Below are 72,089 nucleotides of genomic sequence, written 5' to 3'. Positions count from 1 at the left end.
TACATCCTCTCATGGCATCTCTCTTTTTTTGTATTCTAACCATTAATTTGGTTCTAATCATTTCATTCATTGTTATTATTCCCTTTGTTCTAGCTTCAAGTATCTGACTGTTGAAACACTCACACAAATTATTTAGCAACATATCACATTTAAATTTGCTATGAAAATATGCCCTACTCCAGTGATGTGCATCTATATTTTTCATGTATGCATAACCTTCTGGAGACATACTTTTGAGTATTTCCATTTCTTTGTTAAAGGCTGGGATATAACTAGACCTAGCGCATCTCCATAGCTGGTCCTTAAGGGCCTTTCCCTTAAAACTATTTTTGAAGTTTGTGTGAATATGTCTAACACAAAACCTATGTTCACTATCAGGGAATAAATTATGTAGTGCAGGTATGAGGCCCTGTATACAATGTCCAACAATGAAAGGAAAAGTTAATTTAACTTTGAGATTTCATAGTAATAAAAATATAGAAGAAAGTGAAAGTGTTTACCTTTTGTCTATCACTCATGAAAGCCCAGTGGTGACTGTTGTTTATCTCCAAGTCACTGGCTAAAAGCTCTAAGAACCAAGTCCAATTCTCCCGGTTCTCTCTATCCACCACAGCCCATGCTGTGGGATAGATGCAGTCGTTTGCATCTATCCCAACAGCTGCAAGCAGCTGCCCACCATACATACCTTTCAAGAAGCATCCATCCAAGGAAAGCATGTTTCTGCATCCTGCTTTGAAACCAGCTCTAAGTGGTGCCAAGCAGATGTACATGGCCTCAAAATTACCCTCACTGCATCTAAATTTGATGGTTGATCCAGGGTGTGTTCGCAACAATTCAAGCCTATAATCATACAGTCTACCCATCTGATATTTCTCATCACCATCAAGAAGTCTGTATGCATTATATCATACAAAATTCAAAGACACATTAAAATTAAATAAAATAATAACACTGCAACAGGACAAGTTCTAAAAAAACATACAGAAAAGATCAAAACAATACCTTAAAGCAATAGATTTGGCCCTCCAAGCCTTGAGCCTGCTAATGTCTACATTTTGGTTACTCTTGATAGCTTGAATTATCCCAGAAGGTTTCCATGATGGGTCTGCTCTAAATTGTTCAAGGTAGTTGTGGGCAATCCAGTGTGCACTCACGTGTCTGATGTTGTGGTCTCTGCTGCATTCATGCCTCAAAACACCTGATTTTATCTGAATTGTATTCCTATTTGTCACCATTGGTGAAGCCCAAAGATAGAATGGGCAGCCTTTTTTGCAGTAAGCCTTGCACCTCTTCTTGTTATTAGGCCTAAAATTCATCACACATCTATTTTTAATGCCGTAGTTCCTGACTGCCTCCCTAAACTGCTTGAAACTGCTGAATTTCATACCAATCTTGAACTGGGGATCCTTCATATCATAATCCTCATTGAATTCTGTATATTTAGGTCTGTATGGATTCATTTCCTCTTCATCTGTGCTAGAATTTGAATGTAGTTCCTCTGATGCACCATAATCTGAATGGGCATCATCATCTTCATCTTTATTGCCTACTTCCATTATCTCCCCCTGTGTATCTGTGGCTGCCATAGGAATGCTCACATCATCTAAATCCACTTGCTCTTCCTGACTATTAAAGCTATATTCAGAATCATGCAGTTCACTCTCTTCATCCTCCTCCAATCCCAATCTTTTATTCCCAGCTGCTACATCCACAATGTTATCATTTTCTTTTGTTGTTTCTTCTATGTGTCTATCTAGATCAACATCAATTTCCCCTTCAAACCTGAAAGTTTTTTCCATGATAGCCTCTTCTACAACCACTGGATCTGCATTTCCTTCCATTAAAGAATCCACCCCTCCAATCCTAGAATTACCATTTATGCTAGCTTTTTTCATCCCCAGTTGTTCTACATTTCCTTCCAAAGCAACATTCATTACTCCCAAATTTCCTTCTTCTGATAGTAGCTTACAAACCTTGGTATAAATATTAATGTGCCTAGTATTGCAAACACTCGAAGCCATTTCTATTGCATCTTGATCAGTCTTTATTTCTCGCAAACCTGGTTTATTACTTGCAAGGTCAAACCACCAAAAGCTGCACCCCTCCACGTGCAAGTTCATTTCTCTTGCCATACTCTTGAGCTCTAATAAAGACATTCTATCCACTGAACAGTAATGCACATGTCCGCCAAATCTCCGGCCATCAAACTTATGTAATTTTCCAAGTGTATAAAACATCTTTATTGCAAAGTATTCATCCCCAGGTGCTGAAAGAAAATTAATCAAAAATAAATTAGATAGTGCATAGGCAAGTCTAAATCTAACAAAATGTTTAACTTGAAATGCAACAAATCCACCAAATAAAAATATAACCGTTATTATATCAGAAAAGACAAGGCAAATTGATTCAAATACATTAAAGAAAATGCAAAAGATATCCTCAAATAGGCTAAAGAAAAAGCAACTTGCATTTGCTGCCACAAAAAAATAAAAAAAAATAAAGGACAACATGCACAAAATACATAAAAGGAAAATATCTAAACTTGCATTGTTTGCAAAGACATCCTGCACCTGCAAAACAAACATGTAGAATGGGTTGAATTTCTTTTCCCAATGCATAAACTATGCATAAAAAACACTAACATGAATAGTATAGTATTATTAAAATTTTTTGTAAAACTTGCACCTATAGAACAAACATTCAGGTTTTTTTCAATAACATGCACCTGCAGAACAAACATATAGAATGGGTTGAATTTTTTTTCCCAATGTAAAAACTGTGCATTAAAAATATTATCATGAATAGAATAGTATTATTAAAAAAATAATTTGTAAACTTGCACCTGCATAACAAACATTCATTTTTTTATTAAGAACATGCACCTGCAGAACAAACAACAGTATGACAGAAACTATATTAATTGTTAGAACATTTTCTTATGCATTGTTTTGTAAGTAATAATTTTCTTAATGCATAGATCAATAGGCGCAGTTGCAATTGAGTACAAATCTATCAGTATAATCCATCAGTACAATCCAAAATGTTAGTGTTAAGAACAACATTCACCAAATAAAAAATAAAATTGTTTCCTGAAGAAGGGGACCACTATAAACAATTTTTCATAGAGAAGGGGACCACTCCAATTCAAGATAAAATAATTTCAAGTTGTCCCTAAAAACACAAACTCTACCGTTCCAATAATAAATGGATCATTATAATGTTTATGATACATATAGAATCAACAAGAAATGGCATTCGAGACCTAACACTATTAGCAAAACCCTAAATGTGGAAAAGTTAAAATTTCCCATTTCAAAACCTAGGATGCATCTACATGTGAAAATCAATTGTTAATCACATCACTACACCAACTTCCATCATCAAGTCACTTACTGTAACAGGGTGGTTCATCTCTAGCCCTCCGTAAGCGCCAATCGACTGACATCTCGAGCGTCTGCAACTTTCTCCACTCGACGATGATGCTTGCTTCTGTGATCTTTGAGAATGGGGACCGTGGAGAAGAAACCCTAGCTGATCTGAATGGTGGCGGTGACGGCTAGCGAATGAAGAAAGGGGGTGAGGTTTTCTCTCCCAAGGAGTATCATGTTTGTTTAATGGATGATGACATGGTAAATGACTCATGCTGACATGGATTATGAAATCCTTATTTTTTAACAGGTAAGCAAAATCATGTGCCATGTAAGATGCCAAGTGGTAAGTCCGGCGCACACGTCAGCATTTCATGGCCTGAAATCATCGGGTACCCAACCGGTGAAATAAAATTAATGTAAGGTATCCGAAAAGATACAAATTAAAGTTTGATGCTCAAAGTGATATTTAGTCAAAGTACGGTACCCACCTAAAAAAATTACCCCAAACCTGAGAAATTCTTTAATATCAATAGTTTATGACTCATCAATATTGGCCCTATTGCGAAAAATATAATGTGGGGCGTTCAAATATCTCTATTTCAAATTCCTTTTAATACATATGGTGGTGATGAGTCCTTGGTGTGGCTACAGGTTTATAGCTAAAAACTCCTCATAGATGAGTGAGGGCACGTCATTTGGATGATCAATCTTGAACCCGTGTTCATGCCCTTGGTTAATGCGTTTGTCACATTTGTCAAAAACCATTAATTAAATATTTTAAGTGATGCCAATGCAAGATGCTTTATCGGATTCCTTTACTCTAATTAAATTATTAGGCGTCTTCTCAAAATATCCTGTAGATGGCAAGGACGAGTATGAAACGTTGAAACATAGGGAATTTGTTTTTACTGATAAAATTTTTCAGGTTCATTCAAAATATGGTATCTTTTCCTTTCTTGAATGTACTTAAAGATTTATGTGAATCTTTATAGAAAAAATGGGAAAAGATGCCTGAATTTAAAATTTTTCTTTAGAGAATATGCTGTTACAAGAACTACATGTGTAGTAGAATATACAAAGATGATGAAATGGGTAAACCCAAAGTTAAATCTCTAGGTCAGCAGATACTGTTGCAGTACTGTGAGAGTATATCATTTCATTCCCCTCAAAGATTGCATGGTAGGGGGTTTATTAATTTGATTTGATTTTTGAAATATCTTTTGGGTGTGCACATGGTAACACTCTATATGACACTTGGCCAAATTAATAAATCTCTAAAGGGTCATTAAACCATTATAACTTATGCACTATTGTACATGCTTGTCCCTTGACACCCCCTTATGGGTCAGCGCTTATCACCATTGTCAAAAATACACTGCATTTACTATTTCTAATTCTGATTTCATGGTAAATCAAATTTATAAACTTTTATTGGTATCATATATATATATATATATATATATATATAAATTTATATATATATATATATATATATTTTTGGGCTTTCCATAAGTTTTGGCAAAATTCAACAAAGCAATGAGCCTCATATTTTTAATGAATTTGAAAACGTTCTACGGTTCCAAATAAATTTACTATGTTTAAAATTTTAATATCAGTCCTTATCATTTATTAAAAAAATTTAAAAATAACATCAAATTGTTCCTTTTCTTATTTTATCTGTAATTTTTTTATTATTACATGATGATTTCTTAAATTTCCATATATTGAAGAGATAGACTATAAGTGATCTCTTATAATTAAAATTACAATCGTTTGGCAAACAAATAATAAATAATATGATCAAATAACTAAGAAAATATAATTGCTCAATTATTAACTTTAACTAAAGTAAAAATAGTTGCTTTATTAACATACAAAATATGAAATTTTGAATCATATTAGTGTATATACGAAATTTATGTTAAAAAAAAAATACACACCAAAACAATATTTGATATTTGATTTTTGATTTGGGTATGGATCATATTGACCATTAATAACTCAACTAAAAAAAGAAAAAAAGAAAAAAATCCTAGTTATTTTAGTTAATTTATTTGGAATGTTATAAATTTGATTAATTGGCTTCAAATCTAATAAGTAGAACTAAGTAAATCAAGCCAATAATTCATTTGAAATTTCATCATTTATAAAAAAAAGACTTAGCTGTTGGCATGAGTTATCCTCCACGGGGTTAGTTGAGAAAGTATCTTTGTTTTAATCAATCAATTTAATTGATTAATTGATTCATTAATTGATTGATTGAGACATGATACATATAGCCATATTTAGATGTAACCATATTAAGAGGTTTTCATATTTAGATGTTTACATTCTTTTATATATACCGATGTATTCTTGTAAAAAAAAATATAATGAAAAAAGGATAGATCTTCTACCTCTATACGTTTCTTCATGGTATCAGAGCCAGCGATCCTTTTGTCTACTTTCTAGCCTTCCAAAGCCAATCTAGACTCCATGGCTGAATCTTCACCGTCCTCTATCCTCACTGAGTTGACCACGACAGTGACTGAAGTTCCCGAAAAAACTTCAATCCTAACCCAAACCTCTAAAAATGCTCCTACACCGGTTGGCATCAAGTTGGATGGCACCAACTATGGCCTTTGGTCCCAGAAGATCGAGATCTATATCTCGGGCAAAGACAAACTGGGATACATCAACGGTGATCTCTTTCAACCTCCTCCGACGGATCATTCTTTTCGATGATGGCGCATAGACAATGCTATCGTTAAAAGCTGGTTGATTAATTCCATGGACTTCTCTCTTATCGGTAATTTTATTCGCTTTCCCCACAGCTAAGTAGGTGTGGGATGCAATTACTACTATCTATTTCCATGGCAGTGACACCTCCCAGGTGTATGACCTCCGGCGATGTGTGACCCGCCTTAAACAAGCTGGCGGTTCTCTTGAAAATTCTACACCACCCTCCAAGGCCTTTGGCGTGAAATTGACTTTCGTCGGCCCAACCCAATGGAATGCCCAACTGATATTCAACATTAAAACTCCCTCATTCAAGAAGATCGGGCTTGTGCATTCTTGGATGGTCTCGATGGCCGTTTAGACCACATCAGAAGTGATGTTCTGTAGCTGAAGCCCTTTCCCAACAGTGGAGCAAGCTTATGCACATGTTCGGAGGGAAGCTCTTCATCAAGAGGTGATGAGGACAAGTAGCATTAGTGTTATACCAGGAGCAGGTTTGGCATCCAAGAGTCTTCCACATGGCTCGTCGCCTCTCTCTTTGCATGGTGGCAAATCCGGTTCTACCTCCAAGTCCCGTGCTTCCTTTGATAATTCTAAATGCTCAAGTCTAATGCTTCCTCTGATAATTCTAAATGCTCTCACTGTGAGGGTACAAAGCATACCCGTGAGACATGTTTCAAGCTTCATGGGTATCCCGATTGGTGGCACGAACTACAAGCTCGGAAACGGTGTGATGGAGTTGGGATTGATGCAAGTGTCGGCAAGGCTGCAGTGGCTGCCACAACACCACATCTTTCCCTTATTCCCACCAATGGCTCCAATATTGACCCAGGTAATGCTTCCTTTGTTTCTAATTGAGAGGCTGGCTGTAGTGCTTAGATGCTTGATTCTGGAGCAACTGATCATATGACGTTTGACGCCATTGATTTTTCTCAACACTCCCCTCCTCGACGAACTAGCATTGCCAATGCTAATGGAGGCATCTCTTCAGTTATAGGGCCCGAGATTGTAGTGTTGTCCCCAGCCCTACCATTGTCGAATACTTTACTCGTGCCTTCTCTTTCTCACAAGTTACTATCCGTGAGTCAAGTTACTAAAGACTTGAATTGTGGTGTGCTAATTTATCCTGGTTTTTGCCTTTTTCAAGATATTCTCACCAAGGAGATAATTAGGCGTGGTACTGAGAAGGGGGGCTCTACTATATGGAAGATTTTAGTATTGGTCGCGCACACCACATGCATTGCCCACGCTATCTCAAAGTGGAACAGATTTTGCTTTGGCACCGTCGGTTAGGCCATCTGTCATTCGGTTATCCACAACATGTATTTCCTAATTTATTTGTGGTATGTCACCTTTAGATTTTAAATGTGAAACTTGCATTCTAGCTAAAAGTTATCGAGTCCCTTATCCATTGAGTATAACTAAGAGTAATGTTCCTTTTGCTTTGGTTCACTCAGATGTTTGGGGTCCTTCCCCTAAACCCATTATGTCTGGTTTCCGCTGGTTTCTAATATTTGTTGATGATTGTACTCGCATGACTTGGATTTATTTGTTGCGACATAAACATGAGGTCTTTCATGTCTTTCAATCATTTCATGCAATGATTCAAACCCAGTTCTCGGCGAAACTCCAAACACTCCTCTCAGATAATGGAGGGGAATATGTGAATCAACAGTTCCGTAATTATTTCCAACATCATGGACTGATTCAGAAGACCTCATGCTCCTAGACTCCGCAACAAAATGGTATTGCCGAGCGCAAGAATCGGCACATCCTTGAAACTGCTTGTGCGTTATTACTTGGAACTCATGTACCTAGCCACCACTGGGGTGATGCAGCCACCACAGCTGTTCATCTCATTAACCGCATGCCTTCTAAAGTCCTTGAGTTCAAGACTCCACTCTAGGCCTTATCAACCTATGTTTCATTACCTACCATCCTGATGCTTCCACCTCGTATCTTTGGGTCTGCTGCATTTGTTCACCTCCACAAGAACCAATGAACGAAGCTTGATCCTTGTGCCATTCGTTGTCTTTTTTGGGCTACGCCACGCATCAAAAAGTGTAACGCTGCTACGACCCAACTACTCGACACACCTATGTAACTATAGATGTTACGTTTCTTGAATCCGACATTTTCTACTCTTCGGCTGCATCCAATTCTTCTCTTCAGGGGGAGACACCAGTAGTAGAAAAGATGAATTGGTTAACATTTGACTGGTTCGAGGACACTAATTTGACACCTAATCTAGAGCCGACATCTCCAGAAGCTGACATAGCAATAGCCCCCACTCCTCAGTATCCAACGACCCATCTCCTGAGAATATCATTGAGGTAAGCTCTCCTATCACATCTCACATTTCTAATGACTCTGTTGGCTATGAGTTACCTTTCAGGTACAATCAGGGTAAACCACCAAACAGATATTCCCCATAATTCGAGGACCAGAGATCGAGATATCCAATTGCTAATTATGTTTCTACAAAGGGGTTATCCAAACACCCTCAAGAACTTTGTGAATGAATTCTCTTCACATCTTATTCCGATAAGTGTCAACAAGGCTCTAGAAAGACCCTAAGTGGATCAACGCTATGAAGGAAGAAATGGAGGCATTGCTGAAAAATGAGACATGGACTCTTGTTCCCCTACCAGAAGGTAAAAAAACTGTGGGGTGTAAGTGGGTATTCTCCATCAAATACAAATCCGATGCTTCAGTTGAAAGGTATAAAGCAAGATTGGTGGCAAAAGGTTATACACAAAACCTATGGCATAGACTACAAAGAGACGTTCTCACCTGTGGCGAAGTTGAATACTGTCAGAGTCCTACTATCTCTTCAGCAAATCTTGATTGGCCATTACAAAAGTTTGATGTAAAAAACGCCTTTCTTCATGGAAATTTTGAAAGAAGAAATCTACATGGATGTTCACCCAAGATATATGCCAAACTCTAAAGATAAGGTTGTATGCAAACTACAATGAACTTTGTACGGCTTGAAGCAATCTCGTAGAGCATGGTTCGGGCGCTTGAGTTCAACAATGAGAAAATATGGCAATCAGCAAAGTAACTCAGATCATACGCTATTCTTGAAGCATCACTAGACCAAGATAACAACATTGACAGTCTATGTAGATGATATGATCATTACAGGAGATGACCCCGAAGAAATAGCAAGACTTCAAAAACAATTGGCTAGAAATTTTGAGATGAAGAGTCTAGGAGGTCTCAAATATTTTCTGGGAATTGAAGTTGCTAGATCAAAGCAAGGCACATTTCTTTCCCAATGAAAATATATCCTAGATTTATTATCAGAAGTTGGGTTATTGGATTGTAAACCAGCAAATACACCAATAATCCAAAATCACAAACTTGGAGAATATCCAGACCAAGTGCCAACAAACAAAGGAAGGTATCAAAGATTAGTTGGAAAGCTTATTTATCTCTCTCATACACTACATGATATTGCCTATGCAGTGAGTATAGTAAGCCAATTCATGCATTGTCCAAGTGAAGATCATATGAATACGGTGATCTGAATTCTCCGATATCTAAAATCCTCTCATGGAAAAGGACTTATGTTTTCAAGAAATAATCACCTACAGGTAGAAGGTTACACAGATGCTGACCCGGCAGGAAATATCTCCGGTAGGAAATCCACCTCAGGCTATTTCACATTTGTTGGCGGGAACCTGGTCACATGGAGAAGAAAGAAACAAAAGACAGTAGCATTATCAAGTGCTGAAGTAGAGTTTCGTGGGATGGCTAAGGGTCTGTGTGAACTTCTCTGGCTTCGAAGGCTATTAACCTAAATTGGGTTTGCTCCTAGTTGTGAGATGAACCTATTCTGTGATAACAAGGCTGCAATTGCCATTTCTCACAACCTAGTCCAGCATGATCGTACCAAACATGTGGAAGTAGATCGGCATTTTATCAAAAAAAATCTTAAGGCCAAGATAATTCTATTTCCTTTTGTTAAATCCGAAGACCAGTTGGCAGACATACTCACGAAAGCTGTATGTAGCTCTTCTACAACTCACTTGACAAGTTGGGCATTCGAGATCTATACGCACCAACTTGAGGGGGAGTGTTGGCGTGAGTTGTCCTCTGCGGGATTAGTGGAGAAAGTATCTTTGGATATAATCAATCAATTTAATTGATTAATTGATTCATTAATTGATTGATTGAGGCATGATACATATAGCTATATTTAGATATAACCATATTAAGAGGTTTTCATATTTAGATGTTTACATTCTTTTATATATACCGATGTATTTTTGTAAAAAAAAAAAATATAATGAAAAAAAGGAGAGATCTACTTCTATACGTTTCATCATAAGCAAGTGCTTAAAAAAAAAAAGGACTCAACTAGTGCTCTTGTTTCACAAAGTAAAGGTTGCCAATATTTATGATATAATTAAAAAAATTAAAAAAAAATTTTAATATTATTTTTTTTACTAATAGCCTTTTAGTCTATTGGCAAAAGTTGAAGGTAGTGGTATAACTAAAAACCAGCAAAAGTACCCATCTCATGTGGAGTATCAACATTTATCCCAAAAAGTAATTTTATTTTTTTAAATGTTCTTTAAAATTGCAGTCCTCTTCCTCATGCCTATTCACCGATTAATGCCATCTGGAGTATTGAACCCATTTTTTTTGTCTTTAAGTTCACCTAAGAAAACATTGAGAAAAACCAATAAATAAAAAAAAAATTCTAAAGAACACATTTTTGTAAAAATCTATATCAAATGTGTTAGCATGCGCTTTTCATCTTACATCAAGGGTATATACAGATTGATTTTAATAATCGTCCTAAACTCAACTTTAGTCTAGATCAAATTCAAATTTTAAAGAAAAATATATAATGATGATTAAAAATTATTTACAAAATTTAAAACAAAACAAGGAAAATTTATCTCATAATTTCCAAAACTTTATGTATTTCCATGGAATTCTATATCATCAATTGTATAATTTAGACAAACTAATTTTAAGTTTTTTTTATGCTATTAATAGAAATATGCATAAATCAATTTCTGATGGAGGAGGCTCTGATAGGCTACGACGCTCAAAGCTTCATACACTGAGAGTAGGCTCAAGTTTGAGCTCGAGTTTAATCAACTTGTATTTTTATATTCATTTTTTTTAAACAAATTGGTTGTTTTTTTAATAGATATACAAATTATTTGTTATTTTAAATTTTATAAATTTTTAATCATAATTACATTTTTCTTTAATCACACCATGCCTGTTTTAGAATCATGTTAGAGAAGAATAACAAATTCAAACAACATAAATTAAGAATAACTTAAGATATTTTGTTTTAAACAAGAATGAGTTTGAAATTAAATTAATAATATTTAATATTAATATTTAGTTTATTTGATTAAACATAAACTGAGATATCTTTGTTCCTTCAACTTTGTGGTACCAGAAAAAGTTATTTTCACGTGTGCTTGCCATTAAAACAGTTAGATTTAATGCAAGAGTGGGTTTGTACACTTTGATGGACTTAACTATACTTCTTTGTAAAAAAAAACTAAAATAGTAAATTTGAAGATAACGGTAAAAGACTTTGAATGCTATGAACAGATTTTAGTAAATGCAAACGAACTTTTCATTTATCGGTATTGGGTCCTTGTATTAGATATTCATATTTTACTAAAAAAAGTGGGTTAGAATCTTAATTCATATAGGGTGATAGCTAGCACAAGTATGTTGTGAGATTAACTTTACATTTGTGTGCGTTCTTAACTTGGCTTATCTATATTTCGAAAAAAAGTTCAGTAGAATAATATAAATATAAGTTTGCAATTAAATTAAAAATTTATCAAATTGGTATTACATTTCCTAGTTTATTTTTTTACTTTAAAAATTAAGGAAAATAATTTATTAGTCCTTGCAACTTTTTAAATATTCCCAGCAGCCCCTTTAACATTTCAATTTCCCATGCAATTCTTTCTTTTTCAGTTTACTTATTTTTCAGTCCCTGCGTCAATTTATTTTATTTATAAATTCAATTTTTCCATGCTTACGAAATGTACTTCCAGTTTATTAAGTATATTTTTATTTAATATTGTATGTTTACATGTAACTATATAAGTTTTCATTTAAAATGTGACATTTTGTTTAATATTTGTTTTGTATGTTTAATATCTTAGTTTCTTGTTTACTATTTTGTGTTTCCGTTTAAAATCGCTAAGGGGCATTTCTAACAAAACTATTGAAAAATAGGCTATCAGATGGTGTTAGAAAAAGGAAGGATTTTTTGGGATATGAAATACTCTAGGAATTTTTAAATAAATAAGAAAGTTGGAGGGATGATATGAATAATTTTTCTTAAAATTATAACATCCAAATATTGTAGACTGCACATAAAAAAAAATGATATTTAAATATATTATTTAATATCAATGTAAAAATTAAATGTATACCTACTGACAAATAAAAATAAAGTAAATCACATCATTCATGTATGACCAGCTGTATGACCATGACCAGCACCGTTTAAGGTATGAATATTACCATATGACCATGACCAACACCGTTTAAGGTATGAATATTGCCGTATGACCATGACTAGCACCGTTTAAGATATGAATATTGCCGTATGGTCAGCACCGTTTAAGGTATGAATATTGCCATGTGATCAGCACCGTTTAAGGTATGAATATTGCCGTATGACCACCACGTCTTAAGGTATGAATATTACCGTATGACCATGATCAGCACTGTTTAAGGTATGATATTGCCGTATGACCACCACCGCTTAAGGTATGAATATTACCGTATGACCATGATCAGCACTGTTTTAAGGTATGAATATTGCCGTAGGTTCACCACCGCTTAAAGTATGAATATTGCCGTATAAGGCACGAAATTGTTTTGTTTATTAATTTTTTTCGTTTTGACGCATTCAACAAATGATATAAAATATAGTAATTTACTAATGCGCCAATTTAATTATTAATACCATCAATTATAATATTTACTAAATGATAGGCATGTTGCAAGAATGATATTAATTAGTTCACAAAAACATCAACATCAAAAGTTAATTAACAAATTCAATAAATCATATTAGCTCAAAGGACGATTAAGATTTTTCTAAAGTATCTTCTAACCCTAGGATATTCCTATGAATCTTTTTAGGGTTCTATCAAACCATCACTAAATGATTTTATTTATTTTTATATATATTTTGTCATAAAACATATAACCATTTCTCAATTCTTCATCAAATAGCTTTAAATAGTTTGTAACATTATATTAATAAAAAAAAATTCTCTAAATTATAGTTAATCAATATTATATATTTTTGACATTCGTCTCAGAATATTTTAATAACTTATATTATGATGGAGGGACACCAATATGATTCCAACTGTTAATAAGCGATGATAGATATTGATTATTAAAATAAAAAAAATATTACGAAATTATAATTAATATATATATTTATATATATTTCTAAATTTAAAATATTTGTTTTTATTAATTCTATATAAAAGCTTCCAAAGGGAGAGAGTCAAAGTTAAAAACAAACAAAGCCACACTAAGCTTACATGTACTACCTCATCAGTAATCTCCACCGTCCGTTCACCATCATAGATGACAAAGATGGAAATCCAGCCGTTCTCTTAACCCGAACCGGCTTTATTCTCCGGTTCAGTTGAACCGGGATTTCTTCATTCCGAGTGGCTAGCTTTAAGAAAGGTGGCGGCCTTTCTCTCTAGCTCTCTCTCGTAGCCGCTTTGGATTAAATTTTTTATTTTCATTTTCATTTTTTTTTCTTTTTTTGGATTCCTTTGATTACTATTTTAGGGTTTCTTTCGGTTTTTGGGTATTTCAAAAAAAGAAAAAAAATTGTGAAAATGGATATCTTGTTTTAGCTGTTTCTTGAAGAACACCCAGTTGTTCTGAAACCAAAGATCTTTTTGATTTTTGGATTTAGTTTTTCAAGGTGACTGTCCTCTGAGATTGTATTGGAATTCTCTCTTTAATCTCTGGTAAGTTGGTTTTTTTTCTTCAGATATAGTGTTTGTGGTTTTAAATTTTTTATTTTTTATAGTTGATTCTGTTTGTTCTGCATTGAATCCTAAGTTTTGATTCACATTCTTGAAAAAAAAAAGTTTTTTTTAATGGTTTTAATTGTATTTACTGTTAAAAGTTGAGTGCTTTATCTCTAATGTGGTTGATATGATGTTCTTGTTTTTGTTGTCATGTTTTTATTTATTGATTTGAATGTTGTGCATGAGATCTAGGTTTAAGGATTTTTATTTTGATTAGGTTTATCAGTAATCTTGCAAAATTTCTCTTCTTTTTATGATCATTGTGGATGTTCTTTATCATGGTTTCTTGAATCTTGTCTTCTTGTTTGAGCTTGAAGTCAGAAAATCATGGCAGCTACAACTGTGATTTCCTTATGCTTCTTTCATTGTTTCATTGTTTATGCAGATGCATTATTTATTTAGTTTATGTTTGTATTTTATTGTGTAGAATTTGTACTTGTAATGATTATTATTTGCCGATTTTTCCACCGCTTTCACTTAAACTGATTTTGGTTCATTGTCTATTTGCTAGGACAGAGGTTTAATTTCAAGAAGCAAGAGTTCATCCTTTTGATGGTAAGATGGGTTGTCTTTATGAATTATGATTAAATCTAGAAATGTTATTTATAGATCGGTTTACTTTTAATCTTGTTGCCGATTAGCTAATCATAATTGGACTGTTTGCGAATTCGATTTTAGGGGGCAGAAGTACCAGAACATCTTCTTGGTGATTTTCATGAATATTTGGTATTACCAAGCAATCAGACATCAAACTCTATTAGTGGAAAGATTGTAAGCATATATTTTAGTTGCGCTCACATTCTCTTTTATTTTAACTTTGAGTCCGTATTTCCCGTTTCTCATCTCTTGTTTAATGCTTTGTCTTACCAGTATGTTATCGGAGGACCTGAAGATCGAGAAACTCTATCTATTAGTGTCAAACTTTTCGATAGGTCCACTGGTGAATGGTGAGATAATTTTCTCCAAACCTCTGCTCTTCGCATATTTATATTGTATAGTTCGATTAGTTGAACATTTTATTCAAACTGACAGGTTGATTCCGCTCATTTTGGGTAGAAAACCTCTTGCGTGTAATCTCCACTCCGCCGTTCCTGTAAATGATGATCGAATATTGGTTATAAAGAGTGACTCTCCATCATATGACTCTTTGTGGTTTCTTGAGGTTTTAATCCTGCCATCTCTGTTATTTATATAGTTGCTTCCACATAGATAGTTATGTTAGTCAATATTGGTTCTAAAATGCATTTTGAGATCATGAAAACTTTTTTGTGAACATTATTGAAGTAGGCAAGTATTTCCTGAAATTCTAAGATGCTGTTCTCAGTGAAAATATTTAAGAGAAGTGTCATCATATCAAGCATGAACTGCTTTGAGCTTAGTGATTGATAGTATGACTTAATTTTCAATTCAATATAATTAGCTGAACAAATTCTCATTTCATTGTACATTCCAACATGTTATGTGATAGGTGGACACTCAATTTGTAAGAGAACAGAAGAAGGTTCTTGGCACTGAGGTTGTAGCTTGGAGTAAGGTGGTGATCGAAGGTGACGATGCTTTAAAACCGGTAGTAATTAGTGGTCCCTCTGGGGTTGGTAAAGGCACATTAATTTCCAAACTGATGAAGGAATTCCCGTCAACTTTCGGGTTTTCTGTAAGCCACACAACCCGAAAGCCAAGAGAGAAGGAGAAGAATGGAGTTCATTATCACTTCACGGAGCGGAGTCAAATGGAAAAGGATATAAGAGAAGGAAGATTCCTTGAATCTGCTTTGGTCCATGGAAATCTTTATGGAACTAGTATAGAAGCTGTTGAAGCAGTTACAGATTCCGGCAAGGTAATTGACATGCAGCTTTTCTTCTAGTACATATTCATCATTGAATGTGATGGTGCTTTTTTTTTTTGTTGTAGAGACGCATTCTAGATATCAATGTGCACATATTCATCATCAAATGTGATGGTGTTTTTTTTTCCATTGTAGAGATGCATTTTAGATATCGATGTGCAAGGCGCTAGATCAGTGAGGTCTAGCTCTCTTGAAGCTATATTCATCTTTATATGCCCACCATCATTCGAGGAACTTGAGAAGCGTCTCCGCGCACGGTAAAAGACCAAAAAGAAATACTGATCATGGTATACATGCACTCTCTAACTGTTGTGATCCTTAAGTTCTCTAATTTGCATTTCATAGGGGAACAGAGTCTGAGGAACAAGTTCAAAAGAGGCTTAGAAATGCTAGAGCAGAGCTTGAACAAGGAAAATTCCCGGGTCTCTTTGATCATTTGTTGGTGAATGATGACCTTGAAACTTGTTATACTGATCTTAAGGTGCTCATATATATCTTTCCACATTTCGAACTCCAGTAAAACAAACTTATGAATGCAGGTTGTCTGATTGAATTCAATTTGATGCAGAAAATACTTTCATTAGATGGTACCTCTGATGATATGCTTGAGCTGTGTAAGTGATGATTTTCTTCATTTCATTTACTTAATTGTTCGTCTCGAAGGGAATTACTGAATTTTTTCTCCTGTCAAACAATAGCTGCAAAAGGTATTAGAGTTCCGGAATCACATTCTGTATCAGCAAGAGATCAGAAGGTTATCATACAATGTGGCGGTGACGAAGGATTAGCTCGAACCATGTTAGTCATTTTCCAGGGACTTTTTTCATCAGTTACTCTCAAATTGTTCTTGTTAAGTGATTGTTTGCTTTTGTCCTAAATGATCAGATATGAAGTCGATGTATCTTCACTCGTCGGTGGAGCTCCTGGCAGAACAAGAGGACCAGAGTATAAATGTATAAGCTGAGACGGTTTATTCCCGACGATACTAATCTTCTGTGGTTCTACTAGTAGTTTTTATATGAATGTGTTGGTTAATGAAAACAAAGGTATGCATGAACTCTTAAAACATTAAAAAGCAGTTCTGCAGGGATGTTTGTCTACCAATGATTCCGTCTCATCAAATTCGACTTCTTTGAGAATGAAACACAATGTTGTTTTCACTAGCTTGCAGAGAGAACTGTGAATTCACAATCAATGGCTAGAACAATTAAATCAAGCAAGTTATGCACATATAGCGTGTAAAAAAACACATTTGCCTATACTTATATCACATTTGGCCCGACGAAATCAAGATAAACACCTAATAAATGAGTGTTTCAGAAAACATCAAATGCACACAAACTAATGTAAGAGATTCATGTTTTCTGGCATTGTTTACAAAGTTAAACTCAATGCAAAAGAAACCGAAAATACAGGATGAAACTAGGGAGAATAGATTTGAGACCTTAGGGTAATATATTTATATATTTATATAAACATAAGAGGTAGCAAAGCTACTTCTCCCTCTCCCTCTATTCTCCTATAAAGAGAACAAGAGACCCCAAAACAAAGAAACAAGCCAAGAATGAATTGCCTTAGAACACCAGATATACCAGTGAATTCCCCTTTTCAGCTAAGCATGCTCATGTCTCTGACGATTGCACCGACATTAACAACCATGTGAACAAACAAGAACCTGTGCCAGGGCAATGCAGAAGAAGAGACAGACCATGCCCAATGGGGAAATGCATTCACTGGATGGTGACCGCCCGGTTTGAGGACTGGTTCACCAGGATGCCACCACGCTGTTGTCCTGAACAGTCCCCTTCATCTATCCTTTCACCTTGCATTGCATGGAAGGCTGATAACTGGAAGCCGGATTGCGGGTATCCATCGGTTCCGTTGGTGTATGCTGGTTGCTGCATCTGGTTAGCTGTAATTTGATTTTCTGAACAACCAGATGGTGGGGCTTCGGAAGGGGAGGATTTGGGCAATGATACTGGAAGAGTAGCACCCGGGTTTGTTGTGTTATCAGTGTTTCCATCGTTCTTCTTCGTGTTAAGAAAACGACCTCCGCATCCCCTTGCCCTCCTCATTGCATGTTGATGACGGGATTCATGAAGATATGGCTATGCAAAAGAGAAACATTAATCATTGCAGTATAATATCGAGAACATCAAATAACACACCAATAAACAAAAAAGGAAAGGAAAAAAAAAGTCAATCTAATCGATACAAGTGACAGTTCTGAGACATTCATATACTACTGAAAAGGAAGCCCCAATCTTAATGTCTTAAAGGATTTGATTACACAGCATAAAGACTGAGTCGTGAATCCAAATGGGAAAGTTTTCTTAAATACCTTCTGTTAATGCAAAAGATAGTACAGAACATGGATCTAAAAGGATGATTCTTGTTAAAGTTCACAACAAATACATTGTTCATGATTCAAGAGGTTCAGATGTTTATCTGCTTCATTAGGTGGTCCTATGTGTCTTTGAAGATGATGTAAGCATACTGGATTCTTAGCCTATTCAACATTTTGATCTTTGTCTACAATACCAGATGGACATTCTTCCGATGCGCACAATAATGGATAGTCGTTGTTTTGCAGTTGAACTTATTTAAGGAGAAAGTAAACAAAAAATAACACAAAGGAAGCAAAATGTTCATAAAGTGAAGCCTTATTAGTTATCACCATGCGATCCAAGAATTAACAAGGCTTGACTTATTACTGGAACTCAAGATCCAAATTCTATGCATAATGAACCTAACCTCATGAAAGTATAATTAATCAAAGTGAGAGTTGTAGAACAACAGTATCTTCTTTATAAAGACACCCGTAGCTATCATTAAAAGAAAGCATGCAAAAATTCATTAATGTAATTAAACTACAAGTACAAATCATGATTATGCAAGATAAGAGCTCAGGTAAAATGGACCTACCCTTCTAACTTTTATCAGTTTCTTTTCAAGTTCAGCCTTTGCACGTGATTGTCTTCTCCTCAAGATTCCATGGTATTGTTTAGCATTGACATAAACGGGCTCCTCTGTCATTTCAAGTGGCAAAGGCATGCGAGTGTGAGGCATTCCAATTAAATGGGGATGTACCTGAAATAGCTCCCAGAAACATCATAGTGAGGAAGAATTTCAAATAATCTACCATGTCAATGAAATAACTGAAAAGGTAGAAATCGATACAGTTAAAAATTCCTATATAAATGATTATGTATAAACAATCAAGTCCTGATAGTCGAAAATTAGGTAGAATGACTATAAGTTTACCCTCTGCTATCCTAAGCATAAAATCAAAGTCTGCATTCCAAAATCTTGATGATGCTATGCTGCATTCTTCAAAATTTCATCTTATAAATGTGAGTCAGATTTCAAATATAGCAAAACCTTAATTCTACACTAAGGCAGGCTTTCTTTCAAGTCTTTTGGAGAACTTTCAAGTATATATGATTTCTTTTCCCTTACAGAAAAGCTTTCATAAGTGAAGAGTGTGTGTAAAAAATTGTTTACATGGATTTCGTTTTCTAACAGTGTGATTCTTGTTAATTAATGTGCAATGAAATTGCAAATGTATTGAATTGAAAGGTTGAAGGAGGATGAGCTGAGCCAGAGCACTAATTTTATTTCCATAAACATGATCTTAATGACAAGGCGAATGTTGGCTGAGAGATGCAATTGTTTTTTCAAAATCCTATCTATGTAAATGTTTAAGATTAAGAACACATACAAAGCAGACAACTTTTTATCTAAAATTTAATCCTTATTCCTTGGCATATTAAACATACTGAGCAAGAAAGAATAGAATCAAATAGGAAGACTGGTTACTAATTTTATCTGTGATGTTAATGGAAATATATTTGAACAAATGATGCAGTGTAAATGAAACTGCAAAGAGGCTACTACTAACCATGGCTGGATTGCCATAAGCATTCATTAACGCGTAAGGATCGGCATATGGATATGCCGCACAAGCCTGTGCAAAGTTTAAGATGAATGGGAAGTGGTCAGTCATAGCATTACAAAAGAAATTGGTACTACTGGACCTCAAAAATGATAATCAGAGGAAAGAAAGTAAAGGAGGAAGTCCCACAATTGATTGACCCAGTTCCAGCTGAGTGTGTGGTACATGGTATTCAGTCATCATAGTAGGCACGGAAGATGAGACAAATGGCTGATGTTGATGCTCCTGTCCACAAATTCCATCTGCACAGTGAAGTCCATCATGAGGGCCATTTTTTCCTATTTAAGTGCATCAACATGAGGGCCTATCAATTTAACACAACAAGCAAATCCCCAAAAGAGATTACACACAAAGTAAGTCTCATACACGATATTGACAATAAGCACCCTGTCATGTTTGTATCACATGCCAAAACTAGTTAATTAATCTATGCACCAAATATAGTGTTTGTCTGTGTGTGAGATACCAAATATAGTAAAGCAAAAGGAAGTTGTTCATCGTATCGCATGAAATTATGTCGTTTTGGCAGGCAATCAAGCAATGAAAGCAAGATTTAATACAACTGTTTTTCCAAAAAAGTACAAGGGATTATAGCGTTGAAATATTCGAAGATTTGAATCATGGCCCAGTACTGTAAATCAACTATTAGAGACAAGAAAATAACAGCATGTTTCACTTGAATGGGATCACATCTCAAGTAACCATAAAAATATATTGAATAAGAAGCTTAGAATTTGAGGGGATCGGAAGAAGGATTTCCTCTTGCCGTTTATTAACTTGGCACATTTCTTTCTATGCCTAAAATAAAAGCCTACCAGATCCTTATTGACGTTGGACTTGTCGTTCTTTATTTACTATGCCAAGTTTTAGCTGATGATTATATCACTTTTGTCACTTACACATATTCCACAAATATGACTTGAACAAACATTAACATGAAATCCAAGGGACCAATGCAATGGAAAGCAGGAAAAGAGTAGCACCTTGTTTATATCATGTTATTCCGGTAACTCATGCGTAAAATGACAGTGTAACAAATGATGACTAATTGATTGGTTCATTTACTTTGCAAGCTTTCAAAGTAGACTAAGGGGTTCCAAGATGATTGTCAGAAAAATACATCAGTTATCAAAACAATCCAAACTGAAAGACTAATAAACGATTCAATGAACATATTACAAAAAAATACATAAAATAGAGTAGTGATTCTTGTTCTAAATTATATGTTCCAAACATATCTTGTTCTAAATTATATGTTTCAAACATATTGCAGTAACACGAAAACTCAATAAGTAATGCGACAAAAGTCCATCTCATGAATTTAAAGCATAGCATTTAATGCACATGTTTCCGAATACGACGAAACACATAACCTGTTGGTATCCCCAAAGTTTGCATCTGCTTCTGAACATCAGCACTATTGTCTACTTTATCATGCACTTGAGATTGACCAGCATGTTTGGACACATCACCCCCATCAGGATCTGCTGATGGTGGTGCCGTGGCACCAAAACCAGGACCTCGCCACCATGGCTGGGCGACAATTGTTGAAGGCATAGAACGTTGTACATCAGATTCAACACTATTTGCACTTTTCGATCTTGTGCCCATGCTCCTCAAATCTTAATCTTCAGACCGGAACTCCAAAACCAACTATATGAACAATACAGACACTCTAGCTCACTAAAATAATCTTGAAACGATAAACCTTCTGCCAAATTAATATAATAAGATAGTAGATAAAACTCGGTAGTATGAATTTTAAAAAATCCACTTCAATCAATCATTTGAAGAACATGAAAGAGCAAAACCCCCCACAATTTTCAATGAACGCACATCCATCGACAGGAAAAGAGTCAACTTTCCGTCCCAACTGCAAACTATAGACTGAGACCAAACAAAGTTCAACTCAAATTCAATGAACTTGAAATCAAATTAAAGCAGAAAAACGAATTCTTTGCTTAAACCCTAAATTCCTCAGCCTAAAACCTATCAAGAAATCAACAAACAACTCAAAACTACAACCGCACCAGATCCAATTGAAGAACATGCAATCCAAACCCAAAATCCCCCCTTTCCCACAAAAACAAACGCAATTCCATCCCAAGAACCCAAATCCGCACAAAATTCAAACCGGGAAGCGAGAAACAGCATCAAAAATCAAAACCACCCGATGATCCACACCAAACAATGAGCCGCACTAATAAAGGAAAAAACGTAGAGGAATTGAAAGCAAGTACCAGTTGAGTGAGTGGAAAGGAATCGAGATCCTTGAATTGGCGCTCTACCATCAATCTCCGGCCATGAATTCGTCGGAGAATCGAAAACGGAAACGAAGAGAAGAGATGCAATTCTATATCCACTTCTTCTTCTGGTCTTCAAATCCGTCCACCCACTTCTCACTTTTTCTTTATGCAATTGAGTTTTTAGAATTACTAAATTATTTATTTATTTATTTTTTTAATTCATATATATATATATAATATAAATTGAATAGTTTATCTGATCTCTTTCTCTTGGATTTTAATATTTTAACTTTGAATTTTGCAGGTGTACCCTGAAAATTTTATCTGTTCTCAAAAACCTTGACTAATCATGTGTGTATTTTTCTAATTAAAAATACATATATATATATATATATATATATCGTTTTTGTCCCATGTATAGTATTTAAATATATTATTACGTATTATATGCCTTTAAAATTTTATGTTTCTATATATTTTAAAATTTTTAATATTCACATTAAATGATTACATTAATATTTTTGTATTTTATATAATTTTTTTATTTTAAAAAGAAGAATTATTTTAAATATTAAAAATAGTTTAAAAAACAATATTTTTATCATTTAAATATATGAAATAGAGAAATTTTTTTATTACAAATATGTGTTGGGAATTGATTATTTAATTTATACGTCTTCACACGGTGACTACAGGGGTTAAACAACAAATCTTCATTCACGATTAAGCTCCTAACAAGATTTGAACTCAAGACCTATAACTGAAGACTCAAACTTTCTATAAAATAGAAAGTTATATTATTTGTCACTCTAAGATATAACCACAAAATAAATATGATGGAGAGTATACATGCAATTTTAATTTATTAGAAGGATACAAGTAATAATTGATATTATCAGAGGTAAACAATTAACCAAAATCTCAAAGGAAACCATCTCCTGAAGTGAAAATGCACTTATTTGTCTAAATGATAGCAAAATATTAGTTTAGGTCAAGGGGTTTAAGTGACATTTTTTTTTATTTATGAAAATGCATTTCCCCCTTTATAAATATATCTTAGTTGCCGAGATTTCCCAACCAAACCATAATTAAGCACGCGTGTGACTTAAATTATTCAAAAACACTTTCAAAATAATTTCAAAATTAAACTATTATTTTATTATATATATATATAGTTTGAAAATAAATATGGAAACATTATTTAAAGCAAATATTATAATTTTGCCCAAAAAAAAACCCAATACACCACCTCATTAATATAATATAATATATATATATATAAGAAAATATTAACTGTGGACGTTTGTACATAGGTTTGTAACTGTAGCAACAGTAGTTTTACTGTTAAATGACATACTTGTAATAAGTGGGTTTGGTAAGTGTTTTGTTAGGAATAGGTAAGTTTGATAAGGGCCATGTTTACTACATGATAGTATGACTTAAGGGTTATGTCTTGGAGCCTATATAAGGCCCCTTAGTTTGTAAGGAGTGGGCATGCATCCTTACCCACATCCATATCTCTAATCCCTACCGTTGTATCTCATCCCTCTTAATGCAATATAGAAATCTCTTTGTGGATACATCCCTCTCTTCTTATGCCATCTTCTCTCTAACTCTTTAAGCAAGCTTCCGCCCTAACCGTTACTTCACCCGGATGATATACCACTCCGAGTAAGTTGAACGGCATCCCCAACAACCTCTCCATCGTCCCCGATGCTGGCGTGACGTAGGTGTGAAGTTCTAGTGGTATCAGAGCTATGATTACTTTCCTCAACAACAACGTCAAGGTAATATTTACCATGCATGGGTAAAACCCTTAACGGGGTCCCCAACATGTAGATAGTAAGTTTTATTTTGATAGTATGACTTTTATTTGATCCATGAACCTTTATCTAAAAATCTAAAAAGAAAATGAATTTTGTACAGATCTTTTGGAAAAAAATATTTTAAGCTTAAAAATGAATCTTTTATGTGAAAAGAGTTAATCTAATTAATATAAAGAGTAAGACAAACTAGAGAACACCAAAAAGTACCCGTCAGAAGGACAAGAGATCCGTTTAGGGGAAAAAGAGTGTGGAGGTAAGTCTGAACTCTAAAAGTTGGAAATGATGAACTCTCACATATTAAAAGATAATCATTTGGATTGCAAAAAATTACTCTTCTAAGTAATTATGCAAAGTGGAACACTTAGGCTTTGGAAACTGGAGACTCTATAAGGGTAGCCTAGTACCGCAGATAAGGAAAAATTAGTACACTCTAAGACGGTAAGGTTGAACGAGCCAACAGAGAATGTCCATGGTGAAAGAAAGATAATTTTTCAAAAACCCATAAAAATAAAAAAATCAACAAAAACCAAAAATAAGTTTTTACTTTCAATAATTATGGATCAAATAGAGTTATTTGCCAAATTTAACTTCTATCATATTACATGTTGTGGATCTTGTTGTTGCATAAGAATTTCTTTAAATATTCTTATATATTGCAAAGTAGTAGTAACTTTTATTTATTAAGTAAAAGTAGATTATACTTTTTTGCAAATCTTATTTCAGTTTCAATATCATTACAAAAAACATAAAAACAAAATAAATCAAATTTTATTTTACTGCAACAAAAACAAAAACAGAAAATATAACAACAAAATATCAAATCAACAATATCAACAAAAATATCAAAAAAAAGAAAGAAATCATAAATTATCAAATTAACCTAAACTAATCAATTAAAAATAAAATCAAAGAAAATATTAAAACATCAATGAATCAAATTCTTAAAGAAATAATAGAGAAAATAATTATAATACAAGTAATATATATTACAATAATAATATTTATCATAATAAATAGCATAATAATATTAAGAAATTTTAATATCTTAAAATAAAAAATATTCATAAAAAAGAGATAAAAATAATAACTAGAGTATTAACGTTATTAAAGACAGCAATACAAATTATCAAAGAAATATTAGAAGAAATAATATTAATAGAATCATAAAAATAAAAGATGGATGCAAAAATGGATTTAATTATCAAAAAATTAAATAACTTAGAATCACAATTATTAAAATAAGAAACCATCTTATCTAATCTAGACTATGTAAAAAACAGTATAAAAGAAAAAGAAAATAAAAAAAATGAAATAGATGACTTATGTAATCAAGTAAAAAATATTCAATTAGGAACAAATCAAAAAATTAGAAAACCAATAACACCATTTAAAATCTGGACTAAAAAAGAATTATCAAAACCACCAGAATATAAGTTAAAATTCCCAAGAAATGAAACATCTACTTGAAACAACAAAATACTATAAAATTGAATTAATAAAAATAAGATATTATCCTTTAGAAGAATTAAATCAATATAACTTAAAAGATAAAATAAAATATCAAAAACATATATGGCTTCATAGAGTAGAAGAATATCTAGTAGAAAAATTAAAAATTACAAATGGATCAGAAGAAGAAAAAGAACAATTAAAAAATTGGAATATTAAATTATTACAAGAATTTGATAATATAGAAATTCAATATATCTAGAGAAAATCAAGAAAATTCAGAAAACAAAACTATAGTAAAAAATATAGATAATATTAGAAGATTCTCTATCTTAAATCATTTAAAATATACAAATCATATTAATAAACATCATAAAAGACAAGAAGTAACTTACACAATTGAAGAACAACAAAATAAAGCAAGAAATATGAATATAAAATTAATCACAGGAGAAGAATTATATAAATTTGAAATATTTGAAACAAAAACAAAAATATATGAACATTATGATGAAATAGAAATATGTTGTACAAGTGATGATAAACAAATTATATTAGATTTAATAAGAGAATAATCATATAATAAACTTGTATCATCAGGCCATACATTAATCCATCTAGGCCTACTAATGTTAGAAGTAATAAGATTACACAGAAAAGGATTAGGCACAAGAATTTTAGCAAGCTTAGTAGATATAAGACAAATTAAAAATATGACAAAAGCAACTAAAGAATCCATGGAATTAAATATGAATTGTGATCATCCAGAAATAATTTATATGACCCCAGACTTTTTAGTTCCACTTGAAACATTTTATAAATATATAAAATTAGTAATAAATTCAAAAGGTTACACCATGATCTCAAACGTAGCAAATCTAATAATAACAAAAACATTCACAGGACAATTGACAAACAGCTGCAGAGTTAAATATATTTTAACACCTAAAAAAGCAAAATTATTTTTAGAAAACCAAGGACTAAAAAGAATGGAAGGAAAATTTTATCCATCAGAAATATGAGAAGAAAGTGAATGGAACATTCAACCTATAGATATCCCAACAACATCAAATAGACCAAGTAATGCAGAATTCTATGAAAAAATTGATGGAAGTACAAGCATAAGAATGATAGATTATAAAAATAAAGGCATAAAAATAGAAAAACTTCTAGAATAAAATAGATTTAATATATACAATAGATCTAGAATTAATTGAAATACAATTGAAACCATTAAGAAAAATATCTAGAAAGTATAAATACAACCATAACAGATCAAATAAAACAAAGAAGGGCAATCTGGTTAATATGTGTCAGAGATTATATAACAATGAAAAAGCATATCAACAAAGTCCAGAAACATTAATAGAAACTAAAACAGTAAAATATGATAATAAAGGAAATTGGATATGGAATATAAAATATATACCAATAAAAGAATTATATCCATTAGAACATCAACAAAGAACAATCAGATTAAATAAATGGAAAAAATCTCTAGAAGAACAATTTAAATCTATTGAAAGTTGTTATACATGAAAGATTTAATAGATTCAACAGATATAGCCTTAATACATACTTTAATAAGTAACTCAATCAAATATACAATAAAAGATAACATAAGTCTAAAAGAAGAAATAAAAGCAAGACAATGTATGTGGTTAAAAGGAGTTAAAAGATATATAACTTTAAGAGATCAAATTCATTATCAAGCAAAATCATTAATGGAAGTAAGAATTAAATCAAAAGAAAAGGATGAAAATGGTAAATTTATTTGAAACCAACAAAAATAAAATATAAAGATTTTCATCAAGATGAATATTTAAAAGATCAACATAGATTATGGAATTACAGATCAAGATTGAAAAATGAATATGATGCCATAAATATTTGTTATAATTGAAAATGAGTAAACAAACTTATAATCTAGATATAAATCCTAAATATCTATTAGAACAATATAATCAAGTTGAAAATTTTATACGAACATAAATTTGAACCATTTAAAATAATTATAAAACAAGATGTGATAAATGTTATAAATTCCACATAACAAAACATAGAGTAACATGCTTAAAATGTGAATTATCATTATGTAGAAAATGTGCATTAGACTTATGTAATTTTACTTTTGAAGAACAAAAAATAGAAAAGCCAAACAATAAATTCAGACAAGATAAAGAAATAATTGACAATTATTAAAAAGAATCAAAACTCTTGAGGAAGAAATCAATAATGTAAAAGAAAAATTGCATAATAAGAAAGAACAAAATAAAGGAAAAGGTATAGTTATTCAAGAACAAGAAGAAGGAAATATTTTAGATAAATCATTAGAAATATATGATGACTAAGAAAAGAAAAATAAATAAATAAAATACTATAGAATTAGAAAAAATGATTAAGGAATTGAAAGAATTTAAAGACAAAATAATATTGAAATATCATATAACCCATTCTAGAAGTAAAATTGTAGATTCATTACAAAATACTATAGATTTAATCACAAAAAGAAAAGGAAGACTTAATGGAGAAAATAATGAAATAAGAGAGGAAAAATTAACAATGTCACAAAAGATTACAAAAATAGAAAAATATATAAAAGAAATACAAGATAATATAAAACAATGGGAAACTAATAACTATCTAAAACAACAAGAAACAATAGATTTCCCATTCTTACAACAAGAATTTAATCTCTGTTCAACTTCCTCTTTGAATTTAGGAATAAAAGTTTCACAACAAACTGAATCTCCATTGTTCTTATCTCTTTAGGAAACATGTAACTGAAACATGTAATTTGAATATTACCCCATAGTTTGTCCATTTGCATTAGAGAAAACTGTGACTGCAAAACCAGCAGGTTCATATGTGTTTTCTTTAATTGTAGGAACTATGTAACTAAATTCCCTAAAAAGAAAATAAACAGACAAAGGTTTGTTCATCTGAATAATAAGGGCTATGGCTACAAAACCAGTAGGTCCATACGCGTCTCTTGTTATGGTGAAAACCTGGTTATCTTCATACCCCAAACACATGCAAAAGCATAAAAATTTATTTAAACTAACAAGTTTATTTCTTGCAGAAATGGCAGGCAAAAATTTCTATAATCAATCATCCTCCCTTGAACCCCAGTTAAATCTCCCAATATTCCCACCAAACTCCACTCTAAAATTTAGAACACAAGCCAACCTAAACCTGTCACCAGTTATTCTTGACAATCTTTGGGCCAATAAACATGATCCAAAAATCCTCATCTCTTTATTCCACTCTTTAGCAAAATACTTTCACCAGACAAATGAAAAGAAATAAAAATCCACCTTATTTACCATTACCAGAAACACCCAGTATAAAATTCTCTTTGAAACCTCAAACACTTGACTACATGGTAGAACAAGAAAAGAAAATCAAAACATTGGAAGTTGAAATATCCCAAAAGAATGAAAAAAATATCAAAATCCAAGCTCAACTCCAAGACATTATAAAAGAAGCTGAAGAAATGAAGAAAATTCTATTAGAAGGAAGAAAACAAAGAATGGAGAAATTTGAAGTATTTCTAGAACCAATAGAAGAAGTAAAACAGCTCATCTTGAAGAAAGTGATGGCATCGCAATATGACCAATTCATCTTTGAACAAGAAGTACTAAGACAACTTGCAAAAGAAGAAATTCTTCCAGTAGGATTTGCAATAGCCGGAAATGTTCTCAGAGAACTAGCACATAAAGATACTGGATGTCAATGTGAAGAAGGGTTCACTACCGTCGAAATGTTCCTTAGATATGTCCCAATGGCTTGATCAAGAAATTAATGGCGTCCAGATAAAAGCCATCAACCTATTTAAACATGGTTACCTATCCAAAATAATGCTGACAAGACCAGAGCAAGCAAATTTCTTAAATGATTACTGACAACTAATACATCTACTCCATAAGTTCTTTAAAGCTCTAGGACCACAAATTAATGGGTATGTCGATCTAGAATTAAATTCAATCCCTCCTTATTATGATGAAGGTTATCCCGATGAAGCAAGGCATCATATCAAGATCACTCTCCTTTACCATCATAAGCCTAAAAAAAAAGGGTAACTCCTATCAGACTTGAAGATATGATCATTCCAGGAGATATCAAAAGACAAATGAAGCTATGGTGAGCATGTACAATCTCCACTGATTGGAAAAGAACTTACCCCACAATCACTGACTACCAAAGGTGTCAAATGGTGTTGGAAACAAAAATCATGAAAGTATATGTTGACTAGTAAATGTTCCCCATGTACTGTCCTTTTCCAAATCTTATTTCACAAATGCCAGCTACTGAACTACATATGAAACAAGTCTACTCATGGGCAAGAGAGTATCGCTTTGGAGATTATTCAATACTAACTATTCCAGCAGATATATTGATGCTACCAAGTCCAGCTGACTCTCCAGAAGGCTTAGATGACATTGCTAAAGAAAATCTAGCCAATATGATGGAAGGCTAGAAAAACTTTCATTGTTTCAAATTCTTACCTATCCCAGTTTATGACATCTTGGTGGACTGAAGCAGTGTTGTTTGTTTTTATTATATAAAGGAGTCGGTGTTTGTTTTTTTAGTGTGTAAAATAGGTTTGCAACTGTAGCAACAGTAGTTTTACTGTTGAATGACATGCTTGTAATAAGTGGGTTTGGTAAGTGTCTTGTTAGGAATAGATAAGTTTGGTAAGTGTCATGTTTACTACATGATAGTTTCTTAAGTGTCTTGTCATAAATAGTATGACTTAAGGGTTAAGTCTTGGAGCCTATATAAGACCCCTTAGTTTGTAAGGAGTGGGCATGCATCCTTACCCATATTTTGTCTTTAAATTCTTTCAATTCCTTAATCATTTTTTTCTAATTCTATAGTATTTTCTTTATTTATTTTTCTTTTCTTAGTCATCATATATTTATAATGATTTCCTTCTTCTTGTTCTTGAATAACTATACGTTTTCCTTTATTTTGTTCTTTCTTATACGGATTTTCTCCTGTGGTTCCATCTTTCTTTAAATCTTCTAGTATAAGTTCAATTTTATCTTTTAAAGGGGTTATTTGATTTAATTCAATATAATTTATAACTTCTATTTCTTCATCTAATGGGATATCAAATTCTGATAAATATTCTAAATATTGTACTTTTGTTGTTATTTCAAGGTGATACGCTTTATTAAATAACATTACTTTTTCTATATGAATAAATATTCCTCCTGCTTGATTTTTAATGAAATTCATGCCTAATAAAAATTTTATATAATTTTTATTTGTTATTGGTTTTATCCAAGTATATGGTAGATTATATTTTTGATTATTTAAGATGATTGAGCAATCTATTAATTTTTTCATTTAAAATCAATTGATTTACAAAGGCATCATTTACTAATGCTTATTATGTTGTTGTTTCTTTATATTATGATGGAACAATATCTTCTGTTATATAAGTTTTACTTGCTCTTGTGTCTATTATTCCTTTTCCTAAAATTTTAAATCCATCTTCGTCCTAGTTGAGCAAATATTAATTGTGGACGTCCGTAGAACGTTCTAGTTGAGCACAGTGCTAATTAGAAAGCTACTGTGAGACATAATTAGGAGTTAGTTCAGTTCATTAGTTTAGTTTTTGATTTTAATATTGATTGAAGTTTAGATTATAACACTGTATATCCCACTTTTCACTGTATTACTATTTATAAGCACAATAATACTATTCACTAAACAATGCTGGATTGTTGGATTGAAATCTAAAGGTCAATAGCAACATTTGTAGATTTAAAATCTACGAACTTTCATGGATTGAAAACCGTTGGATTGATCCTCTATGTAATATAGAGGATCAGTCCTCTATGAACGTCCATAAATTATTAATTTATGGATGTTGATTTGGATCGTTGGATTAAGATCCAACGGTTTTTTTATTATAAGTAAACAGTAATTACTATGCTACATCAGTCGAAAGTGGAATAAACAACGTTCAATTTATTGTGCTTATGAATAATGCATAGTAAAAAGTGGGATATATAGTATTTAAATCTTAACCGATGAATCAATTATTTATACAATAACTAAATAAATTACAACCGTTGAACCCTATTCTTTACAATTTTAAAAAAATATATAGAACAATATTACAAAATTAAGTGCTCCGGATATGAGGCTTTTTAGAACTTTTGGAAGGTACCTTTATTTATTTATATGTGCTTCTAAAATAATAATAATATTAGTGTGGTCCGCGCATGCAGCGGGCATATGTAAATATATATAGTTGGCTTTATAAATATATTAATAATTATTTTTTAATAAATTAAATAAATTAAAGATAGATATGGTCTAATAATAATAATTTAATATGAATTTTATTTTAAAATAAACACACATATAAAGTTTTTATATTAATAGTAATGATTAAATATTATAAAGTTTGTCAATAATATAATACAATAAACTACACACATATAAAATCATATTATAATATAAGTGAGAGAAATAAACATAATAAAGAGGAAGGATCATTTAAAATTGCAAGAATGATACGTGTTTTGATTGCCAAAAAATAATAATAATTGTTTGACATTTAAACAATAATAATATGGATCTTGGATGACCAAAATGTGATCTTGGATGGATTAAAATTTAGCAAATGTTAGAGGGATTATATACCACGTTAGATCTAGGAAAGTGATGATGGAGTGTTGTATGGGAAGATATAGGATAGCAACAAATGTTGCACAAATGCATATATATATATATATATATATATATATATATATATATATATATATATATATATATGGTTGGTTTGGGTTTATTAATATTAATATTAATATTAATATTAATATTAATATTATTGATATGGTTATTTAAATGTCATTTTTCATATAATATTTTTGTATATTTTGTTAGTGATATTTTTGTCTGGTCTTCTTGAAAGAAAAGCAGAAATATCGTGATATTCTTACAAAAAGAGTAGATTTGGTTTAGATTTGTAAATTTTGCAATAAATAAATATCTTGTTAAATATTTATAAAATAGGTTTTTTTAATATCATTAGATGGTTGTTATTAGTGATAATGTGTAATGTAATGATGAGGGAGAAAGTATTAATTCATGAACTTTGATTAATTATTTTATTATACAATTTATTTTTTAAATACATATTGTTGAATATTGTACAACAATTGCACTGCGATATCATATATATTAACTAAAAAAATGTGGAGTATAAAGAATGATATATATATATATATATATATATATACTTTGATTTGTTTTATTACCATATTTGATGCCATTATATTGCATGTGTGTAGTATTATATTGCATTAATATATATTGAAACTCATCATTTGTGGGCATTTGGAGAAGTCTTGAGGGACTATTAAGTAATATATATATATATATATATACATATTGTATTTTTCGTAGATTAACTATTTTTTTAAAATATTTTTTAAAAATATAATAAATATTTCATTTGTTGATAATTTATATTGTTTAGAACATATATATAGTAAGTTAAAAAAAAAAATTCATATATTTAGTAAGGATTTATTCATACATGAATAAATTACAACATAATTTATTTTTGTTAGTAAGGACTGGTGTAAAATTAGCAATCCAAAGAATTTGGACCTTCACCAACTGGATAGACTTCATCCAAGTGTCCTCCATACCACAAGACCGCCCATCATCAGGTTCACGGCAAAGACGCCTCTGCATCTCAATCCTCCACACTTTGGCTCTCATCGTATTCTTTTTTCTTGGCATGTCTTCGAACCTTTGCGCCTCCGACGTTCCTAATGATCGTGAGTCCACCACCTCATGGACGGCCCCGGGCTTGGCACCACAATTAGTATAGTCTTTGCATTTTTCATCATCTAAAAATGCATTGATCAAGGACTCCAATCGCCCAATGACACCTTCAAACCGTTCCAAATCACTCATAAAGCTAATCTAGCCAATCCTTCATTCCTCCTGCTATCAAGAGGGTTCCTTCCGGTCTTGAGGTTGCTTGGCTAGTGGTAGGTCGTCAGCACCAGCACCTGATCATAAAACCATAAGAGGTAATCTTAATATATAGGCAAAGGAAAGCATGCATTTGCATGGGTTTTTTTAAAAAAATATTAATTGATGATGAATAGGATAGCATAAATAGGGTTAGGTTTAAATTCCTTCATCACTTTAATCTCTGAATGTTCTTTTGTGAGCTAGAAAAAAAAAAGAATGTTTTTCTTGGCACAAACAACGAAATATGCTTCAATAAGCTTGCTAAAAAAAACTCTAAACCATGGTCACACTTCTCTCAAGCTGACCGTAAAATAGTAAATATTAATCACGGGTGTAAATATATATTAAATTATTCAAATAGCTGTTGACTTTAGTAACCTATATTGAAGACACCCTAACCCATATTAATTAATCTCTATTAGTGAACAATGCTTAAAAGTTAGTTCATTTATCAAATTTTTTTTTTATATAAGCTTTTAAATTTTATAAGTTTTTTTAGAAAAAGTAAATGTAATATTCAATTCACCTCACTAATGTTTGTACATCAAGGACCACAATACAAATTATAAATTTTTATAAGGATATATAATTGAATAGTTTTTCAAAGAAATTAGACTTAAAAAATTGATAAGGATAAGCATCAATGCAAAATTTCAAACTAAAGGAGAAAAAAATTCATACATGCCTTAATATTGATTTTTAGTTCTTTGCAAAGTGATGAATGGCTTGATTATATATATAGAATTGCTATTTTTTAAAATAATATTACTGTTAATTCACATGTGTACTTTTATGTTAAATTATTTTAAAATAGTAATAATAATGTTAATATTGACGCATCTTGGACTATGCTTTGCATGGCAATAAAGACATCCTATATTGATAAAGTATTCCTATTTTAATATATTTTGTCTGAATTACACATATCTACGCTGATAAAGCTAGGCATCCTATTTTAATAGCTGTTGACTCCATTACTTATAGCTACATTAACAAAACCATCTTATTTTAATAGCTGTTAATTCCATTACATATACCTATATTAATAAAGCCATCCTAATTCATATTAATTAGCCTCTATCATTATTTTATCATAAATGCATCCATGGGTATGTATATATTTGATCATGTTTTGAGACTGAAACATTATATATAAAGAATCTTTATATTACTTTGGTTATGTCATTCATTGAAGCAAATATAATTTCATCATGTAGTTGCTAATAGTAAGAGCCATATATTAGTTTGGGATATGTTATCCTATAAATAATCTTTATATAATTTTAATAATAAACTCTTACCCTTCCTTGATTAATGTTTTGAGCTAGTTTTATAAAAAAAAAATATTTTAAAACTATATATATGTGTGTGTGTGTGCACGCGGGCATATCTTGATTAATCTTTTCAGTTACCTATATATATATATATATATATATATATATTTCTTGAATATCCTACTCCTGTGAGCCAAAGCAAACCAAAACCAAAATTTAAAAAAAAATTTCAAACTTTGAATCTAATTTTTTAAAAAATAAAACCTTTCTTTATAGTAGTTTTTTCCTTAATCTGATACCTATGAAATAAACCTTCTACAGTGAATTAAAACACCAAATCAGTTATATTTGGATGAACCATCAAAAATAAGAAAATCTGTATATTATTATGCTCTTGAATTTTCAACAATAAAAGGAACTATTTAAATCTTAAAACCAAGAAATAATAAAAAAATACTAAATAAATAATAATTAAGGATCTCTTTGTAAAACACAGAGGTTAAAATTAATGCAAAATTAGAAGCACATAATTTAGATTTAATCATCGAAGTCCCTATTATATATAAAATTAACAAAACGAAACTCACATAATATATTTACATAAAAGCCCCTTCAACATTCACAAGGCTTCTCAAAGCTGTCACACCCCTCACTCCCTCCCCATCTCCAATAAACCAGATGCCATGCGGGACTCCTCCGAGGCCACTTGTCTACAATCTGCGCCTTTTGTGGTGTAGAACAACGACGAGATGATACCTCTCTCACTATCTCCTTCAATTCACTGTTGTTTGCCGGAATATCCTCAATTCTCTCGACCTTGATAGTTCTGTGACTCTCTCCTCTTCAAATTATCTTCTAATTTGATGTTTTTCTGGTAATTTGAGAAATCAAATTATAATTTTTTGCATCCACAAAGACTTAGATCCAATGGTAAAAAAATCCCCAATAAACATTACAATTTGTAATATCATACAATGCAAGAACCCTAATTCTAAGAGAGAAAAAGAATTGAGAGAATAAGAAAGAATCACAATATAGATCTCTTACAGGAAAAGAATAGAACAAATACAAACCTAAATCCTCATAGAATCTCTAAGGTCAGGGATTGAAACCCAAGGGAGAACTATGGCATTGCGGGTCTAGAGACGAATCCTACCGGCGGAATCCCATGGTTGAAGATTGCCTTAGGCGGCAATTCAGCTGCGAGTCAAGCATTGCATGATTATAGGCGAAGCCCGGTACCTCGTGGTGGGTGACCCACCACGGCGGCGAAGTTCTTGGGTTGATTCATGTGGGCATGAGGCGAAGGCCGAGGTCTTACGGTTGCTTTTAGGTATGAGATGGAAGGAATCGGCATTGCTTCCGTTGCTACCATTCTCAGATAGCACACCACCATAATACTCAGGTCTCCTCCAGTATAAGTGATGCAGGGCGTATTGAGGAGCAAGCCTGTGTTTTCTGGGCAAATGGGACATGGCCTGACAAAGATATTCTGGTAATTTTTCAAAAGGTGGAGTTTTGGTTTTTTAGAGTCTCACTTGAAGGAAAATCGGGTCAACGAGCACAAGTTACTAGCTTTGTTGTGCTCCATGCCAATTTTCACTCGAATTCCATCATCTTGGCCTCGAAAATAGTAATTTTGTCATTTTAGGAAAGATTTGATTTCATTATATCTTAGGCTAGAAATCTTTAATTTGTAAGCCGTTTGTAGCAGTAGTCTTTATTTGTTAACCTTTTTATTTCTTGCTGAAATTTCAGAATTTACCATTTTTTGTATATTTTCAAATTATCTCCTTTTAGGGTTATTTTCATATTTTTAGTTCGCCTATTTATTGTAAGCCTACAGGTAAGAGTGGAACAGTTTTGTGATTATCTTTTTATTTGAGTAATAAGATTTTACTCTTTTCCCAATTCCCGGTTAATCTTTGATTAACAGGCGTTGGACGACTTATTACCGAATATTCGAGTGCGAATCAACGGGTTTCAAGTACACCACTTCATCAGTTTGGTACCAGAGCCAAATCGATCATGATACCACGGGACGAGGAACGGGTCACCCTACGCAAAGGATGGAGGAGATTTATAATCGTGATGACGATGCTAGATTTGAGGAGCAAGTTAGCCGCCTCTTAGATCATCGGGTGGAGCGAATGATGGAGGAGTTGACTAACAGTTTACCCAAATGATGGGTAGCGTCAATCAAGGGCGTGTCTCTGAAAGTGGGAGCGACGACACCATTGAGGAAGACAATGTCTACTTCGCTGACATGACTATAGTAAGGAGAAGAGGATGGCAAGATCGTAGGGAGTGAAACTCGATACCACCACAATGAAGATAGGCATTGGGAATCCAGTATATGGGTCGATATTCCAGAATTCCATGGTGGATTACAAGCGGAGGAGTTCCTTGACTGGTTGACCACTGTCGAGGAAGTTTTGGAGTTCAAGGCGGTCCCAGAGAAAAGGAGGGTCCTATTGGTAGCAACAAGGCTTCATGGTCTCACAACTGCATGGTGACAACATCTGAAATTAAATCGTAGTAGGCTAGGCAAGGACAAGATTAATTCTTGATAGAAGATGAAGAAGCACATGAGCTCAAATTTCTTGCCCACAACTACCAGTATTTATTTTCGGTCGTTTGTACAATCTTCGCCAAGGCACACGCTCCATGGAAGAGTATACAATGGAGTTCAATCAGTTGCTGGTTGGGAATAAGATTCAAGAGTCAACAAACCAGTTGGTGGCGCGATACATAAGAGGGTTGCGAGTCTAGATTCAGGAGACCGTCAACTTGTTTGACTCGATCTCTGTCTCGTCTGTCCACCAGCAAGCATTAATTATCGAACATCAACATCGGCTCTCAGCCCCTACAATCTCAGGGGTAACACCGGGGGGCAATCGAGTGATTGGCGTCAGTCTGGCTGGTGTAACTCAATGAGGGGTTACAACGAACCGATATGCAGGTACCGCAACTGTGAGGGGAGCCAATAACACTACCTAGTGTTTTAGTTATGGAGAAAAGGGGCATCGTCAAGCGGACTATAAAAAGGTGGGCAAGAGAATTATGTTGGCAGAAGAGGAAGAAGAAACAATCTATGTAGGCCCGCCGGTATTTGATGAAGATGACCTCGATGAAGAGGTAGTTGAGGAAGACATCGGGAGTGCCCTAGTTGTACTCAAATCTTGTTTGATACCACGAGCTACCGAAGATGACTGGTTGAGAACTAACATCTTCTAGACCATCTACACCCTCCTAGGTAAGGTGTGTCGCTTTGTGATTGATACAGGTAGTTGTGCAACTGAAGAGGCAATCCCAGAGATTGTGAAGCCAATTATAGCTGAATTCAAAGACGTATGTCTTGAAGAACTACTTGATAAGCTACCACCATTAAGTGATGTTCAACGTCAGATTGGTGCGGGCCTTCCAAATCAAGGGCGAATTCTGTTCACTGTTCAACCTAGGGAGAATGATGCGGGGTGTATTGAGGAGCAAGCCCGTGTTTTTGGGAAAATGGGACATGGCCTAACAAGGGTATTCTTGTAATTTTTCAAGCGGTGGAGTTTTGGTTTTTAAGGGTCTCACTTAAAGGAAAACAGGTCAACGAGCACAAGCCATTAGCTTTGCTTGTGTGCATGCCAGTTTTAGCCCGAATTCCATCATCTTGGCCTCGAAAACAGTAATTTTGCCATTTTAGAAAAGATTTTGATTTCATTATATCTTAAACTAGAAATCTTTGATTTATAAGTCGTTTGTCGCAATAATCTTTATTTATTTAGCCTTTTTATTTTTTGCTAGAAATTTAAGAATTTACCATTTTTTAGTATATTTTCAAATTATCTCCTTTTAGGGTTATTTTCATATTTTTAGTTCGCCTATTCATTGAGATCAACGGTGATAGAAACGTGTCCAAAAATAACAAAGAGGGTCATGATCCCCTTCAAGTCACAATTGGACCAATGACACGTTTATACCAAGGTTCCCACTCCCGTTTGTGGCATCCTCACTATACCAAGGTTCTTGCTTTTCTATAACCAACGGGTCGTGGTACTTCCCCTTAAACATGAGGGTAGAATGATCGTTTGGGCTAATCTTGTTACGGGTTTCGTCAAGTTCTTGGCGGGGTTCGTATCAGTTGGTATCAGAGCTCAGTTTCCATTCTCAGGTTTACTTATCTGAGTTATCGTTCTGTGATCTTCCAGTTATTTCCTTTCTTATCCTTTTGAAGTGTTTATTATTCCTCTTTGAAGTACCTTTGAGGGATAGTTTGAAAAAAAGGAGAAGAAAGAAACAACTTCTCATTCAGCTGGTTCCCAAATTCTATAATACTCTTCTCTCAGTTCTTTTAATTAAAAAAACAGCCTTAATCATTTCTTCACGTGCCTTTGCTTGGAGTAATTCATTGTCTTCTCTTCACAATCTTTTTTTTTTCACATCATCCTTTGCTTTCTCTAGACCGTACGATAGGCTCTTTTGTGAATTGTTGCTTGACCTTTATGATTTGAGTTTGATTAGTTCAATAAGAACCGATAGAGAGATCTATGAGTATTTCGTTAGTTGAGTGCCACAAAAAAAAATCTCATGGCTCAAAACAATGAGAAAAGTGCTTCGGAGGGTGTTGATCCAAAGTTATTCTTGGAGGCTATGATGGGAGAGATGCGGCATTTGATGAGGCAAGAATTAGGGGAGGTTCATGAACGGTTGGATAGAATAGAAAATTCAAGACAAGATTCACCGCACTCTCACAATCAAGGAGGAGAAAGACATGAACAGAGGTTTGAGGAGGATGGATTGAGTAGATCCGAGGGAGATGATGAACAAGGCTTGGTGGGTAGCCATAGGAGGAATACACGAAATAGGCGGGTTTGGAATCGAGAGGATAACAACTTCCATGGAATAAAAATGAAGATTCCTTCTTTTCAAGGAAAACATGATCCCGAAGCCTACCTTGAATGGGAGAAGAAGGTGGAGTTAGTATTTGATTGCCACAACTACTCCGAAATGAAGAAGGTCAAACTTGCTGCCATTGATTTTTCTAACTATGCTATTATTTGGTGAGATCAATTGTTGTTGAATAGGAGAAGAAATGGAGAACGTCCAATAGAGACGTGGGAGAATATGAAAATTGTGATGAGGAAACAATTTGTTCCTAGTAACTACTACCGTGATTTGTACCAAAAGTTGCAAAGGCTTCACCAAGGAAATCGAAGTGTTGAAGATTATTACAAGGACATGGAGAATGCTATGATTCGGGCTAATGTAGAAGAAGACCGAGAAGCTACAATGGCTAGATTTTTGAGTGGACTAAACCAAGAGATTCAAGATGGAGTGGAGATGCAACATTATGTGGAGTTGGAAGACATGGTGCACATGGCAATTAAGGTTGAGCGGCTACTTAAGAGGAGGGGCAGTATGAGAGCAGCCCAAGGTTCTGGATCATCATCGTCATGGAAGCCAAATTATGCAAAGAAGGAGGAGAAGCCAGCTATCAAGTCTAAATTAAAGCGAAAACAAGAACCATCAAGTCGTGACTATCAAGGTAAATCTGATTTGTCCACATCTTGAACTCATGACATCAAGTGTTTTAAATGTCAAGGAAGAGGTCATATAGCAAGCCAATGCCCGAACAAGCGAGTCATGGTAGTGCAAGATAATGGTGAGATTGAAACGGAAGATGAGTTGGACATTACATCTATGCCCCCATTGGAGGTTGAAGGTGAGGAAGACTGTGCTGTTCATGGTGATTTGTTGGTGGCAAGGAGAGCTTTAAGTGTGCAAACAAAAGGAGAACATGAGTTGCAACGGGATAATCTTTTCCACACTAGGTGTTTTGTTCACAACAAGGTATGTAGTGTGATTATTGATGGTGGGAGTTGTACAAATGTTGCTAGCACTACTTTAGTCGAGAAATTGGGGTTGCCAACACTCATGCACCCAAGGCCATACAAGCTACAATGGCTCAATGATAGTGGTGGAGAAAGTAAACAAACAAGTTCTAGTTTCCTTCCAAATCGGTAAATATGAAGATGAGGCATTGTGTGATGTAGTACCCATGCAAACTGGACATTTGTTGCTTGGAAGGATGTGGTAATTTGATAGGCGAGTGAAACATGATGGCTACACAAACAAATATTCCTTTGTGTTCCGTGAAAGGCCAATTACTCTTGTTCCCATGACACCAAAACAATTTTATAATGATCAAGTGAGATTACAAAAAGAGAGAAAATGAAAGAAAGAAAAAGAGTGAAAATGAGAGAGAAGTTGAGAAAAATAAGAGAGAAAAAGAAAAGAAAAGTTCAATTGTTGAGGGAAAATCAGAGGGAAAATCTAAAAGAAAACAACAAAATTTTTATGCAAGGGAAAGTGAGATAAAGCGAGCAATGTTTTCGAGACAGCCGATGATTGTACTTTTGTACAAAGAGGCATGTTTGAATACTAACAGCCTTAACATGTCTTTGCCTTGTCCAATTGTTAAACTTTTGCAGGTGTTTGATAATGTTTTTCTCGAGGAAGTTCCACATGGATTACCACCTATTCAGGGAATTGAGCATCAAATTGACTTTGTTCCCGGTGCCACCATCCCAAACCTACCAGCCTATAGAAGCAATCCTAAGGAGACAAAGGAGCTACAACGGCAGGTTGAAGAGTTGATGGCAAAGGGCTATGTAAGGGAGAGCATGAGTCCTTGTGCTGTTCCGGTGATTTTGGTTCCTAAGAAGGATGGGACTTGGAGGATGTGTGTCGATTGTTATGCCATCAACAACATTACAGTAAAGTATCGACATCCTATTCCTTGCTTAGATGATATGTTAGATGAACTACATGGTGCTAGTATGTTCTCTAAAATTGATTTGAAGAGTGGGTATCATCAAATAAGAATGAAAGAAGGTGATGAATAGAAAAATGCGTTTAAAACAAAACATGGATTATATGAGTGGTTAGTGATGCCTTTTGGGTTGTCTAATGCACCAAGTACTTTTATGCGCTTGATGAACCATGTATTGAGGGAATTCATTGGTAGATTTGTTGTTGTTTATTTTGATGATATTCTTATTTACATCAAATGCTTGGATGATCATGTTGAGCACTTAAAATCAGTTTTAAATGTACTTCAAAAAGAGAAGCTATTTGCTAACTTGCAAAAGTGCACTTTTTGCACAGATATGCTTGTATTTCTTGGTTTTGTTGTGAGTGCAACAGGTGTACAAGTTGATGAGGATGAAATCCGTTTGATTCAAGAATGGCCGAGTCCTACTAGTGTTGGAGTTGTTCAAAGTTTTCATGCCCTTGCTAGTTTCTATAGAAGGTTTGTAAAAGATTTCAGTAGCATTGCCACTCCACTGACGGAAGTGATTAAGAAGAATGTGGGGTTCAAATGGGGGAAAAAGCAAAAACGAGCATTTCAGTTGCTTAAGGACAAATTGACCCATGCCCCTGTACTTGCTTTGCCTGATTTTACTAAAACTTTTGAGATTGAATGTGATGCTTCAGGTTCAGGTATAGGTGCTGTTCTTATGCAAGGAGGAAGGCCAATTGCATATTTTAGCGAGAAACTAAGTGTGGCAGCTTTAAACTACCCTACTTATGACAAGGAGTTATATGCGTTGGTTCGAGCATTAAAGACATGGCAACATAAGCTGAATAGAAGGCATGCGCGATGGGTAGAATTCATTGAGACATTTCCCTATGTCATCTAGTACAAGCAAGGCAAGGAGAATGTTGTGGCAAATGCATTATCCCGCATGTATGCTTTACTTTCCACTCTTGATGCAAAGGTTCTCAGTTTTGAACATATAAAAGATTTATATCCTTCTGATCATGATTTTGGTGATGTGTATCAATCTTGTAAGAAATTTACATTTGGAAAATACTTTAGACATGATGATTATCTATTTAGGGAAAACAAATTGTGTTTGCCTAATTGTTCTGTGCGAGATTTGTTAGTGAGGGAATCACATGGAGGAGGATTAATGGGGCACTTTGGTGTAGCTAAGACTCTTAGTAATTTACAAGAACATTTATATTGGCCACATATGAAGCATGATGTAGAAAGGATTTGTGGTAAATGTGTCACTTGTAAGCAAGCTAAGTCAAGGATACAACCCCATAGTTTATACACACCATTGCCAATTCCTAGTGCGCCTTGGATTGATATTTCGATGGATTTTGTCTTAGGATTATCTCGTTCAAAACGAGGTAGGGATTCAATATTTGTTATTGTGGATCAATTTTCGAAAATGGCACATTTTATTCCATGTCACAAAACTGATGATGCTCTAAAATTCCAAATATAGCTAAATTGTTCTTTCGTGAAATTGTGAGATTGCATGGTATGCCTAGAACTATCATTTAAAATCGGGATGCTAAGTTCTTGAGCTACTTTTGGAAAACCTTGTGGGGTAAATTAGCAACTAAATTGTTGCTTTCTACTACATGTCACCCACAAACCGATGGTCAAACTGAAGTAGTTAATAAAACTTTATCTACTTTGTTACGAGCTATAATTCAAATAAATATCAAAACCTGGGAGGATTGTTTACCACATGTTGAATTTGCGTATAATCGTGCTATTCATTCTTCTACTCAGTTTTCACCCTTTGAGATTGTGTATGGTTTAAATCCATTAACTCTTTTAGACTTAACTCCTTTGCCTATGACTGAGCGTGTAAATCTAGATGGAAAAAGCAAAGCTGAATTTGTTAAACAAATCCATGAGAAAGCAAGGCTCAACATCGAACGAAGGACGAGCAATATGCAAAGCAAGCCAATAAAGGGTGACAGAAGGTTGTGTTCGAACCAGGAGATTGGGTTTGGCTGCATTTAAGAAAGGAAAGATTTTCTGAACAGCGGCGCTCCAAGCTACTTCCATGAGAGGACGGTCCATTTCAAGTTCTTGAGCGTATCAATGATAATGCGTATAAGCTAGATTTACTAGGTGAGTACAATGTTAGCGCCTACATTTAATATTGTTGATCTATCTTTTTTTTTATGTAGGTGATGATTTGAGGGCAAATTCCATTTAAGAGGAGGGGAATGATAGAAACGTGTCCAAAAGTAACAAAGAGGGTCATGATCCCCTTCAAGTTACAATTGGACCAATGACACGAGGTCGGGCTAAAAAATTCAAGGAGGCTCTTGCTGGATTAATTCAATAGGTTCAACTCAAATAAGACTACAAGCTCATCATCAATGAAGAACAAAGTTTGGTCCACATCATTAAAGCTATCATCAATTAGCTATTATCATTAAAACTCACCATCAATGCTTCTCATACTTCAATGCTTTGGAAAAGAAGAGTGGTTAATTTGTGATTGTCCCAAAGCATGCATGAGTAATTAATGTTTCTTGTTACAAAGCATGCATGAGTATTTAATGTTTCTTGTTTCTAAGCATGCATGAGTTTAATATTTGTTATAAAGGAGTTTAATGCTTAATATTTCTTCTAATAGTCTATATGAGGGTTGAACTATGGAATGAAAATGACTTTTGGCTGATTATTAAAAAGTGAGAGAAATCTCTTTGGTTCTTCGAAGAACTGTCAAACTTATCAAGTTTGTCTTGTGGCGTTCATCTTGACTTATCAAACGGTCTCCCACTCCCGTTTGTGGCATCCTCACTATACCAATGTTCTTGCTTTTTCTATAAGCAACGGGTCGCGGTACTTCCCCCTTAAACCTGAGGGTAGAATGATTGTTTGAGCTAATCTTGTTACGGGTTTCATCAAGTTCTTAGCGGGGTTCGTATTATACGGGTAAGAGTAGAACAATTTTGTGATCATCATTTTATTTGAGTAATAAGATTTTACTCTTTCCCCAATTCCTAGTTATCTTTGATCAATAGGCGTTGGACGACTTGTTACCGGATATTCGAGTGCGAATCAACGGGTTTCAAGTATACCGCTGCATCTGTGAGGCTGGACAAATTCTAGCTACGAAGAAGGTAGCGACGACTGTTGCGCTCTCTCACAGTGCCTCATCTCTCTCACGGAAAGATATGGAATTCAATGGATGCATAGTAGAAGAAGTACAATTGTAGATGGAGAAATGGGCCATCATGGTTTTTTTTATAAAAAATATATATATATTTGAAACATATTTGGAAAGGATTAAAAATTCTTCTCCTACGGACCATCAAATCTTTAATTGAAAATTTACCACATGTCAATTTTTAAAACCATTAGGGATGAGATTAATATTATGTACAGATAATAATAAGCTTTTGCATAAACAATTTCAGATTTTTTTAAAAAATATTTTTTAATTTTTTTTTACAAATTACTTCCAAATTCTTCTAATCCCTTTATGTTATACGACAACAAAGTTATTTATAATAATAATAATAATGATAATAATATTAATAAGTATTATTATAATAATAATAATGTTAGTATTGTTATTAATACTAACAACAAGGTTTTTCTTATAGGCAACAAGAAGTAGAGATGTGCATAGACTTGTCCAAGGGTTAGGTTAGATTCGATCCAAGTTGAGTCCATAATTAATACAATGCAAGCTAGCCAAAGCTAGTTTAGTCCAATAATATGGGACTCAACTTTTGCTAGACCCCGCCCGCATGAATTTGATGACCTTTAACCAAGGCCCGTCCAGATAGGTTTTTCATTAAATAATAAATAAGTTATAAAAAAGTTTAACAATAATATTAATTTGTGAACATGACTAAACATTATTCTACAAAACACATTAAAATTAAAATACCAAATGTACATCTTTATTCAATCACAACAACTAAAATTCAAACAATTATAATTAATCGCAACCAATAATAAATATATATTATATGCCAATTCAAACTGTCATATACGAAACTAATTAATAAATAATCAATAGCAATTCAAACCATTATATATATATATATATCTTATATAAAACTAATTAATAAATATATTATATAACTCGAGTCGGGTCAGATCAGGCCAGGGCTTTTAATAATAAAAATCAGACACAACTCATTTTAAAATGAGCTCTTTTTTTGTCCAAAGCCCAATCATCAGGCCTCATATATTTGTGCAAGCCCTCCCAATTTTCAGCTGAGCCTTTGGATTTGGGCGGGTAGCCAGCCTTTAGGCATAGGTCTAGAAGTGCATAAACGTGAAGTGAAATCATAAGTTCAACAAGCACCTATAACCTTCCCTTACGTAAGTAACAATGGTAATTCTTAAATGGGTGTGTATATATATTATTAAATTAAATAATGATTTAAATATTTATTAAATAATGATTCATTTAAAAAATTTTATTACAATAACACTATAGGGCCCATGTGGTGGACAGGATAGGATATGGACGGATATGATATGAGGACTAGATAGAAGTAGAAAATGATATGGGTATGATAACCTTATATCCTATCATATGTTTGATGCACACCAGATAAACCATTAGATAGCATTTTATTACCCTTTTTTATATTTGAAGTGGACTGGATAATGACATGATATGATATGAATGGTATGTAAATAGACAAAATTACCCTTTATAATATACTTATATATATATATATATATATTTAAAACAGTTTTTTTAAATTTTTTTCCTAAATGATTTACTTATCTGTATATTTTAAATTTTTAAAAAATAAATAACCTATAAGTAATGTCCACAAATATATAGATTGCAATATCACCAACTTGCAAAAATTATAGTTAATACTTATTTCCTTGGATAAAATCATACACAAGGTCATCAATATGACATAAAATTAGAGTAACAAACTCATTAATGGAAAATAAATAAATCACATCAAAATCAATTTGAAAAAAAAAGGGATATGATCGTCAATAAGATTAAACTATCATATCCTATTGGCACACCAAACAAAGGACAACAACAGGATATGATCGTCTATCATATCCTATCGTTCTTATCATGTCCACCAAACAGGCCCTATATCTAATACCTCTTCAACCGATTAATTTTTTTTAACAAATAGACAACAGTCGTCCCCATTTAAAAAAAGTCAAGGACGTGCACAACCTTAGAATTAATATCGCTATATACATATGCCCTCATCTTGTATGGGCTTTGGGGTTCGATTTCAGGTTAGCTTTAAAACAAAAACCTTACATAAAAGACCGATGCCAATAAATCAAGAAGCCGTTAATCTTTATCCCATTAATTAATTCGTATCTTGTTGTATAATACTCCCTTCGTTCTTTTTATTTGTCTTGGTTAACTGAATCTCACATACCAAGAAACTTAGGGGTCGTTTGGCATTGTTGCCAATTCCTTTTTTTGTTTTCAATTTCATGTTTTGATAACAAAACTAAGAAAACATGTTTGCCAGCTTGTTTTTGTTTTCAAAAATTTTGGCAATAATTCTCATGTTTCCAAAAAAACAGAAACCAACAATTTTATGTTTTCAACTGTTTTGGAAACGTTTTCAAAACTCTTCCTTCCACCATGAAACCCTACTCCTCTCTCTCTCTCTCTCTCTCTCTCTCTCCTTTTAATTTTTAATTCCTTTTAATTTTTATTTTTTATTTTTTAAAAAAATCAATTTTTTTACACATTAATAATAATAATTTAAAAAATATATTTTTAAAAAAATATTTATTATTTTAGCTTGATATTTTACAAATTAGTTTATATAGTATAAAAAATTATATTTTTAGAAATTATTATGAGATATTTTTTACACATACAATACCAGTCTATGTTATTAATATTATTTAGAAATATAATCAAGTAAACTAATATGAAAAATAAAGTTTAAAAAAAAATTAAGAAAAATATGGATTTGTAAAAAAGCATTATAATAATTTTATACTGACCAAAACATGTTTTTGTTTACAACTTTTTAAAATACACAATAGTTAGTGTATCCAAACATGTTTTTGTTTTCAAAAAATTAAAAATAAAACGAAAACAAAGCAAAAGCAAAACAAAGCGAAACAAAAACAAAAAATAAGAAAACATAAACGATGCCAAACGACCCCTTAGTTATTTCACAAAGTTTTATAAAAAAACTAGTTATATTTCCAAGATTACCCCTAATTCTAAGAAAAATGAATAATAAATAATAAATACTTTCTAGTTGTTAGAAAATGAAAGATAAAAAAGAACATGAATTTATGATAGATAAAAAGGAACGGAGAGTCTACATAATTTTCACATCTAGTACAAACTCTAATCCCTTTTACTGATAACCCAAGATATGAATCCATCAAAACTTAACCTCCGAGTGCAAACAAGTATTTGTCAAATATAGGAAAAGCTTGCTACAAGAGTTAATGTAGAGCAAAATTTGATTTTAAAAAATTAAGAATATAAAATATAAAAAATGAACATCAAGTCCGATGGAAAGTGGGAACATATGTCAAAGCCCTCTTGGTCTATTGGTACTAGGCTTTTTTATAAAATATTTGTTTTAGAGAGCACCTAAGATTAAACTCCAATACCCATACAAGTTAAGAACATAACTATTTATTTAGCTTACCGTTGCGCTTCATGTCCGGGCATGTCTCTGGTTGTATCAAAAAAGGACTAGAATCAAGAAAAGCTACGTCACATGATTTAATGTAGAGCAAATGTAGAGACAATGGATGAGTTGAAAAACCATAATGTTACCTTAGTAAATGTCTTAAAATGAGTATTATTTTATTAATTATTTAAGTTAATATTATACTTTTACAAAAAATTATCTCTAATTATCATTATTATCTATACATAACATTCAAGTAGATGTATAATCTGTTTCTAGAGTGTTTCACTCAATAAATTTAAATTTTTTATTACATTTAAGTTTTTTTTATATTAATAATAGTAATAATTTAAAAAATTAATTACACTTATTTGTTTGTGTAATAAATATCTATGTGACCTTTTAAAACTAAGGTATGCCAATAATTTTTACTGTATAAATTATTTAATCATATTTTTCTATTGTATTCTATATACGATATTATCTCAAAACCTTTGAAATTGTAAAAACCCCAATGTGGGGCCGAGGAATTTACTTAGTTATTATTATTGTTGTCGTTATTTTTAACTAATAGAATAATTAAATGTCAATAAAAAACCACCATATAAGTACTTCTCATGACTAATAATTTCATACTTAATAAAGCACTTTAATAAAAATCCCAATAATTTCTAAACTATAAAAAAATTGGAAATACTCTAAAAAGTCCTTCTAAGTTTCATTTATTCACAGATTGTCGAGCTAAATTTGGGTATTTTCAAAAAATCATTCTTTTTCCTGACAGATTACTTTTCAATCTTTCGGTTATAAAGATAGCTGACGTTGACTGAAATGCCCCTTAACTTTTTAAGCGGAAATAGAAAGATCAGATATTAAACATTAAAAACAAATATTAAACGAAAAGGTAATATATATTAAGTGAAAACTTATGTGGTTACAAGTAAACACAAAATATTAAACGAAAAAATAAACTTATTAAATAGGAAGTACATGTTCTAAGATAGAATAAACTGACGGAGTGAGCTGTAGTAAGTGGAAAAATAAGGTAAACTGAAAAATGAGGGACTATCAGGGAAATTCAAATGTCAAAGGATTTGTCTGAGAAGTTTTGAAAGTTTCAGAGACCTATAATTCAATTTCCTTAAAAAAAAAAAAATCAAAATTAATATATTCCATTTAACTTATTAAAAAAACACTTGTAAAATAATTCATTCTATCAAATTATAAAAAAAACAAAAACATTTAATGATAGGTGGCATTGTTGGCCCACTACATCTTGTGGACTTCATTGTGGATTAAATTAGTCAATATAACAAATATGGATTAAAAAAACTATTTTTTTCTTAAAATTTTCATATCTGTTAACTAAAAAACACATACGGATTAAAAAATTGTTCGTACATATTTTAAATAGGTTTTAGTCTTAAGATGTGGCAACATGCACAGGAGAATTATTTATTCTTATCAATTTTTATTTTATTATAAAGTCATTGACCATGTATCAGCCATGACAACATCAAAGTATGAAATTCAACATGAATGCAAATGTTGGAAATAATAAAGTAAACACTTTTAAGATATAAAAAGTTAGAAAAGGACATTGACATAAACAGCTTTAATTTTATAATATAAGAGATATATGCCCATGTATTAAAAGAAAAAACTTAAAAATCATGAAATGAACTCTCTCTTAATATGAGAATGTATATAATTTTTTAATGAGATATATAAATAAATATCAAATATATCATATATATATATATATATATATATATATATATACCATCATATCAATTATATAAACCACCACAAAAATCACTTGATTCAAGTGGTTAGCAACACTAAAAATAAGTTTCTCATATGACGTGTGAAGTGGTGAGGATTTAAATTTTTATTTGAGAAATTAACTTACGAGTGATGTAGCCCACACATTCACATATTATAAAGATAGTCGCTTGTTGCCATATATATATATATACCATAAAACAAAAAAAAAAACTAATGCCACATAGTGGATGTTGCTACGGGATAACATCCTTCTTTACTAATCTTTAGATCACTCCTCATAATTTGAAAATTTTTTGGCAATATTATGAGCTTTATAGCTAAGTATGTAATCCATTGCAAACCTATGTGAATCATGCAGAGTTTGCAAATCATATTAAAATATTATAAAGTAATTTACCAAAAAGCAATGAATAGAATACATTAGAATAATATAGTATGAACGTGAAAATATTCAGACAAATCAAAATATAACAACTATTATAAATATATCTCATTAAAAAAAAATAGTTTTTCAAAAACATGCCTCTTATAATAAAACAATCATCATAAATATATTCTACATTTACTATAACCATTTATTGTAACCATTTATTTTATCTTGATGACTTGGGTTAGCGGATCAAATCCTTTTTGTTTTTTACCAATGACATAATGTGAAACTAATGTCTCATAAGTTTAGTTACCATGGCCAATATTGATTTTCGTTGACTAGATTAGTACAAATTATCTAAGGATTTAATATCTATGCACCTCATGAATTCATTGAGCTCTTAACTATTAAAATATTTTTTTAATTATCATATTATAATCAATGTAGTCAAACATGGACAGGCTCACTCAATTTGACTAGAAAAATTAAAACGACTATGAGAACAGTTCAGGTACACCCCTTGAATCGGATTTGAAACAATAAGGCCAAAAAACTGAGTGACTCGGCTCTTTTGCGTGGGAACTGATTGAAGCAACTAAATCTAGCAAGTTAAAAAAAAATTGAATTTTTCAAAAAAAAAAAAATGAGAGGAGTGAAGAAGAAGCACCAGAGGAAAGGAAGTGAAGAAAAAAATACTAAGATGAGAAGGAGAACCACCCGCGAAAGGATGAGGGAGATGCACAAGAGAGATAGTGCGCATGTCTTTTGTGAGTCCCGATAGGAGCATGAGGGCGGGAATACGATAAGCCTTTTCTCTTTTTTTTTAAAAAAAATATTTTATATTCTTAAAAATCAATGATAGTATATAAAACTAAAATTTTTAAATATTAAATTTAATTGTATTTCGTATATTTTAAAATCAAAGTATATAAAAATTAAAAATTTTTAAATATCATATTTACCTAATTGTGATTTTAATTATTGAAATATAGGTTATATTATTTTTTATCATTATTAATTATTTTAATATATTTTTTAATATTTAATTATTAACCACGGTTCAACCCCGGTTTGACGCGGTCGAACCTATCAACGCTTGATCCCAAGGCTTAACCAGTTCAATGTTCGGGCCAGTTTGACTACCTTAATTATAATATGAGACCCACAATCATTTCATTCCATCATTTCAATTATTCACAATATATATTTTATGATCAATATATTTATTTTATAAAAATATTTCATTATTTAATGACAATAATTAGATAATATATTAAAAAAATTTAAATATATTATTTAAGTATTTTTAAAAATTATATGAATTTATATAAAATAGTACATAGTTAATCTTTTTAAGGGGTATTTTTATAATGACTACTTTCATAAATTAAATTTCATCAATACTAAAATACATTAATTGTAAATTATATAATAATAAAATTACATTGCATTAAAAATAAGAGAGATAAATATTAAATATTGCATTTTGATTTTATGACATTGCACATCAGACATTGATTCTCAATTAAGTTGCTCAACATTCATGTGGTTAGGATCCACAATTATTTCATATGATTTCTTCAAACATCACATTTCAACTAATTTTCACTCCTCTATTCTCGTAATTCAACCCATCTTCCTTCCATTTCTTCATGCACATTTTTAATAGTTACTTTTGACTTCTCTTTTCTTTTCGTCTTCGCCTTTGTCTTTACCTTTACCTTAACTATTTTAGATCAATAAAACCAACTTCGACTTCATTGACATATATATCGAGACTTGTATCTGTATTAGACGAAGAAGTGTAGACACTGCTTTCGTTGATCTTTGTTTTCTTTAAAGACTAGGAAGAAGAGTGTTTGCTTTCCATTTTGGATTGTCTTTCAATGTCACCCCAAACATGTTCATAAAAGAAATGTTTTTTTTTTACGATTTTAATAATATAAAGTATATATTGGCACATTCCGTTAACTAAAAGTAACTCCATAAATTATGAAGCTACCCCCAATAATTGGCTTTATGATTGGTTGAATTCAATAACAATTGGAAGCATCCAAAATTGATGTTGCTTATAACAAACTAGTTTTCTTCTTGGACCAAATCTTTGGTTTTCATTGAAATACTCGGTTACTCATTTCCAAGACGTCATATTGTTTTGACGAGTGCCTACAATGTTATTAGTTGAAATTGTATGCCATGCACTTACAAGTATTTTATCATCTTCTATGCTCCACGACTGATGTTTTTCTACTTGTTCTTCATGTTGTTCATATAGAACAATATTCTAAATCCCTAGTTGTATGGAATAAGAGGGAGATGTTGCATTTTGTTGATCAATATGAGAAGGCACTCTATCACCATTTTTGGGTTCACTTGTAGGATTTGGAAGACTACTGCTTTCTACATTGGGAAGTTAATTTGCGAAACACGGATTATAGAAACCCTGCCCCAAATACATAGGATATGAATATATGAAAACTTGATTTTGGACATTTGGATTAAAGTAATAAAGAAAATTTTGTGAATTTGGATAATTTTGGAGATTTTGCAATTTTTGGCTATATTATAATTTTTGTATATTTGATGGGAAAAAGGAGTATGAGAAATTTGGAGAATTTTGAAAATTATATGAATTTAGAGTTTATGAAGATGGGGGAGTATTGTTATCCATAATAGACTGGAAAATTGAAAGATGGTGAAAAAGTGGGGAGGAATGTAGATTTTTTTGAGAATGTAGATGTATTTATAGGCATAAATTTAATCATTGCAACTTTATGTAATGGCCTTCATTTAAAAAGAACAAAAGCAATGGCATTTTGTATGAAAAAAGAAAATAAGACCCACATTAAGCGTTTGGTGGTTACCAAACACTTAGGAGACGTTTGTTTGCAAGGAATGAAATGGAGATGATTGGAAGAGGAATGAAAATGAAGGGAATTGGAAAAGACATGGGAATGAAAACTATCTTTAATTGGAAGGATTGGAAAAGTAGTTTATTGGGAATGAAGAAAATGAAAAACAAAAATATAACATATGACTATTATCTCTTTAAAAAATGAATATTATATATATATATTGAATTATTTCAAGTGTAATTAATTTTTAAAATATTAAATATTTAAATTAATTAATTATTAGAAATAAATATTTTACTTTAATATCTCACATGTGACACTAGTTAATCGCCAAATCTTTGTTAATATTATTAATTAGATATAATAAATAGCTAATTTCATTTTTAAAGATACTTTTGCATAAATAAATTGCTAACCGTAATAATTATACTTTTAAAATATTTATATTTTGACATCAAGGATCAAAAGGTCAATAACACAAGAATGAAAGTAGATTACATCACGATAATACAGCAAAAGAGAAGTTACAAAGAAAATGTTCAACCTAAAGGAAAAACCCAATATTAAATTGGTTATCAGCTGTAACTTACATCACTATATGAATAAAAGAAACTTTCTTCAGCCATGGGAAATGCAGCTATAAGAAATGAGAAGAGAACCCACTAATTCAAGTAAAACATTTTCTGCAAGACATACAATAAATTATTTTTCTTCCCTTCTTTTGAAAAGAACAATAAAAGATGGACAAAGTGGGGAATTTCACTCTACTCTTGTCTTATTGAGTCAAAGAGGCTTGTTGTTGTTGTTGTTGTTGTTGTTGTTGTTGTCGTTGTTGTTGTTGTTGTGATGATCTTTCCTTTTAGCCTTCAAACTTTTTGAATTTTTTATTTTTGATTTTGCTTAAGGGTTTAATGGTCCAACTTATGTGGATAATCAAAATAAATGTCTTGGGCCATTCCTACAATTTTTAAGATTGTGAAATGTATTCATACAAGTCTTTGTATTTATTGTCACATCCTAGATTTCAATAAGAAAAAGGGGAAATTTTATCAAAATACAAGATGAAAAACTTCCATATTTAATATAAATAATTATGACTTTTAGCTGTGTCAAACGAAGCAAAGATAGATATATCACCACAACAAGTAAACATGATAAAATTTAACAACTAATAGAGAGGTTTGGTCAAAATAATATAACAAAATTCACACCATCAACAGGTAGAAACATATAAGATAGATTTAATCAGTTATACTATGTTGAGCAAAAGTAACCACAGAAACATGACTCCACCTCCAACAACAGCCACTAACTTCACAGAACCTGATCAATCCATGAACAACATAAGCAAATGTAACCACAAATTTAAAATTCAAATTTAAATGGCTACATGTTCTCCAACCACACAATCACATACAAAGCAAAAGAAGTTCATTCCAAAATAATCTTCATCAAAAAAATTCACTAATACCCTTGAAACAGAGACACCCCCTTCTGGAAACAAAAACACATATCCCTTCTTCTACAAACATAGTTCTCTCAATATTCTCATTCTAACTTATTAAAGCATTTCATCAAATTAGCATCTCACTAAATTTCAAAAAATTTGCCATTTAAAGCATACTGTATTAGAATAGTTTATAAAAAAAATCCATAACAATTTTTCTTAATCTAGTCAACAAGTAGAACATCCCAAGATGCTAACTTTCATAAAGATATGATGACAAAAAGTGATGATTCATTCCAAAAAACAAAAATTTTATTCCTAAAAAGCAATTGCAAAACCTTATGGATGAGGAAACCATATCAAATTCCAAAAACAATTGCTGAAAATAAAAAAATACAAAATATATAACCATTCAAAAATAAATCAAAATGAAGATTTAAAACCTAAAAGGACATTGTAGATACATTGCAAAGTTGAAAGTTCTACCAATACAATATCAAAATGAAACCTAGAAAGATCCTTGAAGAAGAAAGCCAATTTAACTCACCGAATTGTAGCCCTAATGGTCGATGTTCTCTCAAAGCTTCCAGGATGATGGAGAAATAGACCTCTCATTAATGAAGAAGCTTTTTTATTAGGGGAAATACTATCATTTTGTCATCCAGGAATCAACAATCCCCCCAATTAGGTGATTGTGAATTATCCTACACAAACCCCTCACTCCTTCCTCATACCTCTCCCACTCCCATTAATGCACACCCAAACAAGGAATTACACCATGTAAAGAATCATTCACATTCCATTTCTTGCAACCAAACACCCCTTATTGTGCGTTTGGATGAAGGAATAGAAACTGGGATAGGAATAGGGGTAATGAAGAGAGTGATGGGAATGGGGGTAATGGGGAGGGGCTAGGAATGAAAACTGTATTTGGCTAGGGAGGGTTATGCATTCGGAATGTAAAAAGTAGGTGGAGGGTATATGAGACAATTACCTTATATCCTTCTTGCAAGGAAAAGTTATGTATATATGTTTAATAACACATAAATGTTTTCAATTATTAGTATGAGCTCTCAGTCAAATTTATAAACTTAAAAAATTCATTGTCAATAAAAATTGCATAAATAAATAAAAATCCAAGGCTCTCATTGGCCAATCCCCTCTTTGCAAGGAAAAAAAGTCCTTACTAAATAATATATTCACCATAAATAGAACAATCTCAAAACCAAAATTTCACTTAAAATTTATCATATTATACATCATAATCACTAACATATAGCCATAGACTCAAGAAATCTTTCAAAATTTGAAGCTTGAAGGAACCACGAACCACATCGCATAGAAACCAGATCAAAATTACATATTTTATCACATTTTAAGCTTATATAATCCCAAAATGATAGCAAATTAAAAAAAAAAAACAACAATAATTTTCACAAGAGAGAATACTATCCATAGAAATCCCATTTGACCATCAATTCTAAACCAAGTCAAAATAGCAAAGTGAACAATAGTCCTGCCCCATTTTGTATGGGATCTCATTAAAACAAAAACAAAAAAGGAAGTTTTGCTGTCAATCACTAATCACCTTGGGAAATTTGGTTGAAGAAGGACGACAACAACGACACAAGATAGTAATGGATTGGAGAGATTTACAAGAACGGTGAATGACGGTGGCAAGAATGGTTGAGAGATTCAATAGATTGGCGAACGAAGATGGCGAGGATGGTCGTGGTGAGATTCAGCGGGTCGTTCGATGATGGCGAGACGATAGAGAGCATGGCGGCAAGATTCAGGACGACGTTGGTGAGAGGCTGCAAGATTCTATGTTCTTGATGGTGGTGAGAATGGTAACAGAAGATGGTGGCTAGGTTTCAGGAGTTTGGGAATATTTATATACAAGTAATTTTTAGTTTTGAAATGGGCAAAAAGGTGATTGCAAATGTCAATAATGGGTATTTCCCCAAATGTAGGGGGAATGGTTTATTCATCTAGTGGAGGAGATGATTTCCACCAAGATGGAATTATTGCCTACACAAAATGGCATCCAAACATATGAAAGGGAATGCGTAATCAATGATTACCATCCTTAGGGTAATCATTGCAGGAATCTAAACGCACTACCAAACCCCTCTAATGGGACGTTTAATCTTTAAACGCTTATTGAGCTGTTTGAAACTTCCCACAAGACACTCTTAATTTGGAGATAAAATTGCATAGGTCAACTAGTTTTATGTCTAAATTAAAAATATATATCAATATATTTAAAATTTACTATTGATAATTGTTAGAGCAAATATGCAAGATTTCACTTTTTAAAACAAATAAATATAACAAAACAATATTAAAAGATTTCCTTGAATTTACAATTTGAATAAAGGATTGCATATGGACAAGTGCATGAAATAACCTTTTTTTATGATTCCATTTTCTAAGAAAATGATCTAATTAATTAGTTTTAATATGAAAAGACAATACTTGAAATTTTATAAATAATTAATAAAGCATTTAAAAATGAATTAATTTATCTAGTGATAGCCAAAACTCAAACCAGACATGCATACTAAATTAAACCTCCTTAAATTAAAGGTCTCGTCAAATTTTAAATGATTAGGTCAAACCTCTCCTCAATTTATTTTATTTAAAAATAAACCCCTATTACATTTTAAAGCACTCTAGAACTAATAATAATCCTCAAAATATAAACATTTTGCTAGCATATGAACAATCCTGATATTTAATAAAAATAATAATACAAATAACATCATGTCTTGAAACATAACATGATGTTGATGCATGGTATAACACTGTAAAGCTAATCATACAACACATTCTAGAAAGAGGGGGGGGAATAAAATAATCAAATTTAGTATTGTTGACTTTCAACAACCAAATGCAACAGCAATAACAATAATTGGTGAAAATAACCAGATGATAAAACCATCAATATTTAAAAAAGAAACACATGTAGTTAATCATAGCATCCTAATTTTTTCTATTGTCTAATTTCATTGCAAGTACTACAAAAAAAATGTGAGATTAATAAGATGTTTCAAATTTTCTAACAAAAAACAAAGGGACAATTTGAGAATTGAAATCAAAAAATTATATATTATGGCTGGAAATTGAATGGTTATAATACCATCCGTAGGCTATAATCTAATTGATTCCGCCCTAATAATATTTAAAGGGATAGATAAATTTCCACCCAATTTAAGACACATACAATAATAATATATGAATATCTAATGTGTATAATATAATATACCAATAAACATCATACATATAGGGTATCTAGTACAAATTGTATCTAGCCTTGTTCTTCAACTATTGATTCCCTAATCTATCCTCATTAACACTATCCCTCAGGCCTGCCACTTTTTATTGTTGATTTCTTTTTTTTCTAATTTATTAAAATATACATTTATATTAAAATATTCTTGTTGAATTATTTCCTAATATGATCTAAAATTATTATATAATTATAATTTTTTATTCTTTAACATATTTAACTATATAAGTTTTATAACTAGTTTTACTCCATTTTAAATGCTACATCTAATACCTAAAGTTTTAAAGCATGATATGAAAATCTATAAATCAATATTTATGTTTGAAATTGTGGGCAAAGACAAAGCAACAATGGTAAGGCTTAAAACTTTGAAATTATTTGGAAGGGAAATTGCTTCAATAATGGTTTTCTAGATTAGAAATATCATCTATACATCAACAATATCTCAATGAGTGCTATTTTATCAATGTGTAGATTACATAATAGTTCTATGACACTAGCAAATAACAATAACATTACAATATAAAAAATGATGCTCATACACAATATAAATAATAAGTAGTTAAGTAAAAGGAGGATCTTTGTCACATCAAATGAAATTAAATTATTTTCATAACTAGTTTCCTTGAGCCTAACCAAATACATCCATCTTTTAAGTTGAATTCTTTAATCAATTAATCATGAAAGGACTTTCATACTTTTCTAAGCCAAAATTTGATGCAACTGTTGGTCTAAAATGGGGTTGAGAGATTATATATAATATTCAAACCTTAGAGATAAAACAAAGGAGAGAAATTTCTCTTAACTAATCATGTAAGTAAATTCATAATAAATTTAAGATATATTAAAAGAAAGAAATGGCATTAAGAGAAAAAAATTAAGATTTCTCCATGTTGTTTATAAAACTATCATATTTATTTTTTTATGCCTTAAATAAAAGGACATAAACTTTTTATTTAGTACAATGTTTATAATTTTATATAAGAAAAATTACCAATGCACCTCTCGTTATCTATAAATTGGATGATAGGGTTTTTATAATTTTCTAAATAGCCTCAAAGTCCCTATATTTTAGGTTTATTTCTTAGAGGTATATGCTACAAGTTTTCTTACTTTTCTAATGTGTGCATATACCTTAATGCTCTTAAATGAATGTTTTGGGAAAACCTTCCTGCTTTAGCATAGATTTTTATTATTGCATGTATCTTTTAAGCCTCCTCTTTTATATTTTCACTACCTTCTTCCTTTCTTCCATGTTTTTTTAAGATCGTTTCTAATGGCATATTCAAACATTTAAAGACATCTACACCGGTGTTGTCATGATTAAGACATTACTAAGTTCACATAATTGTGGGTGAAGGCATCAGTAGTTCATTCCATCCAAGATTTTAAAAGAAGTTGATAAGTGTACATTTATGCATTATTTAATATCATTTTGTACACTTATTCGGAGTGTATTAGAGTATTCTTATGGAAGATGGTGCTAAACATGGTCAAAATTGTATTCTTAGGTACCGAGTAACGCTAAAGGACTAGAAAAAGCCAAAAGAAGCAATCAAGAGTTAAAACGAGGAAGATGGAGCTCTCTCGACATCAACAACTAAATGAACATGCCAAATAGAACCACTTGTGAGCATCTTAAGGCCGTGTTTACGGCCGTAAGCCTCAGGTAAAGAACCTTGAAGTATGCTTATGCCCGTAAAGGGAAGTATAAGAATCAATAGATGGACTTACGAGCAAAACTTATGCCCGTGAGTTAGATAGTAAGAATTTTCCCAAAGAGCTTATAGTGAGAAACTTACGCTCGTAGGGTGGTCGCAAGTGCAATCCAAAGAAGATTACGACCCAATGCTTACGGTTATAAGCTGAGCCGTAACACCAAGATAGAAAACCTTACAGACGGGACTTTTGGCCATAAGGTGGCCCCAAAGGCATGCGACACATCATCTCCAGCTCCTTATGGCTTCGTTATTATGCTCATAACAAGCCCGTAAGTGTCTAGGTATAAACGATTCTAATGAGGATTTTGAAACATTCTTTTGATGGCCAAGCTTTGGAAAAGAAGGGGAGTTTTCTCCATATCTTAGAGTGCTAATCATCAAGGAGAGGAGGCTCACCCACCTTAAAGGAAGAGGATTAGAGCCATCAATTGACGGCATTTGTGGAAGGAAAGTGGAAAATTCTTTCGCAATCTCAAGATCAGGTGCAAATAGAAAAGGGGTTTTAATGCTTTCAATAATTCTTTTTGTCTCTTATGAATTGCATGGTTGTTCCCCCTTAATAAAGAACTAATTTTGTAGGTTTCAAGGCATAAATGAAGTCTAAGGGTTAGATTTGATTGACATTAGTTGTGGAACTTTCATGCTTTACATTGATTTCTAATCATAATCCTTTACTTTTGAATTCAATCGTGTGCTCTTTATTGTCTTGAATGTTATTGAGGCAAAAGTTGTAGCTTCATGTTTGATGTGCTTGTATGACAAGTTGAGAGACCCACCTAGCATAGGCAAGCTGCAGTTGGAGAAAAATTATGAGTAAGACTAGAGGTATGGTACTTTAGAGTTGAGAGTTCTCCTCCAATAATCCTTCAAAGTGAATTGGCAAGTAATTATCTACTCTTTGCAATCATAGGGAGTAGATTTATAGAGAGGATCTCATTTCTACTTTGTATGGGATTAGGGGCAATCACTTCAAGAAAAAAGTTATCTACTTTCTAAATTCTTGTTGATTCTTGTTAAGATTTCAAAGAGTACAATATGATCATGGGGTTATCTATGTTAGCACTATACTGGATTAGTTACTATTTATCTTGAGAAAGGGGATAGTATACTTTAGCATCTCTCGGTTCGATTAGGATTGTTAAACTTACAATCTTTGTCCTTGACTTACAAAACCCTAGATGGAGTCTATGCCTTAGTAACCCTTTTCCCTTGCTTGTTTAACTATATTTGCTTTAGGACTTTTGATCTCTATTTTTGTTTTATTATCTGTTTTCGCATCACACAATTTTAAGTAGGCTAGTTTTCAGATTAAGGATCAGTACTAGTAGATTCTATTTTTCCTGAGGATCGTTATCTTACTTTTCAGCACACTATATTACAAGATCGATACATACATTTGCGTTCTTATCAAAAGACAATCAACAGGCATGTGATATAAAAACTAAAGGATTGATCAGTGTACAAAGATATAAACATGTAATATAATTTACTATGCGCTTATGGTATATCTTTGTCAGATAAGCAAGGAAATGATATGTCAATGTTGCTAGGAAAGTAGTGCTCTCTCATCTACTTAGTTTTTCCTTCTACATCATTGTTATTTGTTACTATTTTCTATTTTCCTTATTTTAATTGCTTTGTTTAAATATTATATGCTATATGCTTACTATTATTAGAATATATGTGCTTCGTTTTCTCTTTTAATTTCTTGCTTAACTTACCCAATGTTTTCAATTTATAGTGGGAATGCTTTAAGCACTACTTAGTTTGTGTAACTATGTGCTTACTATTATTAGATTATATGTGGTTCATTTTCGCTTTTAATATTTTGCTTAACTTAACCAATGTCTTCAATTTATAGTGGGAAATGCTTTAAGCAGTACTTAGCCAATGTCCTCATATATACTAACCCCCACCAACTGATTATGGAAGAGTAGGGTTATTTTTTTGGGTGGATACTTAACTTTGCCTTTGTTGCAACTTGAGTACTTAATTTCAATTTGTAACAAAATAAGCACATTACATTAATTTTTTTTTTCAATGGGAAGGGCACTAGGACTGTTCTGACATGGATTTGCTAATGTCTACATCAATTTGTTGACATGTAATATGTCTTTCCACGTCAACTGCGCACGTGGACATTCCAGCTAGGCTATTTATCCACATGTCCTTCCCTCCACACCACGTAAGCGCCAGCTCAAAAACCCCTTTTCTCCTTCTCTCCCTGAGAACTCCTCTCCTTTTTCTTCATCCTCTGCCCCAATGATACTGACGAGCCTCTATCTCCGGTTAAGGATACCACTTCTTTGAACCAGCTGCTAAACTCCACAACACCAAGAAGACCAATATACCCTTGAAAGCAGACAGGGCATGTAAGAAAAATTTACATGTTCCAGCATCATCCAATATTCTTGTGAAACTTTAAATTTATTGTTGTAAAGCTTCAAATTTATGGAGGGATTTGAGATTTATCATGAATATGAATTTATGGAGTGAAGCTTTGAATTTATTATTGTAAAGCTTAGTCCATAATTTTATTGTTGTATTTGATTGTTGTAATGTTATGGATAATAATGAAATTGGATGTATAAGAATGTTATTAATTAGGCTATTAAATTACAGGAAATCACCAGAAAATTGAAAACCCAAGAACCCATCTTCCCACAACCAATAATTCATAATCAAAATTCATCCAAAACTCCATTTCAACCCCCTACCAAATTAAAAACCTAAGTTTGATATACATTTCAAACTTCACAACAATTAATCTAATGTCTTACTATAAATTGGTGATCATGCGTCCAATGACCTTATCACCCAATCAACCTCCATGAATAACGGTCGCAATTCCTCCGACGAAAGATCTGGTTTCTTCGACTACTACACAATCTTCCCGAACACAAGATCCGGATATACGGGCCTCCTGGGTCACATGGTGTACAGGTGCAGTCGTGGAGGAGTGACAATATCATTGTCATCAGTAATATGGCAGAGGATGAAGAAAGGGGTAGGAGTTCTCGGGGGAGAGAAAAAAAAAAGGGGTTTTTGAGCTTGTGCTTATGTGGCAAGGAGGGAAGGACAGGTGGATAAGTAGCCTAGCTGGAATGTCCACGTGCACAATTGACGTGGAGAGGCATATTCCATGTCAACAAACAGATGTACACATCGGCAAACCCATGCCGGAACAGTGCTAGTACCCTCCCATTGAAACAAAAGTGAAGTAATGTGCTCACTTTGTTACAAATTGATATGTAATTATTTAGTGTTAATCATGTTATTCATAGATTAGTTGAATCATTGGGAATTCGAAGCATGGAAGCTGTGGTAATCTTGCCACATCATACAAAACATTTTTATTATTTCTAATTATTTTGGATAATATCATTTTCTTTTCATCAATACTTTCCATTTATAAGTTTGTCAATATTAACTACCACCATTACATGTAAGTTATGTTCTGAATGCAAAAAAAGTAAAGTTTGTATTAGAAGAAAAAATAGTACACATTTGATAAAAGATGCAAATCATTATTGTGGAACAAAGCACATATTAGCAATATTAAGCTTAAAATATCAAATACTAAGCAAATAGTGACAATACTAAGCATATAGCACCAATGCAAAACCTGAGCATCTTATCACAAATGTTCAGTAGATGGTGAAAAACTAAACATATAGCAATAAATATAAAGAAAATCTTAGATAAATCTACGATCTTGAAAAGAATAATATGTGGTTCATCATTATAAATTTGAAAAGTTTCATTTATTGTCAGTATACTTTTCGTGCAATTAAAACCCATTGCAATAGCAAAGATTGATATGGTCATTTTCTTTAGCATTTAATAGTCGTCATCCTTCTTTAGAAATTCCTTAAAAAAAGATGTGCAGGTCCCATGCAATTTTTTTGGATCTGTGAGTAGGGACATAATTTTTTAGGATATATGGGTAGGGACAGATCAAGGATTTTTGTTTATTGGGGCAGAGTTTATCATATATATATTTTATTTTTCCATTGTAGTGGGGGAAAATGGTAAAAATTATTTAAAAAAATTAACGATACACACACACACACACAATATAAACTCAAAGGGCATAGTGGATATTTCAAATTTTAGTGAGGACGGCTACGTACACTACTAACCATCATGTAAATCCGTCCCTGCCTATAAATCAGATGCAACTTCTTTAGGAATGTTATGGTCCTTTTCACTTTTATGTAAGGAATAATAACAATAGATTCTATGCCAAGGGACCTATGATTATCTAGAGAGGCATATAAATGAATAATCACATGAGATTTGTTGTCGTTTGAAGCTATTGTACACCCGAGGTAAAGGGCATAATGGAAGGCTTGCAAGAGGCAAATTGTGGACCCCACACATTTTTATCTTTTATTTAGGTTTCAAAACCCTAGCCACCGCCTCTTTGTTTCTCTCGTTATTGATCTTTGTTTGGGATTAAGAAGATGCAGAGATCTAGTTTTTTCCCCCTCTTCTCCTCTTTTCCTTTTGATTTGGTGTGTGATGCCGGGGGCGAGGACGGGGATAGGTCTCTCCATTAAGGGTTTTGTCTCTTATGTTGTGAGGTTCCATCGAAGAAATATCGTAGGATTTTGGGGGTTTTTGAGCGATCGACAGGTAAGTACACCACATATAAATATGTACATATATATGTATATGCAAATTTTTGGATTTCCGATAAACATCTACATAATTTTTTAATTACTTTGAGTTTTATTGTAAAACCATTCATGATATTATATTTAAATAATATGGGTTTTAAGATACTGTAATTATCCATGTTTCAAAGCTTATAGAGTTCTAATTATTTAACTGTTATTTAGTGAATCAAATACTTTAAATATTATGGATTTTCAGAATTTCTTGGCAGTCACTGTATTATTATTATTATTATTATTATTATTATTATTATTATTATTATTATTATTATTATTATATATTCCTGAATTGTTTTACTTGGATCTTCTAGAGGCAATTGTTCTTTAATCATTGAATGTTTGCAAAAATCATGATTTATATGTTAATTATGTATTCAGTATGGATTACTTATAGTTTAATTATTGTTGTCAAATGATTGATTAAATTTCTAAATATTGTTGTCAGACATTAGCATTATATTATTTTGAAATAATTGGAATTATTTTCATTAGAAAATGGGATCACAAAATTTCAGTGTTTCTTCGTTGACAATAATTTTGGACGTACTGGTATATTTTTGTATAAAAATTCGTAGTCCCCAATTAACAATGCAATAACCATGTCACTGGGGGTTAAACACTGACCGTGTCGACAAGTACTTCTGACATAGAAACTATAGTTTCGCACTGTTTCCGTCGGTGAAGAATAACGGCTTCTGATATTCTGGCTCGGGTCACCGAGGGTAAACCTATAAGTTCTGAAATTTGACTCGGGTCACCGAGTTTAAATAAATGGGTTATAATATTTTGTTTTGGCATTAGTTGTTTGGGAGGACTTATATGAATGTCGTTTTGGTAAAATAAATTTGTTTTGAATTATTTCTAGTTTCTGGGTTTCTTTTTGTTATTTTTCACTATGTTACACTTTGTATATTTTTTGGAAATTATTGAACTTTTTATGATCCCGATATTTTTAGTGGTTGCTTACTGGGCTCCCAAGCTCATTAAGTTGTTCTCTCTATTTTTTGGACTAGGAGTAGGGTTGGGTGGTGGACAACTTAGCGGGGTCGTTGAGCAAGTCGCCTTCTAGATCTTTATCAAGTTAATAAACTTTCTTTGTTGTGAACTTAGAACTTCTGTCTTATGTTTAATGTCATGTGAGACACTTGTTATTTTCTTTCGTCATATTTCGGGCATTGTGCCTCTATGTTGTTTTTAAAAGTTAATGTCTTTGCTAAAGGTTATTTTATCTAGTGTGAGACTGGTTTTGGGGCCTTGCGTGCCTACTTGGTCACGACCTTGTAGGTATGCGGCCATTTGTCAATGCTCCAGGTTCGGGCGTGACACAAATATCTTATTTATATCATACTATATTTGTAATAAATCAGTAAATAACAATTTAAGAAATATAGATAAATCAATGACATTTTTAATTGAAATTAGATGAAGGTGTTCCGAGATATTGTGAGGGGATTTTAAAAATGAAAAAGGCATATCTATTAATCATACCCTTATATGAAGAGTCATATAAGAAGTTATCTATGTCTTTTCATTAAAACACAACATAACACTAACGGTAGTTAAAACTCCAAAAGACACTAATATAAGATAAAGATATTTAATAAGCACCACTTGTAATATAACTAATGAGAGGTTGTCATTTGTAATTTCATTAATTAATGAAAGGTTGTTTTATTTTACTTTAAAAAATATATCTTATTAATGAAGTGGTGTATCTCAAGCAGTGTATCTCATTAATGAAGTGGTGTGTCTCTTCAATGAAATTATGTATTGAAGTGGTATGTCTCTTTAATGAAATGATGTATTGAAGTGGTGTATCTCTTTAAATGACACTCATTATTGAAGGGGTGTGTCTCTTTACTAAACACCACTTCATTCCTATATAAAATGATCTCTTGCCATCATTCAAGCCAATTGAATGATGAACAAACTCTTCACAAGTTATCTTGCTTTGTTCTTTGAGTGCACAAAGGATAGAAGCAAACTTTCACTTTATAAAAGTCATTTATTGTCTTTGCTTGAGTTTGGGAGTGCAAACCATATTCAAAGGTCTTCATTGTATCCTAAAAATTCATCATTCAATTCATTTTGCATCTAAGGTAAGCCTAAAGAAAAGTGTTGCCCATACCATGAAGACTTGTGCACTATTATCTTTCTTATCTTTTCTTCTCTACACTTCAAAGAACCATCACCACCAACAATCTTTAGGCTTAGTCTCTCTTACAAACAAATGACTTATTTGAAGGATATAACCATGAACTTTGTGAAGTTGGAGAGGTTTGAAGGCGGAAACTTTCTAAGATGCCAAAAGAAGATAAATTTCTCCTCATTATATTGAAGGTGGCGTATGTCCTCACTACTTCCAAACCTCAAGAAATAGAAGGAGAGACAATTGCAGAAATTAGAGAAAGGAAAAAGTGGGAAAATGATGATTTTATTTGCGTTGGACATATTCGCAGCGGGCTTAGTGATACACTTTTTGATATTTATCAAGACTCAATCTCAGCAAAAGAACATTGGGAGAAACTAGAGGCAAGGTACATACAAGAGGATGCAACAAGTAAGAAATTTCTTGTGAGTTATTTTAATAACTTTAAGATGATTGATGATAAATCTATCATGGAACAAATGCATGAAATTGAACATATTTTGAATAATTTCAAACAACATAACATGCATATGAATGAGTCTATCATTGTTTCCTCAATTATAGATAAGCTTCCTCCATCATGGAGAGACTTAAAAAAAATCTCAAACATAAAAAGGAAAATATATCTCTTGAGCAATTGGGAAATCATCTTTGCTTAGAAGAGGAGTATAGAAAACCAAATGATACAGAATATATCAAGGATCATGAGAAGGTACATATACTAGAAGAAGGGGAGTCCCACAAAAACTCCAAGAAAATGAAAGAGTATAATGGAGAATTATATGCACAAGATGGCTCAGCAATAACAAGAAAAAGAAATGATGTCGTTTCTTCTGTAAGAAAGTTGGTCATTACAAGAAATAGCGTCGTTTCTTCAAAAAGATGCAAGACAAGAGCTCCTCCTCAATGGACAATCTTGTGATCGTAATATCTTAAATCAACATGGTTGATAAAGAATTATTATGGGTGGACTCTGGTGCAACTTGTCATGTGTGGCAAAACAAAGATCTCTCCAAGATACTCAAGGAAGAAGATGAGAATGTGTTCTACATGGGAAATGTTTCAAGTGTCCAAGTCAAGGGCAATGGGGCAGTGGAAATTGAGTTTACTTCTGGAAAGGGTCTTACTTTGAAAAATATATATTATGTACCTGAAGTTAGGAAGAATTTAATTTATGTACCTTTACTTAATAAGTTTGTAAGGGTGAAATGTTTGTAGGCAAAGGTTATTATTGTGAGAACATGTTCAAGATGAACATTGCTAAAATTAATAATAATAGTTATAATTCTACTTATTTTGTTGACTCTTGTGACTTATGGAATTATCGTTTAAGTTATGTTAATTTTCACAAATTAAATGATATGATGAATCTTGATTTAATTCCAATGACTTCTAAACAACATGAATCTTGCACTACTTGTATGTTAACTAAGATAATAAGACAACCTTTTCTTAGAGTAGAAAGAAATTCTAAAATATTAGAGTTAATTCATTCTAATGTTTGTGATTTACATGGTTGGCCTACTATAGGTGGTAAAAAAATATTTTGCAGACTTTTATTGATGATTGCACTCGATACTGTTATATTTATTTAATGCATTCAAAAGAAGAAGTTTTAGAAAAATTTAAGATTTTTAAAACTGAAGTAAAACTTCAATGTGAAAGTATTATTAAATGTTTCAAGTCGGATAGAGGAGGAGAATACTATGATCCAAAATATTTTGAGTCCGTTATCATAATTCATCAAGTAACTGCTCCTTATTCCCCACAACAAAATGGTACAGCCGAAAGAAAAAATAGAGTGCTAAAAGAAATGGTAAATGCCTTGTTATCTTACTCTAGTTTAGCAAGTGGATATTGGGGTAAAGCATTGCTAACTGCATGCTATATACTAAATAGGGTTATTAATAAAAGAACCAGATAACCCATATAAACTTTGAAAGAAAAAAAACCTAATCTTAACTATTTTAAAGTTTGGGGTTGTAGGGCAATAGTTAAAATTCCGGAACCCAAAAAGAAGAAAATTTGTGAAAAAGGAATTTAATGTATTTTCTTGAGATATGCTAAAAATAGTAAAGCATATCGGTTGTTGGTAAGTGAACCAAACAATTCTTACCCTATAAATACAAGTTATTGAGTCAATAGATGCTATTTTTCAAGAAAATATGCTTAATGCAATTCCTAGACCACAAGATATGTTGCATTTAAGCAATAAATTCAATCAAGAGGATAATATTTCTACTAATAATACATTAGAAGAAATAGAACCTAAAAGGAGTAAGAGGGTTATTAGGAGGGCAAAACCATATGGTCCAGATTTCTTCATGTTTCTTGTTGAAGAAACAAGTGAAGGAATTCAAAGCTATACACCTATTTGTTTCAATATAGAAGGTGATCCTGAAATGTTTAAAGAGGCTATGAAATCTTAAGATGATGCTTTTTGGAAAGAAACTATACAATATGAAATGGATTTAATAATGGGGAATAAAACATGAAAACTAGTTGATCTTCCACCTAGTTCCAAACCAATTTGTTGTAAATGGATTTTCAAAAGAAAATAAAACTAGATGGAACCATAGATAAATTTAAAGTAAGATTAGTTGCGAAGGTGTTTACACAAAAAATAAGGAATAGATTATTTTGACACATATGCACCGGTTGCAAGAATTACTACTATTAGAGTGCTTATTGCACTTGCTTCAATGTATAATCTTGTAATACATCAAATGGATTTTAAAACAATCTTTCTTAATAAAGAATTAGAATAAGTGTATATAAAACAACCTGGAAGGATTTGTTGTTCCCAGTCAAGAGCACAAAGTGTGTAAACTAATTAAGTCTCTTTATAGACTTAAGAAAGCCCCTAAATAATGGCATCAAAAATTTGTTGAGGTGATTATAACAAATGGGTTTAAAATTAATGAATCTGACAAATGTGTCTATAGTAAATTTAATTACAAAATAAGTGTCATAATTTGCTTGTATGTAGATGACATGTTAATCTTTGGCACTAATATAAATGAAGTTATGAAAATAAAAAAATTCTTGTCTAACAACTTTGACATGAAAGATATTGGAGAAGCGGATATCATTCTAGAAATTAAAATTATTAAGGATAACAATTGTCTTAGTATGTCCCAACCTTATTACATTGAGAAAATCTTAAAGAAGTTTGATTATTTTAATTGTTGTCATGTTTCTACACCATTTGATTCTAGTATCAAGTTGGAACAAAACAAAGGTTGTCTTGTGAGACAACTAGAATATGCTAAAATAATTGGATGCTTGATGTATGCCATGACATGGACAAGACCAGATATAGCTTATGTTATAGGAAGGTTAAGTAGATACACAATGAATCCAAGTAAAGACCACTGCATGTTGTGTATAGACTATTATAATATTTGAAAGGAATGATAAATTATTGTTAGATCTATAGTGGTAATTCTTCAAATTTAGAAGGATATATATATGAGAACCCATCATCTAGGGACGTCCCTAGATTTCAAATCTAGTGGATACTCATAGTAAGTCACCTCGATGAAAATCCGACGCTCTTATCATTAAGAACGAAGAGAAACCGCTGTTCTCTGCATGTTGCATTGATCGACGAATGTAAGAAAAGATGTACAAGATTTTATATAATCAATCAACCATCGATGACGATCCAACGCTTAGATATTTAAAATCGTCCCTAGATTTCAAATCTAGGGACTTACTTAGATGATGTTTTCCCATATATATATATATATATATATATGCTAGTTTGGTAAATCACATTGAGGATCATGCTTCTACAAGTGGATGGGTCTATACATTTGGTGGAGGTGCTATTTACTGGGGATCAAAGAAGCAGGCATATATGTATTGCAGACTCTACCTTGGCGTCTGAGTTTATAGCATTAGCTGCAAGTAGTAAGGAAACCAAATGGCTTAGAAATTTATTAGTTGAAATTCCTATATGGCCTAAGCCAATGGCACCAATGACTATACATTGTGATAGTCAGTCTACACTTTCAAAGGCTTATAGCTAAGTTTATAATGGAAAATCTTGGCATATTGGATTAAGACATAGCTTTGTAAAAAAAAATGATTATAAATGGGGTAATTTTGATTAATTATATATGATCTGAATTAAATCTTGCAGATCCTCTGACGAAAAGATTCACAAGGAATATGGTGTTAAAAACATCAAAGGGGACGGGATTAATAAAGCCCATAAAAACCATAATTACTAATGGTGGAAACTCAACTCACGCTTGAGTAGCATCAAGTCTTGAGTTCAATGGGGAAAGTACACTATTAGAGTAATTGCAAGTACTTGATATTGTAGACATCCCAAGATTGAAAAGTACTTGGTTACCATGAGTTTAGAAGAGGAATGTTGAGCTTTAGCTCTTAATAGACCTATAAGCATATATTTGCTGGAGTGTCTGTCATGGTGGTGCTCTTGATAGAGTCTACCTATATGAGAGTGAAGTGGGGCAGCTTCTTGTAGTCTAAGGGCTTGACTCTAAAAGCTCTCATGAAAGGGATACTAGGTGCAAGGCTGTCTTAATTGTGTCAACTTAAGTGACATACAGTGGTTTGAGATCTTATGTGTAAAAAGCATGTACACCTATTCAAATGGGATAATTGGTTCAAAACTTGTCTACCACATTATTTCAGATGTGTTAAACAACATTTTGCTTGATGAAAGTTCAAGTTTTAAAGACACTTTTACTAAAAACATGAGATTTCCAAAGTGATTGGAATTTGTGTTCATTTTCAAAATGGTGGGGGATTGTGAGGGGATTTTAAAAATGAAGAGGCGTATCTATTAATCATACCCTTATATGAAGAGTCATATAAGAAGTTATTTATGCATTTCCATTAAAACACACTACACTAAATGCAGTTAAAACTCCAAAAGACACTAATGTAAGATAAATAGATTTAATAAGAACCACTTGTAATATAACTAATGAGAGGTTGCCATTTCTAATTTCATTAATTAGTGAAAGATTTTTTTGTTTTATGTTAAAATATATATCTTATTAATGAAGCGGTGTATCTCATTAATGAAATGGTGTGTCTTTTTAATGAAGTGGTGTATTGAAGTAGTGTGTCTCTTTAAATGACACTCATTATTATTGAAAGGGTGTATCTCTTTACTAAACACTACATCATTCCTATAAAAATGATCTCCTGCCATCATTCAAACTAATTGAATGACAAACAAACTCTTCACAAATTCTCTTACTTTGTTCTTTGAATGCATAAAAAATAGAAGCAAACTTTCATTTTGTAAAAATCATTGTTGTTTTTGCTTGAGTTTGAGAGTGCAAACCATACTAAAGGCCTTCATTGTATCCTAAAAAAAATTCGACATGCAATCCACTTTGCATCCAAGGTTTGAAATTAGGTGGAGGCGAATTAAGCCTAAAGGAAAGTGTTTCCCACGCCTTGAAGATTTGTGCATTATTTTCTTTCTTATCTTTTTTTCTCTACACTTCAAAGAACCATCACCACCAACAAATATTTCATGGAAATTTATCTAGTTAATAGTACAATCCAGAATGACATTCAATCAATGAAGAATAGATAA

General features: G+C 32.2%; 2 protein-coding genes and 1 pseudogene across 3 annotated transcripts; 2 read left to right on the top strand and 1 right to left on the bottom strand.

The window, feature by feature from the left end:
* Positions 1-14,026: 14,026 nt before the first annotated feature.
* Positions 14,027-17,126, top strand: LOC120256033 (guanylate kinase 1-like). Its single transcript, XM_039263807.1, has 11 exons — positions 14,027-14,095; positions 14,675-14,713; positions 14,837-14,929; positions 15,029-15,105; positions 15,191-15,320; positions 15,627-15,995; positions 16,140-16,261; positions 16,350-16,485; positions 16,573-16,618; positions 16,703-16,802; positions 16,890-17,126. Exons 2-11 carry the CDS (start codon positions 14,711-14,713, stop codon positions 16,966-16,968), a joined length of 1,155 nt encoding a protein of 384 aa, XP_039119741.1. The 5' UTR covers positions 14,027-14,095; positions 14,675-14,710; the 3' UTR covers positions 16,969-17,126.
* Positions 17,127-17,291: 165 nt separating this feature from the next.
* LOC120256032 (nuclear transcription factor Y subunit A-7-like) lies at positions 17,292-22,374 on the bottom strand. Of its 2 annotated transcripts, none has more exons than XM_039263806.1 (6): positions 22,200-22,374; positions 21,333-21,670; positions 20,089-20,201; positions 19,906-19,971; positions 18,930-19,094; positions 17,292-18,112 (listed from the first exon to the last, which is right to left on the bottom strand). In XM_039263806.1, exons 2-6 carry the CDS (start codon positions 21,568-21,570, stop codon positions 17,735-17,737), a joined length of 960 nt encoding a protein of 319 aa, XP_039119740.1. In that variant the 5' UTR covers positions 21,571-21,670; positions 22,200-22,374; the 3' UTR covers positions 17,292-17,734. The 2 variants fall into 2 exon arrangements, with proteins under 2 accessions (XP_039119740.1, XP_039119738.1); XM_039263804.1 differs by having other exon boundaries at positions 21,333-21,612; positions 22,200-22,373.
* Positions 22,375-39,342: 16,968 nt separating this feature from the next.
* Positions 39,343-43,784, top strand: LOC120256031 (annotated as a pseudogene).
* The last annotated feature ends 28,305 nt before the right edge of the window (positions 43,785-72,089 follow it).

Source organism: Dioscorea cayenensis, unplaced genomic scaffold (assembly GCF_009730915.1).
Source record: "Dioscorea cayenensis subsp. rotundata cultivar TDr96_F1 unplaced genomic scaffold, TDr96_F1_v2_PseudoChromosome.rev07_lg8_w22 25.fasta BLBR01001268.1, whole genome shotgun sequence".
Lineage (NCBI taxonomy): Eukaryota > Viridiplantae > Streptophyta > Magnoliopsida > Dioscoreales > Dioscoreaceae > Dioscorea > Dioscorea cayenensis.
Note: the sequence above shows the minus strand (reverse complement) of the source record. Positions and strands in the feature narration are given on the sequence as shown.

Coding starts and splice junctions, on each gene's coding strand:
- LOC120256033 (XM_039263807.1), top strand. Junction 15,321..15,626: donor ACTCTTTGTGGTTTCTTGAG/GTTTTAATCCTG, acceptor GTTATGTGATAG/GTGGACACTCAATTTGTAAG. Junction 16,803..16,889: donor GAAGGATTAGCTCGAACCAT/GTTAGTCATTTT, acceptor CTAAATGATCAG/ATATGAAGTCGATGTATCTT.
- LOC120256032 (XM_039263806.1), bottom strand. CDS start 21,570: ATGGGCACAAGATCGAAAAGTGCAAATAGTGTTGAATCTGATGTACAA. Junction 19,095..19,905: donor CTTATGGCAATCCAGCCATG/GTTAGTAGTAGC, acceptor GAGCTATTTCAG/GTACATCCCCATTTAATTGG. Junction 18,113..18,929: donor AACTGATAAAAGTTAGAAGG/GTAGGTCCATTT, acceptor TCTTTTGCATAG/CCATATCTTCATGAATCCCG.